At 41.3% G+C, this 72089-nt stretch overlaps 1 protein-coding gene across 2 annotated transcripts; it reads left to right on the top strand.

Annotated features, from left to right (window-relative positions):
- Positions 1-13122: 13122 nt before the first annotated feature.
- Positions 13123-69440, top strand: WSCD1 (WSC domain containing 1). 2 transcript variants are annotated; one of them, XM_032779459.2, is made up of 9 exons: positions 13124-13377; positions 26719-27419; positions 35395-35509; positions 37845-38029; positions 48624-48745; positions 60275-60452; positions 64105-64269; positions 65946-66146; positions 67741-69440. In XM_032779459.2, the coding sequence occupies exons 2-9, from the start codon at positions 26993-26995 to the stop codon at positions 68091-68093; spliced, it is 1746 nt and encodes a 581-aa protein (XP_032635350.1). In that variant the 5' UTR covers positions 13124-13377; positions 26719-26992; the 3' UTR covers positions 68094-69440. The 2 variants fall into 2 exon arrangements, with proteins under 2 accessions (XP_074930070.1, XP_032635350.1); XM_075073969.1 differs by lacking the exons at positions 48624-48745; positions 60275-60452 and having other exon boundaries at positions 13123-13377.
- Positions 69441-72089: the final 2649 nt, after the last annotated feature.

Here is a 72089-nt window from a genome sequence, read left to right as displayed (position 1 = left end):
GCTAAGTGTCCATGTGGACCCTGCTACCGCACACTAACAGTTCCCTTCTGCACTTTGATCTACTCCCATTTCAAAGCAGGGTAGATTAAAACACACTAAGGAACGGTGCATCAGCAGAGTCCACACGGACACTTCGTGCACTCCAGATGAGTGCTGGGTAGATTTACACCCCAGCTAGCTGTGAACTAAGTGTGTGTGTACACAAGCCCGTGCACCAAAGCGAATCTTGTGACTGTGCTTGAGCATGTGTCATATCTAATTATTGAGCTAGAACACAAAGGGTTGAACAAATTGTTTCACATAAATCTAGAGTTCCCCTGACCTTGCCCCTTAAAGGGACAGACCATTCGGTTACAACCATTCATAAAAATTCAGTTCCGTAGACTATTGTGGTACTTGTATTTTACTAACCATACAAATATGTGTAGGGTAAGGGTTTATACCTCCCCTATCTCCGTTTGCTACATGTGCATGAATACTGCCTTGTTCTGAATATTGAACAGAGCTGAGCAAGATTTGGAATTTCCTTCCTGTGGTGAATTCCAATATTTCAACCTTTCGTGGACATCCCAGATTGGGATGAAAGGCTGACACATTCACATTTGCCAGGGAACAAAGTGTGGGCCACTCACAGCTTATGTTAGAATCAGTAAAGTGTTCAAAACTCTGGGAAGTTTCCATTTGTATTTGGGGTGAGAGCGGAAGCCTGGGACTCCACCAGCCCTGTTCATTAATCAGGTGCAGATGAAGTGGAGATGGTGCTCCATCAGGAGTCAGTAAGGAAGGGAAAAGCAGGAGCTGTAGAGTGGCCCTGGGAGAGGCTACCACAGTCCCCTGGGAAGGAAGGCAGTGGGAAGCTGCTGGGAGAAAAGAGCCTCCAAGGAGAAAGCCCGGAGTGGATTGTGCTCAGCTAAACAGAGCAAGAAAAAGTCCTGCTGTAGGCCATAAAGCAGTGGGGACTGAGGGAGACGAAGGGAGCTGTAACCTAGGATGGACTGAGAAACTGTTTTTGTCTATGTTTGGAAAACAAAGAACTGTCTGGAAAGAGAGACAGGTATGGCTCTATGTCTTCCAGGGACTGAGGACAAGCCCTTACAGTGGCTCTCTCAGCAACTCTAATTTTAGAAGGCACTTTAAAATAATCCCTTTCCCTTGCACCCTCTTGAAGAGCCTGATCCAAACACTCCACTTGACTGCAGTGGATGTTGTATAAAGCCCTAACTGCAAACACGGCTAATAGCAAAGAGATCAGTAAAATGTGATTCTTACTGCCAAATTAGCAAAGGATTCCACAGAAGAAACAAAATATGCAATCATCTGTGCTGTCTCGCCAAGTTGATACCACACCAGGAAGTTAGTTCTCTTAGATAATTCCCTTGAGTTTTCCAGTGCCTTCGGAGAAGAGCTAGGTGTCTTTTTCCTAGTCGATTCTGCTCAAGGGCCATGTTGTCATCTAATTTCTGCCCCACCTGTTGTGCTTCTTTTCCCAGAGATGCTAACCAGACCACCAATGCCTGCTTGTGCAGCAGCCTGTGCAATTGCCATCTGTGTCGCTGGCACCTCTTCAAAAAATACTTAAATGTCCGTGGAGCTTATAAGGGTGTAAATGAAACATGACAAAAACTGTAATACAACATAATGCATGAGTGCAGTAAGGGACCAACAACAAGTTCACAAAATTTTTAATGAAAAAATAAAAACCAAAAAAACAACAAGTGCTACACAATCTCCCCTGCTACTTTTTGGTGGGTTGCCAGATTTTCACTAGTTTGAACTTCCTCTGTCCACTTCACAGGACAACCATTCCCATATGGCGAATTCAGAAGGCCATTTTGCATGAGGATCTGAAAGGTCCATGTGGATGTGATTCAGGCTTGTACCGTTTAGCAGGGGCAAAAAGGTGTGAGTTGAATTGTCTCCCTAGTTCAGTAGCAGTGTGTTATGGCCCAGTAGATGGCCCAGGTGAACTGGTGGAGTTCAACTGCAGAGCAGAGGTGGTGTGGTTAAGCTCCATGGAAGGTGAAGGCTGCTCTCTCATCATTCAGTGTCCAATCTGATGCTAGCTGAAATCAATGGAAAGACTCCCAATGACTCCGTGGACATTCAACCTCTTAGGACGCAGTGCCTGGAGCAGTAGTGACATTATGCCCTCTCTTCCAGTGAGGAGGTGAACCCCATGCAGTGAGAGCTTTTCAGAGTGGATGAGGTGCCCAGAGCAGGAGGGAAAAACTGGATCCCAGACCAATGGTTAGGGAGTCATCAGAATCTCATCTGCACTGGCATTTGTTTGATGGGGGTACTGTGGATAGAAAACGGTCAGGCCTCAAGAAGATCACCTGCCAAGTTTTACTAATAAAAATACAAACTTCCAACAGACTTGTGTTGTCATGCCCCTGAATTCCCTGAAGACCTTCTCTATCCTGTCAGCTTATTCTTTTCAAGTTCTGCTTTCCTCACCTCAGGCAACATTCACATTGAAGTCAATGGCTGCCATACTGAATGGAAATTTACCCGAGTAAAGGCTGACTCCAGAATTTGCCTTCTAGAAAGCAAGTGGAAAAAATCAGCCTTTGGGACTAAGGGCTCAGCACAAGCCTCTTTACTTCCCTTAAGTCCCCTCTTGTGGACTTAAGTGGCTAATGGGCCTCTGCACAGAGGTAAATTTAATCCAGTGTGGCAAATTCTATTCTCATTTACACCTATGTAAACATGTAAAACCAGTGGAGTCATTCCGAGTGTACATCAGTGTAAGAGAGGGTAGAATCTGGTACACAGGCTGAAAGCAGATACTAGGGGCTAGGGAGGAGGGGACCTTAAAAGCCCTATCAAGGCTTCATGGTTTGAGAAGTTAGAGGACTCATCAATATGGCTTGTGTAATACAGGAGGTCAGACCAGATGATCACAATGGTCCCTTCTGGCCTTGGAATCTATGACTCAATAGAGACAAGAAACCAAGGGCCAAATCTTTAGGTGGTGTAAACCAGCATAGTTACAGTGAAGTCAGTGGAGCTGGGCGGATTCATAGAACCTGTGGATCCAGCCCAGAGAATCACTGGCAGATCAAAATTAAAGGAAAACACAATTCTCAATACATTCAATTTCATTTATTATTCAGAATTAATGATTGAAATTTATATGTGAATACTGTGGCCAAAATTCCAAAGGGAATTTCCACCTGCACGCCGTCTCCCACAGAGAATCACATCACTCAACATGTTTATTAAAGTGAGACCAGGAAGATGATTTAAATTAAACTTTATACAAATATTTCAGACTGGAGTGCCAGAAAATGTTGTTATAATTTGGAATACAGTCACACGTAAAAGGTCTCACCAAGGCTCTCACCAAGGTGGGGTCCCAACTGAGCTAGGCACTACATTGAAATATAGTGAGAGACAAACTGAAAAACAACTCAGAATAAAGTGAAATGCATTGGACCGGTAAAGAACTCTGGGCCTAATTCACCACTAGAAAGAATCCAGTTCAGTTTGGCCATGAAAGCAGTTATGTACGACTGCTTAACGTTTTAACTTTGTTGCTGCTTTATAAAATACTATCAAACAAAATGACCAAATGATCAAGACTGACTGTTAAAAGATCAAAAACAAAACATTGATGACCTTAATTCCAGCAGCATTTTGCACAAAACTCATCTTATTTAACTACATTCTCTTCTCAATATGCTTCAATCTCCTTTTTAATTAAGATCAAGTCAGGCAACAAAAGAAACCATGATAGCTACAATGATTCTTATGCAAAAAGTTCATCTTTCAACTCTCTTCACTTTCTGGATGATGGCATGGTTCTCCCTTGTTTATGTACACCGTATACTATTTGTATTGTTGTTATTTCTCCACTGAGATATTGGAGAACATTCAAGATGCTCATCTGTTCAATTCCATTTCTTTATCTTCTAGGCACCAATCCTTGCAAGCACTAAGAATCACAGAATACCAGGATTGGACGGGACCTCAGGAGGTCATCTAGTCCAATCCCCTGCTCAAAGCAGGACCAATCCCCAGAGAGATTTTTGCCCCAGATCCCCAATGAGCCCCTCAAGGACTGAACTCACAACCCTGGGTTTAGTAGGCCAATGCTCAAGCCCTTAAGACCACTCACAGGAATGATCTGGTGGTAAGTAAGTGTTTGCAGGACTTTAGTAACACTAATACTCATGCAGGTGAACCTCATGGAGTTTGAGGTTTTGAAAACCTCTCTCTTCTGAATATTTGCATTTGCAAACTCCTATCTTTTATGTCCAGGTGTCCATGGTCAGTTCAACACTCTGGGACCGATATCCATCTGGTGCAAATCATTCAACAATGCTGCTCTGTTTGGTGCCTGCTAATGTGAATTTTGCAGCATGGGTTAGGAATAGAAGAATCTTCCTCAATCCAGACAATAAGTGGATACTCTATCCATGGTAGGTGGAATTCTGGAGTTTTGCCGTGGACTTCAATCAACCTGGCATTTCATCCCAATATAAACATACTTTATTTTTGCTCATTAGAATTTTTCCTTTTCCCCATGTCTGCTCCTTTTCTTGTGGGCTCATATTTCTTTTTCTCATAGTTCTCTCCCTACACATTGCTCAGTTTTTAGCCATTTTCCCTCCCCCTTCTCTACTCTTTTTCTCCTCTCTTTCCCTCAAGTGAAACATGAACCCAATAATTTTTTAGCTGAACTTTCAAACCTTCTCTCATTTAGGGCCTGATCAAACTCCCATTGAAATCACTAAAAACACTCCCTTTTTAATTCAATAGGAGCTGAATCAGGCTTCTATACTTGTCTACATCATATGTAATGCCACTGAAGAGAATGGAATCACACTGGTGCAAAAGCAGTGCAAGTAAAGTCAGATTCATGCTCTTTATTTATGAGTGGGTTTGAAAATAAGCAAACCAAGCCCAGCTGTTCCTCCTAATAACAAACTGTACATATGACCATCCTCATCAAGTGCACCATAGTCTGAACTTCTCTCTGAGTAGCAGATTTTCCTCAACGTCCTGTTTTAATAGCGGTGCAAAGTGGTAATGCAGCTTCACCCTGAAAGCCCTGTTACTCACATTTATCTTAAAGTTCAGCAAACTCCTTTGCCTTTTACAGTGGTGACTTTGCATTGCTGTACTTGAAACTGTACCAGCACTTCAGATGCTGCATAGATACCTCTGTTTCAGGCATTTAAAAAGGAACTGCACAAAAAGGATCAGTGACAGATGAACCAGTAGGAATAAAACAAGAGCTGAACCACTGTGGCTGATTGGAACTAAAATCGGTGACAGATAGCAAGTGTGAAAAATTGGGACGGGGGGGGGGGGTAATTGGCCACTATATAAGAAAAAGGCCCAAATATCAGGACTGTCCCCATAAAATCAGGGCATCTGGTCACCCTAAAGAGACAAGACAGATAAAGGGTGAGAGAAAGGAAGCATCTTCATCCCAACATTACAGATGGAAAATAGAGGCACAGAGAATTTAAATGCCTTGACCAAGGCCAGGAAATCTATGGGAAGCTGGGACTCAAACCCAGATTACCCTGAGTCACAGTCCAATGACTTAAATTCTAGATCATCTTTCATTTCTCATTTAGAAATGAGGGTAAAATCATGTGTGGCCAACAGTGGGATTTGGGCTCCTATCCCACAGCCAGTCAGAAACCTAAATTCTTTCCCAAAAAGTAGTTTTAATGCAAAAAGCCTGCAAAGCCTATTTCACCTTGATCATAGTCTTTATTCCCAGTCCCGAGAAGGCACAATCCTGCTGCTTCTTGAAACTGTGTGAAATAAACTATTGTCCTCAATGTGCAAGCAGAATAAAATGAAGAAAATAATATTTTCTCATGGGCTTTAATTGAAATCCAGATGGCGGTGAATTGGTATCCCACATATCCCTGGATGTGAAACACCAATTGGTCCTCTTGACTTGTGTTGGCAAAAGACCTTGAGATTTCTAAGGCCACCTCTGGTCTTTCCATCACAGCTTCTATGAAGAAGTTGATTTTCTTTTCCAGCTTCCCTTCCACTTACTAGAAAATGATGTATTTTTCTAAAAGCTTTCATTACAACCAGGCTTTTCAGACAACTGATTCCCCACCCCAAAAAATAATGTTTTTCATCATATACCCAACACTTTACTAGATATGCTAGGCAGAATTCTGCTCTCATTTACAGGAGTATAAATCTGGAGTAACTCCATTGCCTTCAGTGGAGTCACTCCAGCTTTACACTAGCATGCAGCAAAAGCAGATTTCAGAATTCAGCCTGCTATTTTCTTGACTGCAACAGTTTATTGATTGTTACTTTTTCAGTGTAATAGCATATTAGTATCAAAAGATAGCTAGCACTATCTCTGTTGAATGAAAGATCACTGGATCTTACAAAAGGATGAACAGCCTGAACAACAAAACAAAACAAACAAAAAAGATTCAATCTATTTTTTTAAAGTACTATCTTGATAATCTAATTGTATTGGGAGTAAAAGGGAGCTGCAGAGATCTGCACCAGTTCAACGACCTCTATTTTCACTGCTGGAGAAAACATTGACAGCTATGTGTACATTTATATATGCTTCTTTTTTGCAAGGATTTGGGGCTTGTCATGCCAGATGCTGAGTGTTTTCTGCAAGGTGCTAATAATAAATAATCTTACTCAGATCTTATACAGCACTTTTCAGCAGTAGATCTTAAAGTGCTTTACAAAGGAAATCAGTCATTAGCTAAGCACCTTTCACTGTCACTGAACTTACCAGAACCATGTAGGATTTGATCCTTATTTAATTACATAAGTGCAAATTAGGAATGACTCCTTTGAAGTTAGCTAAATTACACTGGTGTAAGAGAGTGTAACATTAACATAAAATCACCAGATGGTGCTATTTCTTGCTAGTTCTATTTATCTGATTATATAGCAGTTAGCTCTTATAGAAAATGCCTATTATCAGTTGTGGTGCAGGTCTTTTCAGGTGCTGAGTATGTCACTAGTAAAGTCTCTTATCCCCACCAGAGGCCTTGTCTAGACACAAACCTGATAAACTGGTTTGGTTTAGCCTGTGCAAACCCCTGTATGGACAATCTTATTTTGGCTTAGCTCACATCTCTAATCTCTATATTCATAGATTTTAAGGCCAGTAAAGACCACTTTGATCCTCTAGTCTGACCAGTCTAATAAACTAGTCTAATCAACTGCTGATCTAGTTTAACAAACTAAATGGAAATAAACTGGATTTAAGCTGAAACAAGTGGTTACATAATCCTTTTCACTGGTTCAGCCAAATCAGTGCACACTTACAACTTAGGTTAAACTAATGCATATAGACAAGCACTGAGCCTCTCTCTCTCTGAATCATTCTTAGAGCATGTCTGCACTGCAACAGGCAGTGTGATTGTATCATGGGATGGCCGACCTGCGCTAGCTTTAATCGAGCATAGGTAAAAATAGCAGCAAAACGGTCATAATCCTGCAGAGGCTGGGCTAACAATGTGAGTACATACACAGTGGGATTGTGTAGGCTTGTACAGCCGCACTGAAATGTCTTCACTGCTATTTTTAGCCATGCTAGCTAGATTAAAGCTAGTGTGGATAATATCCACCTAGCTGCAATCATACCTTCTATGCAATTGTAGACATGCCCTTAGTTACTGCCCTCATGCACGCAAACAAGGGAGATCACATTGTGCCAAAAACTCACATGGTGTTAAACGCCATGGACAGTATGTGCTGAAGCAGACTAAGGAAAGAAACTGTCCAGGATTATGGAGTCTTCTGACATTCAGCTGCCCCAATTCAGCACCAAGTCTACTAAATACCACATAGAACTGGTCATGAAAAGAAACATTGTTTGCTGATAGCTCAAAGAGTTTTTCTTCAAAAGCTTCATGACAACATAGAGGGGTCACATGAGGCACAATATCATTTTGTTGTGACCTGTTTATCTGAGTCAGAAGAGAAATGAACAAAACCAAGGCCCAATCTTGCAAAGACTTCTGTTTTAAGACAATTAAGTGTGGCAACTTTGCAGCCTCTCCGGTTATCCACATTGCTGAATTTCCTAAAGAAAAAAAATCTCTGTGTTTGCTACAAGTGACAGAATTCTGGACAGCCTGTGAAGAATGAACAGTTACTGATAATCTTATTCTAAAAGGTTAAAGGCTTGTGATTCCACAATCACTGTGATTGAAAATTACAAAGATCATTCATTTGGGACATGTCGAAGAGTAGCGTGAGGGTCAGACCAGATTTGCTGTTTTGGCCTTATATGAATACACACATTGAAGAACAGATTCACCAGTCCAAATATTACACTAGAAACACTAAATCCTTGCCTCTTCTCCAGGAAGGAGAGAAAGAGAGAGTGCATGCAGAATTCTAATGGTCAGTGGCTGCCAGGCAGTGTCAGTGCCAAGTTACACACACTAAGACCCTATCTGGTTGAAACAGACAATGGAGGAACATTGAGACACGATCAAAGACATTTGATTGATTTGCAGGGAGCTAATTTTAAGCCAGTTGCTTCTGATCATGAGTCGGGAGACTGTGTGCTAGATCCTTTGCTGGTGTATGTCAGCATAGCTGCACTGATTTCTATGGAATACCCCAATTTATGGCACATGTGGATCTAGTCTCTGTTTCCAGACAGACAGCAGTTTTGTTTAACCAAGGAACAATCTGACATCTTTGGATGCACCAAAAGAGTGATTCTTATTTACATTAGGGCCAAATTATGTTACCACTGGAGTGTAAAGGGTCCTTAGTGTAAATGAGTCAGATCTCTCCAGTTTTTTTTTTCCTCTCCGGAGTCAACAGAATCCAGAAATCACAGGCAGGATGCATGTGTTACTCATGCTGGCCATGTGGTATCGCCATCTAAATAATTGAAAATGTTGACATCAAAACAGACTCATTAAAATGGTGCTGAGATTTTGCACTGCAATAACTTACATTGTGTGAAACTTATCTTTGAGTTTGGGGCTTGCTTGACTCCAAAACTCAAAGCACAACAACCAAAAAATCTTTCAAAGAATTGTGTGTAGATTTGACAAAACCATGAAAGAAGCTGTTTTCCATCAAAACAATAGCACCCTCCTGGAATCCACTCATAACTTAGTGCAGATGCAGATTTGTCTAGATGGTCTGAAAACCATGGCATGTCTTTTGACAAAATTGCTGCTATTTGGTTTTGGAATGAAAATTTGGAGTGGGTGATTTTTGCTTGCTTTTGGATATCTTAAAAAAAATTGTGTCAAATCTTTGGAAACAAAGTTGTGTAATGAGATGACTTACCTCTCCTCTCATTGGTTCACCAGTGTGCACTGGTGTAATTTTATTGATTTAGACCAGTAGACACTGAAGCATCAACTTAAAGGTTTGGTGGGTTGGAAAATTATGGACTCATCCATCATTTACACTAGTGCAAGTGAGAGGAGGATACACTTGATATTTCTATATATTAGATTTTGATAGTTACATTGCTAATTAACTTTGCTAACCTGAAAAGTCTGCAATTTTCTTTTTTAACTGGAGTCCCCTCTCCATATTTACAGGCAAGCATTAACAGCAAGATAGCAGTTAGCTCTTGTTCCTAAGCCCTTAGAACATTTGCTAGACTACTATGTAGCGTTATCCAACAAAATTAAAACCAAACTAAAACTTGTCAAATCAAAATAGTACGTGTTTGTGATGCATCATCATTGCTTTTTTTAAATGTGCTTTTTCACTCGCCTTCTTATTCACTAAATTTGCTACACTGCTGGTCTTTACTGTGACCTAATGAGGTTGAGTGAAGGTTCAACACCCCTTAACATAAAGTGCACCTTGCTATTTGTTTGCTAAAATAAACCATAGCCCTGGCTTCTTCCATGGCTTAAGGGTAAAAAATACAGGATACTGTATACTCAGACTATCCTGCATGTACTTTGCTATTCAAAATCTAGAAACTCACTGTGAAATTGTTGCCCTGTCACTATGCTAAACCTCAGCAAATGTTTGACATATTAATATCAGCTAACGGATTCTAGCAGTTCAGTTTCACATCTTATCAAGTCTGAAGGATTATCAAACTTGGTGTGAAGGGTATAAACTGTGAGAAATCCTTAATCTTCACTTTTTGAGTTTCCACATTTGAAAGCAGGTGGTGGTGTTTTTGTTTTTTTACAACAAATTGCAAATTTATTCATTGAGATAAAATTCACCAACAACCTAAAGATTTTTGATAGAAACAAAATGGGCTCAACTTGTTATGGATAATAGGTGGATTTTGTCATTTTTATGGAGATAGTAAGTTATCTTTTGTATTATAATATCCCTAAAGGATCCAACCAGCTTATTATGTACAGTACCTACACACAGTGAGAGACAGTACCTGTCTTGAACATCTTTCAATCAAAATAGATAAGACAGACCAAGGGTGGGAGGGGAATCAGAGAAAGAAATAGGTAAAGTGACTTGTCCAAGTCACATAGACAGTCAGTGGTAGAGCTAGGAATAGAACTCAAATCTCCCGGATCTCAGTCCAGTACCATACCCACTACATCATGCTGCTATCCCAGATATATAGAAATTCTCAGAGAAATGGAAGTTGACTTTACCTAGAAAAATGACCTTTGCTTTATGCTGAAAACAAATACAAACTATACAACCAGGTCATCTGTTGCATGAGCTTATGCTTAGCTCAGATTGAGAGAGAGAAGTGGAGGCCACTTTTCAACTTCCCCAACCCATAGAGTACGTGGGCCTAAAACATTCTTGACATAAATTTGAGCAGCCTCAGGGGTGCTCTAAGTTATGCTGCTTAGAAAGGCCCAGCCTTGCCTTTGCCTGATCTGCACACCAGGGAGACAAGAGCTGATGACATAAATCCAGCACAGCTGTCCTAATGCCCGCTGAAGATTCCCCCAAGCATCTCAATCAGGCCTGGTTTAAAGACCATTTGTGCCACTGCAGCTCTGTAAAGGGATTCTAACAGGAGCTGAGGATCTGGCCCACAAAGTGCAACCAACAGAAATGTGAGTCTTCCTCTGGCTTTGCCATTTCTGTCAATTGTTTTCCTGGGTGCAGTTAACAGTAGTGGAAATGCCTGCATTTGTTTGTTTTAAAAACAAAACAAAACCAAAAAAACCAAACAACGCCCCGTCACCCAAACCTTTAGTCTGAAAATAAATATTAAAAAAGTAAATTGAAGTCAAATAATTACAGCACCAACCTTGTTTGCCTAGAAGTGACCAAACAAGAGAGAGTTCCTGTGCCTAAATATTACAGCACACAGATGGTGAAATTCCCCATTGGTGCAGAAAGCCAACACAAACTCTGTGTACGCCTGGAACATCTCTGCACAAAATCTTGCAATACATTGCACAGAGATGAGCCCAGGTCATAGCTCCAAACTTCAGGTGTGTGTGAAATCCAGATCTGCATGAGAACAGGAATATTTTGCAAATATTTATAATGAATAAAAAAAAACCACTGGTTTGACCAGTTGTGTGGTATCTGAAATACAAGTAGAATTTGGCAGCTTGTGCTTTTCTGTAATTCAGAGACCCAAGGCTGAGTGTCAAGGGTCTGCTGCTGGAGTGCTTTCTGCTTAAATAGCACCACTGAAATGAATGGGCTAGTCACAGAGTGCCTGGGCTACACTAGTGGGGGGCGGTGTTGAACTAAGATTCGCTATTTGCGTAGCTGAAGTCGAAGTATCTTACTTGGCCATCCTCATGGTGGCGAGTCAACTGCCGCAGTGCCCCCATCGACTGAGCTTACTCCTCTTGCTGAGATGGAGTACAGGCATCGATTAGCAGATCGATTTATTGCATCCAGATGAGAAGCGATAAATCGATCCCCGATACATCAAACACTACCCGCCAATCTGGCAGGTAGCATAGACATACCCTAAGGTAATAAGCAACATGAAGAAGATTGACAGAATTCTACCCTAAGCAGCAGCTGAGATCCTAACTATACTCTCTAATTAAAGTTAAAGGTAGAGTGATTTATTTTTTTTCTTGGTTAGAAATAGAGTTGCCAACCTTCCAGGATTGTCCTGGCATCTCCAGGAATTAACAGATTAACCCTTAATTAAACATTATGTCACGTAATGAAACCTCCAGGAATTCATCCAACCAAAGTTCACAACCCTAGTTAGAAAGAAATGTGATCTGGTATTACAAATCTGAACACCTGAGTGTTGAGGATTAGAGGCGATATGGGTCTGTTGAAACCCAGATGCAAAACTGGATCTGAATTTTGCATGTAACGTCCACAGCTATAGTGGTCTGATCCAAACATGCTAGAATTACGGACTGGTCCAAATCTAGGTGCAGAGCTGAATTTGGAGCTCACTCTCACTCTCTCAGTGAACACAGGTGTTGTTTTAATATCATTTGAACCCACAGGACAACGGACACCAAATACACAGTGAAGATGATATTGTCGATCAGTCAGTCTTCTGGACAGCCAGGGAACTGTCTTTCAGCTCTCACATTTATAAATAATTTACTTCCATCCACCTGTGCCTTGAATAACAAGATGCTGTCTGAAATCTCTAAGCCTGTGTTGGAACAATTTCTGCAGAACCATTTACCTGTATTTCTCTCTCACCTGTTGGGAATGTATCTAGGAAAAAGTGGCTCCAAAACAGCTCTGATTCTAGTGGAAAGAGGCATAAGAAAGCCTCCCTTCAGATGATAGTCTTAGATCTTCCGTGTTGCGGATGATTAGATTTATTTGCCTTCCTGGACAGGTCTATAGATAGAAGTCTACAGCTGTGAACAAAGTCTGCAGATTTCTATAAAACAAGTGTGAAGGAGGGGAACTTTTACAGCTCACTTGAAAATGAAAAGCAAAGCCTACGGATCACGGCTGCTGATTTTCACACAGTACGACATACTGTGCGTGTCATTACTTCCCGTCAGTTTTACGTGCACAATAGCACGGGTTATTTCTCCCTGTTCTGCCCTCCCCAACCCCCACACCAAATACAACACTCTAAAAACAAACATCCCCAGTATTTTCAATTCTTAACTGCTGAACACTGGTCTGAGTCACTAGGACCCTGGAGATCTCCCAGCTTGGCAGCAGCAAAGACTGGTGAGCAATGAGCATGTGCAGACAGGATATGATCTCTTGCTGCTTGGTTAGTTACTGATATAAACAGCTGGAGGTATTGAAGTGCAGAGCTTAGATACAGGCAGAGCACTGAGGGGGTACTCAGGAGGATTACAGCTCTGTGTACTGAAATCTGGGAGACAGAAGAAGGATTAGTGGGGAAAGGGCAAAGAGAGCAGGATTTATCAGCTTTTCAAATATGCATTACAGCTTTTTCTAATATTTCACTGGATTGTCTAAGACTCTGCCTCATAATAATAGGAGTTCCTTGACCATAAAAGAAAGGTGAGTTTTTCTTCTTCTATTTCTTATATAGTTGAATTATCTTCTTCGGGAAGCTATTCATCTGCTGGCCATCACATAAATCATAACCAGACAACTTTTTGCAGACACTGGGGCATTAACATACCTTACAGACCCAAATGGCTGTTTGATTTATTAAATTTATCCATGTCATCTCAAGCATGCAGGGCTTAGCTGCATTGTTTGTGAAGATTGCAGTTTGCGGCAGAGCAAACCCTTCCCAGAATGGCTAGGAAATATTATATTTAAAAAGTAGGAATTGATTGTGTGCATTTGTTTTATAGCATGGCAAGGCAAATTAGGTGGCACTGTTTCTTTAAGCCCTGTTATTCTGTATAAATAGAATCTAATAATTTTTGGTATGCGACTCATGACACTTTGGTTGTTTAGGGTATTGTCAGTTCAATGTATTTTATTGCACACAAAAACTGCTCTCATGTTTAGCTTCTGTGGGATGTGCAAATCCATTCATCGTGCATTTTCTACAACGGTCTCTTGGAAAACTTCAGCCTGTAGCAACAGAACCATATTGTTTTTCAGAAATTGCACATCATTTGCTGTGTCTTCATTTGAGTTTCTAACATCAAAGAGATGTACCTTACACTAATGTGATTTACCATGTACTAAAAGACTTTCCAGCCTCCAGATGACTTTTTGCAGATGTCTCTTTCTGCTGTTGTTTTTGAAGGTATGTGACAGGTTACATGCACTCTGTATGTCTTTATGGTACACAATACTCTGTATACACAGCACATATGTATATGCATGTCTGCCTTTATTCCACAGTGCTGTGGGTTCATTTTACTTGATAATCAAGTTATTTGATCACTGACCTATAAAAGGAGTTGAGTGTTGTTTTTCATGAACCCAGCATATCATTCCAGCACATTTAATATTACAAACCTGTCATGTTAACACTTGCCAAGTCACTATTCTAGCTCAAGCTGAATGTTCTTTAACTTGTTGTTACCTTTTGTGATCTCTCGCCATGCCTTCCCACAGGGCAGGGCGATGGTCTGGAAATGATCGTCTTGATGGACATTTACTTATGATGATAAATTAGCCTTGTATAAATGCAATATCCAGTTAGAGAGATGTTATGATCAGATTTGCACAAGTTAAATGCTGACTTCACAACCCAGTTGGGTCGTAGCTCCGTGCTAATTGATAACATCACCATTTACTTTTAAGTAAATGAATTTGGTACCAATTGTAACACTGCTTGTGTTGTATACTATATACCAACACCTCCATTCAGTGTGTAGGGTGTAAACACAAGTATTTTAACATTGGCATGACATTTTGGGGGTTTTCTACATTTTTGCTGCCTGACATCTCTGCATATTTTTTTTCTGCTTTACTTAGATTAGCATGCAGAATTATTTAAAAACTTTAACATGATACCTGTGTTAAGATAAACTTGGTGGGCAGATAAAATTATATAGCATGTTCACTTCAAAAATAATAGGGGGGAAAAGTAAACTCATTTAGGCATTCTTCGCCAGCTGCAGCCTTTGCGCTTGGGTGTGTGGAGAAATTGTCTTGCTCCCATCTCACTTCCAGTTTGCTGACTGACTTTATATTATATTTAAAGTATAATAATTCATCTGAGATCCATTACTCATAAGACTCGTGCGTACAGCTGTCACCCTTTAAAGTATCAACATGGCAGTGCTACTCAGGGATTAAACTTCACTAATGAGTTGGGTAGGAGGACCCTTTTACAAAAGAGGAAAGAAATAATTACAGTTAAGACAAAGAAGATGAGGTTAACCCCCACACTGATGTGTTGCACCTCCATCTTCCATTGATTTCAACTGGAGTTTGGGTGCTTAGCACCTCAATGTCAAGGCATGAGGGCCAGATCCTTATCTGAGATAAACTGGCATAGATCAGTGGAGCTATTCCATCTTACATGAGCTGAGGATCTGGCTCTCTACATTTACATCAATGCATCTCTGAAAAAAAATCAACTTTTTAAAAGAAAAAAATTATTTCCTGCCCAAAAGCTTGCAATGTGAATTCACTGAGAGTTTCTTATTAGCATTAGTTTCTTACTGCCAATACTCCTAGGATACTAATTTCTACGGAAAGGAGATGGCAGAGTTAAAAATATCATATTTTAAAAAATATTTAAAGCAACATTTTGTTTTTATCTAACTCATGCAACCAGGGGTGGGTTTGGAAAAAAAATGCAACCTTAATTTTATTTTAAATATATTTTTTAAAATACATAATTACTAAAGCAAAAATAAATGAAAATATTTAGTAACTGTCAACTGTACCCAGTGTTTGACAGTGTGGTCCTAGGAGGCTGTATGAATAGTGGATTCCTACCAGTTCACAGTTAGCCAAATATTTTTAAATTGAGATCATTGCTTGAGCCACAAGTAAAAATGATTTTGGTTTTCTGCTATGCAAAAGGGAGGACATGGCTGAGACAGCCAATGAACAGTGCAACCGAACTAACGTAGAATGGGCTGAGGTGCATTGGTAGAGCTGTGTGTGATAGCTTTCATGGCACTTGTTTGCAATAAACCAGGCTCAAACCAAGGCTATTATTCTGTCTCAGGAGCACTATATTCACTGTGATGAATTAAAGTGCATTCCTGGGAAGGTTAATGAGTTCAAGACCTACAGTCTTAATACAGGCAAAAATCCCTTTGACTTTAGTTGTGAGCAGGAACTGTAGAATTTAGCTTTATGTAGCTACACTGTTTTTTACCAGCTAAGGATCTTGCCCTATGTTAGCTGATAAAGAGAAGTCCATTAGTCCCTGTATCACATTCCTTCATTTTTGTTTATTAAGGTTTATAGGATATCCAGCTTTCTGAGCTCCTAACGCATGATTGCCCCATGAATTGTAAACCTATAGCTCCCATTAATTTCAGAGGGAGTTGTACCCAAAATTGACTGAATAGTTAAAGCCTTGAACTTTAATTCTGAAGTTGAGGCATTTTATATTCCTCCCTATATCTCTCCTTCCTCCCTCGATCTGAACAAGTAAAAGCCTCTCTGAGACTTGACTTCGTTATTTTCTCAGTGCATAAACTTAGACTGGTGCCTAGAACTGAGCCAACCACACAACTTATCATTAATGATCTAAACCACAATCTTGCCCCATTGAAATGAATTGCAAATTTTTCATTATTTTCAGTGGTGTAGCGCCAGATCCTTACTGGGCATCCTCATGTTGCCTGAGGCCATAGCTCCAGGGTCCTTAACCTTTATCATAAGTGTGCTCTGCCACCAGGTATACTGGATGCTTGGCCAAAATGCTTCAGCAAGAATACTAATTCTGCTTTAAGAATAACCCTCACTCCTAGAGTGCCTCCTCCCATCGATCTAAACCAAAATACACCCTGAAAGCCAATCTACTGGATTCTAGATGAGTCATATCTGAACATAATATTGTAACTGCCAGAAAAGTCAATTATCAGCTTATCTCCCACAGACCTGTCTTTTAGGTTGTTTCAAGTAAATGAGCTATTTCGATAACTCTTCTTAGAAAATCTATGTTGTTAAATTAAAAAAAAGAAGAGAGGAAAGCATGCTGGAGAAGCCACCTGTTTTTCTTGCATTTGCATCAACCCCCAGAGAACACTGTGCAACAGCTGGAATACCAATACTAGTGCCTTCTTAAGAGGCCTGATCCAAAGTCCACCAAAGTCAATGGGAGCCAGTAGACTTTGCTTCAGGCTCTGTAGCAGCAGGATTTTTCTTATAAGCTCTCTTTAGAGTGTGGTTTTTCTACTTTAACATGAAATTCTTCACCAACAGTATATTTCTGATGCTAGGCAATGATGACAAGATTTGTCCAGTGGGAGAATATGGAATATTCCCATTGCCCCAAGGTGGGAGGGTGGAGTGGTTGGAATCGTCCCCTTTGTGCTCTCCTTCATTTGTTTTCTGACAACTCAAACAAAACCCCCCACCCATATTGGAAACTATGGGGCAAGCTTGCTATTCATTTTTGCAGTAGTGGTGATGACAGATGTTCTGCAGAGTAGTTCAGTCATCTGGAGCTTTGCACCTGACGGGAGCCACAAATTAAAGCTTAACTTTAGGCCTGAGGCTGAACCAACTTTGTGACTTTTCCCTTTCTCACTACTTTGTTTTCAGCCTTCTGTGCTCTGATTGAGCCACGTTATTATATTAATCCTGACCCCGCCTCCCATAAAGCCTCAAGAAAATGACCGTCTATATCCAAAAGACAGGCTGCAAGCCAAAATCTATTTTTGTTAGGTCTTGAAATCATTTCCAAGCTGACGACATTTGTCTTCAAAGAGAGCTGACAAAGTAGAGGAGAAATGTGGAAGACAGACAGACCTTTTTTCTAAAAATAATGTTGTTCAGGCATCCCATTTCATTTAGTTTAGGATACAAAATAGAACCTTCATGCCAAGAACTCTGCATTTGTAAAATCCTGCTGTTCTTTAACTACATTGTGGTATTGACCTAAGTCTGAGTTGTGCAACCCTGACAGCCCTGAAAAGGGCACAAAATTCACCTGTCAGTCAATGACTCCTCTTCTTCAGGTATCTTTTCTGAAGCCTGAAAAAAGTGAATGGTATTCTCCAAAGGTTTCTGTGGTTACTACTTGACTGGGAGGATAGAATCTCCAGTGTCTTTTTATTTTTAATGGTACTAATGCATGCCTAATGTGATTTTTGTTTTGTTCTGTGGTCAATAGGAAAAGTGACTCGTGCCTGTCAACTGACGTCATTTTAGAAGCCTATCATCAACCTGCTTTTCTTTGTATCAAATTCTTTATGGCACAGCTATAAATCTGGTATTGTATATGTGCTGAAAGAAAATCAGAACTGTAAATGCCTCAGGTCTGATTTTTCTCACTGTCAATGCACAATGGGATGCTAAGTGCTGAATGTTTTAGAGACGGTGGGGATTAAATGTGCTCTCACATTTCTTGACACTATGTGTAACTTATCAGTGTTGCGGAGACACTAACTACAAGGCAAATTTTCAAAGCTATTCAGGAGAAGCCATACATACAAATCCTTCTAAAAAAAACCACACCTCACTGTGCACATGTTAATGATGTGTGGGTGTTAAAAATATCTGTTACTCATGTCATTGCTATTAAACATTTGTAGAGCACTACAGGGCACTTTACAAGACAGAGGCCCACCTCCACCATCAGGAAGGAATTTGATTAATAGGGCCAGATCCTTATTACAGTGAATGGATCTACATTGATTTACACCCATTAAAATTCTGACCTATAGGTTGTAAATGCTCCAAGGTAGAGACTGTCTCACTCACTCATCTCTGCAAGTAGAACCAACTCTAATATATCATACTTTTTGGCATTACAGCCTCAGAGGCAAATCTTGCCCCCTTGTGCCATGGCTTTGGAGGACTTAGAATTACATGGAGGAGAACTAAATGGAAGGGTACAGAATTTCTGGTGACTGGGTCGGGGACCATGCCTCTAGACTGCTACAGAGCCGAGTAGAATGGGATTTAGGGGTGGGATGAGGTGGTCTGCAGGAGCCGGAGGCTGGGGTGATCTACTTTTCGCAAAGTAAAGGTGTAACACCAGCTGCAAGGGTTAATTTGACCTTTGGGTTGCAACAACCATCCTTGTACTGCTGATGACAGTGCTTTGTGGATTGTAAGGTCTTTGGGGCAGGGTCTTTTTATTACATGCATGCACAGGACCTAGTACTATGGGGCATTTACCATTACTGTAAAATAACGAATGAACGTGTTCAGGGGTGGATCCCTTCCCAGTCATCCCCATAAGCCCTGTTGTGCCACCCCAGGCTGGGGTGGAGTGGGAGGATTTGACCGCTAACAAATTAACATATCTGGTATGATTTTGAGCCATCTTCTTCTTGAGTGGCTATTTTCAGGCCGGGTGGAAAGAAACATGACTTTAGCTAGTTTAGGAACCAAATTTGAACCACGTCTATTTTGAGGTTCTGAATGTTCAGATATTTTCTCACTTCTGTTATCTTGCTAGGAATTGTAGTGTTGTGTAAGGTTCCCGTGGTATTTCCACTGTGGCCAGAAGCAAGAAGAAAAACTAATTGTTCTTGTGAAAATTCTTCACAAAATTCTGCAGATGCAAGCAGTTAGAATAGGCTACAGATCCCATGAGGGTTCAGACATTTCAGCACTTTTCTGATCTGAATCTGGTCTATGAATATTTGGAGGTTCACCCACTGCTAATACAGTAAGTAAGGCTGTGGGTTTTTATATATTAGCAACAGAGGAATTTTCATACTTAATCAGACCCAAGATTCCTTTGTCCAAAATCCTACGTCTGACAATGGCCAAAATAAGACACTTCAGAGAAATACAAGGTACCCTATACTGGAAGATCATGGAATTATGGAAGACTATCCATAGAGGGAATTTCTTCCTAAATCAGGTCCTAAACCAAGGATTAACTAACAGGAGTTATGGGAGTTTATGGGAACATCCATCACGGTGGATGTTCTCATAACCACATAAATGTTTATTGCTTTTTTCAATCCTACTAAGATCCTGCCTTCAATGATATCTTGTGGCAATGAGTTTCACAGGTTAGTTATGGTTTGTGCACACTGGCATTTACTCTTTTAGATTGCATTGTCTTTCATTGTCACGGAATGTTCCTTTGTTTTTGTATTATGAAAAATAAGAGCATCCAATTTACCTTCTTTCTATCATTCATTGTTTTATGCCTCTGTTATGTTTTCTCTCTATCCTTAACCATCCCAGTCCTGTTATTTCTATCTTCATTAGGAAGCATCTCCATCTCTTTAATCATTTTCATTGCCCATCTCAACCTCTCTTCTGTTTCTACTGCAAGTTTTTTGAGATGGTGTGATTAGAACAGATCCTGATATTGTAGGTGTGGGTGTATTCCAAGTACATAATCACATATTTTCAACATTAGCCTCTATCCCATTAATTATACACCCTTACAGTCTGTTCTCCTTTTCTGACTGCCATGGGAATTGTAGCATTCCTAAACAGGAATCCCAAATCTATTCAACCAATCCGTGTTGTCAATTAATCTGGGGCTAATAGGCATCTAAAAGGATAAGTCCCCTGTCATGAGAGAACAGATATATAGAGGTAAAAGGCTCTTCTCCTACTAAGGAATGCCTTTTTCATATTGATTTCAGTAATTTAAAGTGAACATTTATATATACAAGACAAATTTCCGATTATCATATCTCACCATGTCTCTCTTATTTCTTAACGTAATTGTCAAAAGTGATGTTTTTCTAGACTTACTCTGGCAATACTGAAATACACAGTTCATGGAAAAATTAAATGGCATTTTTATATGTCAGTGGCAATCCTTGCTAGTGGCACTCCTCTGTCTTCCCGCTAACAGAAACACTTATTTTTTGTGAGTTGTACATTTGCAGTATTGCTCCAGTGGAGTATTTTTGCAATTTGCCTACAATGTACTTGTCTGACAACTGAATTAAGGGACACTGGATTTGAGGATAATTTACACACATCACACTGCCTGTGCTAAAATTCACTTCTGACATTTGAAACCTTTTAAGCAAATGGAAAGGATTCATTCTTTATTCGGACCTATTAATAGTGGAAAGGAAGCTAAAACAGAAAGTATTCGAGTCTCCCATTTTTCAAAAGATAGGATTTGCTGTTAAATTAATTTGCAGGGAATAATGACTTACTATGGTACCTCTTTTCACCCCTCTGCTCCTCTTCTGTGGAAAAGAGGGGAGCATAGCATTCATACTGTTGTGCATGTCAACTAATGGCTGGACACAGCAGTGAGGTCAACCCCAAACTTTCAAAAATTGTGTCATTGCTCCAAAACATATCACAAGATTAGCTTAAAAATCATGAGACTAATGCATTTGGGGTCCATTTTATTTATCTTCTGTTTTCTAAGCCTTTAGATCATTCTTGCTTCACGTTTCCAAGATTTCTCTACAGCTGTGAGGGCTAGAAATTGGCTTTTTTTTGTTTAAGGAAAGCTGAGATTCTCCTGTAATCACCAGACTTGAGCTGAGGCTTTTTGGAAAATATAATACATTGAGAGGCTCACAATGAAATCGAGAGAGTTGGCAACAGTGCATGAGAGTGGATGTAATCAATATAGTTGAGCTCCCCCTCACTACTCACCCCTCCCATGTATCCCCAGGCCACCCACCAAATCTGGTCTGTAGGTTAAATGTTTGTGAAACTCTTGGGAAGTCCATCTGCAGTAAATAAATAATAACAATAATAAAAAGCTTCCCTCTTAGCCAACTCAGTGGGAGCTCTGCTAAGCGTCTTTTAGACTGAAGTTGTTCTTCTGCATATGTTAGATGTCTTGTGTGTTCTTTGTATGCTCAATAAACAGGTGGCAAACATAAGGCTAACTTGTGGCTTTCCATGCTGGTGGGTGGAAAGAGAGGGTACTGGTAGTCCCTTTCCAACAGTGCCCTGACACAAGAGGCAACCGTAACGGGGCTCTTTGTGCTCCGAGTGGAAGAGCAAGGCCTGCTAGTACTACCGGCGGCACTGCATAGCCCAAAGGGGTTGAGTCTAGGTGGGCGGGAGGTGGGGGTCTGGCCAGACCCTTCTCCCCAGACACCGACAGGCATCACCAAGGAGCAAACATGACGCGTTTTGGAGGCAGGTGTAGCAGGTATCACTGTTGAATGAACCACCCTCAGTGCTCCTAGACACATTGGACTTAGATCCACTCTCACTGGTTTACATGGTTTACCTAAATATGGAGTGATTCCACTGAAGTAAGTGGAAACAGAGCAGTGTAAAATGGTTTTAAGCGAGAGCGGAACAAGGCACATTATACAGTGTTTGGGCACAATGCATCCATCCATCTGCATTCAGCTTCTACAGCTGCTTCTAGCCACTACCGTTTTCCACTGGATCTCAGAGCTGTCATTTAGCTCTGTGTATTGCATTATTGCGATGCCACTGTTACAAACCTGCAGGGAGGGGAAGGCTGGGGGAAAAAAAAAGAGATGTACTCTGCCAGAAGGAGACTTTTCTGTGATCAGTTGACACAAAGAAATCCAGGTGTTTACAGTTCCTCTGCTAAGGACAGAGGTAAGACACTGTCAGAACAATCCCATTAAATATGATTTTCCCTCAACCTATTACTGGTAATACCCTAACCTTTCAGAATCACTGGTATTTAGCGCTAATCTCTGCAAGTTCTGTCCCCCGTGACATCCATATAATGGATGAAGCTTCTGAGGTTGGGAATAGTTGTTTTTTTTCCCTCTGCCCCATAAACAGAAGTGTGAATACCCATGTGTAGATAGATAGGGCATCGAATGGGGAATTGGGAGACCTGGATTCTGTGCCTGGCTTGCCACTGCCCTGTGGCCCTAGCAAATCATGTCAGCCCAGATCCACAAAAGGTACGTAAGCACCTAATTACCACTTGGGATCTGGACCTACCCACTTTGTGCCTCAGTTTTCCCATCTGTAAAATTGGTCCTTTGTAAAGCACTTTGAAATCTTTGAATGAAAAGTGGTAGAGAAGAACTCTCTCTTGTAAACTAAGTATTGTGCTTGTCAGAGATGTGTATTTTACTTCTTTTCCACCTGGCAATGTATTTTATTCAGATTCCTTGTTTTTAACCATTTTTCTAATGATTACTGGATCTCTGAGTATCAAACAAAACCTGAAATAAAAAAATAGGCAAAAGTATTGTGAATATAAAAAAAAAAATCTATAAAGTCATGTCTCAGTGCTAAGAAAAAATATAAAAATATTTGACTGTATATGATTGCAATAATCATTGCCTATATTATAGCATATTAATAACTGCAGCTCTGAGAAGCTACATTATGAACAGGCTTTGAAGGATTAAATTTATCAGTAAATGTTAGTAAACATCAATTTTGATGTACCCCCAAAAAAGATGAAAAATATTTCCATCAATAATAATAAAAATTTACAGATGAATAAAAAAAATGTGGGTTGAGATCTTAGAGTTTAAGGATATTTAAGGTATAATTTGACATATGATGTTGACAATTTGTATTTTAACAGTTATAAAGCTTTAACTTTTTGAATCTCAACATCTGTTGTCATTAAAAAATTATCTGACCATCCCTTGTCTTGCCCCTCACAATTTCCTGCAACTGTGAACATTTAAATCAATAAAAATAGAAAAAATGCTTAATATTAATTCTGCCAAGCCTTATTATGAATAGACTTAGACTTTAACGCCAGAAGGCACCATCATGATTATCTAATCTGACCTCCTACACATCACAGGCCATCACCTACTCCTGTAATGGGCCATGACCTCTGGCTGAGTTACTGAAGTCCTCAAATCTTGATTTAAAGACTTCAGGTTTTCAGAGAATTCATCGTTTACTCTAGTTCAAACAAGCCAATGATCCAGACCCCAGGCTGCAGAGAAAGGTGAAAAAAAACCCAAGTCTCTGCCAATCTGACCTGAAGGAAAATTCCATCCCAGCCCCAAATACTGTGTGTGGGGACAAATCCCACCAGCCAGACACTAGAGAAAGAATTCTCTGTAATAACTGAACGTTCTCTCCATCTAGTGTCCCATTTCCAGCTGTTGGCAATACTTACTAATAGCTGTTGCAGGTGGGCCCCCCACTCCCTTGGGAAAGCTGGTCCAGAATATCACTCCTCTCCTGGTCAGAAACCTTTGTCTAATTTCAAACCTAAAACTTGTTGATGGCCAGTTTATATCTATTTGTTGTTGTGCCAACATTGGTCCTTAACTTAAATAACTCCTCTACTTGCCTGGTCTTTATCCCTTTGATGTATTTAGGATTTCATTAGCTCTATTCACAGCTGCATCACATTGGCAGCTTGTAGTCATCCTGTGATTGACCAGTACACCCAAGTCTCTCTCCTTCTCTGTCACTTCCAACCAATAACTCCCCAGCTTATAGCAAAAACTGTTAGTCCCTAACTGCACTTTGCACTATTAAATTTCATACCATTTCTATTAATTCAGTTTTCTAGGACATCTAAATCTTCCTGCATGATATTCCAGTCCACCTCTATATTGGCAATACCTCCCAACTTTGTGTCAGTCGCTGATTGTTTTGAAAATACACTCCCACTTTTTGTGCCCCCTTCACTACTGAAAATGTTAAATAAGATTGATCCCAAGACTGATCCCTGAGGATCTCCACCAGTAAACTCCCTCCAGCCTGACAGTTCACCTTTCAGCCTGACTTCTTGTAGTCTCCTTTTTAACAAATGGAAGGGTGAGGTGTGCGATCTGTTCAGAAACTGGCCACAAGGGTGTGCCTTGGCTGATTCTTCTATCTGCAAAGCCTTTGTCTTGAATGCAATACACCTCAAAGAGTCGTAATTTCCCCTCGGAATCTTGAATAGTTAACGTGTACCCAACTTCCTTTTAAAGTATAATCTATTTAGAGAACAACAGAGATGTTGGTAATAGCTGAATATTATGCACAAATAGTGAATCAAATGGTTCTTATGTGCCTTTACAGTGTTACTTCAGCATAATGAGAAGAGTAGTAATCTGCAATATGTAATTATTATAAACCTTCTATTAATCTAGCTCTGTATTTATATAACTCCATTATTGTCATTTCTAAGCATCAATGTTGTTGATCAAAGATGTTAATTTAAAAATTAAGGGTGAAATCTTCAGCTGGTCGCAGTCAGCATTACTGAATGGAGCCATGCTGATTTGCACCACTTGAGGATCTGGCCTTCAATAGTTCATAAAATATGATGTGTCTTTTGGAACACACTGAATCTCTCAAAAGTTTGTCAGCTGAATTATGGATGTGAGCTGCAAAGTTCCACAGTTGTTATTGGTGAGAAGATGAGAATTGCTTGTGAAGTTTGAAGAAAATGGAGTCGCAGATATGAACACAGCAAAATCTTACTTCTTACCCCATGTTTCAGATGCTAGTCAGCCCTGTGGGATTAAGAATTGGATACTTTGGTTTTAAATTAGGAGTTCTCTAAATCAGGTCATCAAAAACCTAGTCAGCTGATCTGCAAAGTTAGAATGTATTGACCTTTTCTCCTAAGCTCAGTCTGTTATTGAGGAAAAATAGACAAAAGGAGATTGGACAAAAAGAATGGATGGTCAAATGAACTGTAATACATTTTTGAATGAGAAAGGTTTACCTTTCATTGATTGGTGATTAAGAAGCAAAGAGATTACACAACTAAGCAAAAACAAAATGTTAAAGAGAATTAAGGAGAAATTTTACATGATCATATATATTTTAGCAAGAGGCATATAGAAGTATCCTCAGACATTTAATCAGGAACTGCAAAGAGTGGAGAAATGCTATGAAAAGAATGGCAGATGAGTAGACAGCAAGTTTCCTTGTTCTGATGCTGGTTTCGAGAGTGCTCTGAATGCAAGTTAAATTAGAGTTATAATATTTTCTTTTCTGGAACAAACTGCATCTTTTCTCAGTGCTTTCATGGTTCCACAGAGGAGCAATTAACTGGGAACTCAGAGAACATATGGCAAGATGCCCATTTTTATTTGTTCCAGAAGGTTAAAGGTTACCTAGAGCATAAAAGAGCTTTTTCTTGCTTGGACAATCCTGTCACTGTGTAGATCAGCACAACTAAATGCATGGCAAAGCCCCAAAATAGTCTAGAAATATTTGGAAAACTTTAAAAGAAAATATAAGATTCCATTAATTTAAATCTATACATATATACATACTCCCCATCCACACCCACTCACACAAAATGTACATAGAAACATACACTAGATTCAAATTAGTGGAAACTTTAGCTTCCTTTTAAGTTTGGCAAGGTGCGGGCACGCACACACACACACAAAATATATTTCTATATTGGAACTATCCTTCCAGCATAAAGCCTCATTTTATTGTGATTCATGGAGATTAAGAATTATTCTCTTATCCTTTGAGAGCTGATGCCATTTCGTTTTTCTTCACCATAGACCCACACTGCTGTTTTTTTCTGATCTAGATTTGTAGCTTAGCTACTGTAACACTGAAAAGAAAGTATCCAATAATATCTTCCTCTAAAGATGTCTATATTGTGACCGCCTGGTTCCAGTCAGTAACAAAGACCGGAGATGTCAGCTATTTACAAAAGGAAATAAAAGGATTTACTGTTCCAAACTTCCTGAGAATATTCTAATCATACAGGTGTTTCTTGTACATTTCAAGTTAAAATAAAGAAAAATGTAAAATTAGAAATCTGCAGCTGGATCCTTTTTAAATCAATAATTCTACCAGGATTATTGTCTTTATATGTTTAGCTAAAATAAAAGAAGGGGGAAAAGACCTCAACATGGTAAGTGTTTGCTAATGGGATCAGAGCCAACTTTATTTTTCTTAATATTTCAGGTTTCCTCTCCTTCTGGAATTTGATGTTATGAAGTGGAACTGGCCACAGTCATGGAACTGTTCATAAGTTCAGATCAGCTGCCCAGAAACCCCACAGTTCTATGGATATAAAGCATGATGCCATTGTAGTTGCTGTTGCTACTGAAAAAGACAATTTTTATGGGGGAGGACACATTAAAGTGATGGGATGAACTTATGGGAGGAACTAATACAATTTCAAACGGTGATTCAGGGGCCGTTCTAAAGGCGTAAAGGGCCCAGTTTCAGTAAGGGTATGGCCAAACCTTTTTTCAGACTACAGAAATTTCTTCGGCGGACCCAGTTTCTGCTCTTCTTTCTCACAGCAGCTTACCTAATGGCTGGCAGTCTTCTCCTATTACAGCGATCCCGCTTGGTTATCCAGCAAGGCACACATGGGACCTCGAATATTCAGGTCTCACCGGTTTCAGATATGGTGATAGGAGTTGGAATCCTAGATACCAGAGCAATGCAAAACCCTCGTTTGAATTCTAAGCTTCTGGTGGACATGGATGTGCTCCATGATCCAACATCAGATCAGAGGTATGGGCCACGGTGGCTAAGGTCCCGGAACTCAGAACTGAGACAGTTAAGAAGAAGATGGTTTCACAGGTTCATTAATGAACAAGAACCCATGCAAGCAATGGGATCTAAGGTGATGCAACATACAGGTGAAAACAAAGGTAAGGGCTTTTCCCAACTTCCATTTTCTGTCATGTAGGACTTTGTTTCAGACAAAGATTGATACCTTTCATAAGCATGTGAGAGGTATTCTGACTGCTTACAGGAATGTACTTCTGTATTAGCTCTTGAGCATTTACAAACTATTTTATCCAAGCTAAGTATATGTATGATTTCAGAGGGGTAACCGTGTAAGTCTGTATCAGTATCACCCTAACTCATGCTGAAAAATACATACATGTGCTGCCCCACTGAATTCAATGGGGAAACAGGCATGACCAAAGCATGAGTTAACACAGCAGAATCAGGCCTTATATTTTCTATCTGTTTTTGTAAAAACACTGGCTAGTCTTCTTGGGTGTGATTGTACCTTTAAGGCCCAGCCTGGCATTCGGGTCAGTGTAGAGGTGTACCACCACATCGAGGTACTGGAAACCAGTCTGCCTCTCTAAGCTCCCTGGTGCATTGTAGGAGTGAGTGCAAACTGCTACTCCCTTTTAAGGGGTGCAGGATACTCTCCTCATGTGACTGTCTGGTTCCACTGGCTGGTGTGACATGGGTGGGAAGGGAAATGGAGCCTTGTCTTGCTGTGCTCTCTTCCCCACTTTTGGGCACAGTGTGATCTTTAGGAAAGCCTGGACTCCTTCTAGTGCATGGAGCTGCTATTCTAGCCAGCCTTAAGGAAGGCTTCACAGTGAGATGAAGGCTCTGTATTCCCTCCCCACACACTACACAGAAAGAATTTCATAATTGCGAGCCTCGTATTTTTAGAGCATCCCCAGCTAAACGCTCAGGATGTGGCCTGAAAATTCATAGTAAAAAAGTAACAATGATTTTATATAGAATATCATCAAGAGGTCATAAAATATTCATTGTGAAGCTATGGTGTCTGACAGAAGGAGAGGAGAAGAAAATGAAGTGATTTAAACAAGGGTCATACTTAGAGCTAGGCAAAAAATTTTGGATGGAACTTACTTTCATTGAAAAACACCGATTTGGGTGGACTGTAATATTTTGTGAATTCATGTTGACTTCACCAAATCATTTTGGCTGGTAAAAAATCCACAGACTCCCAAAATGTTTCATTTTGACATTCTCGAAAGAAAATCTTTAGATTTTTCAATTCACAGTGACTTTTCGTTTCAAATTATACCTCGATTATTTTTTAAAAAGAAAGAGATAAAAACAAAAACAAAAAAACCCAAAAAACCAGACTACACCAAAAAACGAAAATGAAATGTTTTCTCTTGGAAGGAAATAAACATTGAGTTTGATTTGAAACAAGTTTTTTGTTTGTTTGTTCTGTGACTTTTTTTTTTGCTTTAGCCACCGAACTGAAAAAAATTCAGTGATTCGCACGCTCAGTGATTTTCACAGTCCTACCGAAGAGTCCTATTGGGGGAATAAGTGAGACTGAGGCTGGAGGCTGAGACAAGGGTGGATTATTAGAGAGAATAAGTTTCACACATTATGGTCCACCACAGCAGAGATGGTCACCTGCCCAAAGTAGAATTGTCACAAGTTTCCTTAGCAAGTTAGGCACCTAACCCCCACTAGTTTCAAAGGGAGTTGGGCTCTAACCTTCTGAGGCACTTTTGACAATCCCATTAGTTGCCCGTCTGCATCTTTTGGTGCCTAAATATCTTTGAAAAGCTGACCTGAAGAACCTATTAGAGTACATGGATAGACTCCCACTGATTTTGGTGAGAGTTGACTGTAATATATCCAAGGCCTCTACAAAAGAACAGGATAAGATGGATTCAGTCAGCCGCATTAAAGACAGTCAGCCTTAAACAGCTGTAGGGCAGGAGTAATATGATCAAACATGCTGCTTCCTTCCAAACAAGCTGAAAGCTCAAAAGCCCTACTATCAAGGAATTACAATAATCAGAAGGATTTGAATGACGGGTGCCAGGGCACTACAGGATGAAAAAAAGAGCAAGCCATTATGTGTACCATTATATGTTGAGCTCACTGTAGTCATCTGTAGCAAATCCACTAGGACATTGTAAAAGTGCATGCGAGTTTTCAGCACCAATGGACAGGGAGCAGAGTCTTGCACAAGTATGTGGAAATAGTGGCGAAGGCTGCCACAACAACATTACACTGGAACAGAAATGCAAGGTAGTAACGATCCCATCTAAACCTCACTATCTCTAGGCTTAGCTGGAAAAGGCTGTGGTCTTCTGGCATGTTCCCTGGCCAATAAAGACCTAGAGGAATGGGACTCCGAATAACTAGATGCCACATTACCAACATCATCAACAATATGAAGAGCATATAATCAAAAGAAATAATATTGTCTGAAATTCCCCACAAAAAGATGCCAACTGGTTGCACCCAGTGTGGACATTTTTGGAAACTGAGACAAGAAGTTAGGATTAATGGTGCACAATAGATGGATCGAAGTATTGCAGATGGAATTCTCAAGTTGACAGAGAACCAGATTCAAACAGTGCTCAGGGCTTTATGGAGTAAAACTTCACAGTTAACTGGTTTGGGTGGCAAAGATCATAAGTGTTTATGCAATTTAAATATGGTGGAGTCTAAGGGCATGTCTACACTTACTAGTAAATTGGCACTGCTGCTACCAATGCACCAAGCGTCGATTTAGCAGGTCTGGTGAAGACATGCTAAATTGATGGAAGAGCACTCTCCCATTGATTTGTGTACTCCACCTCTCCAAGAAGCATAAGGGAAGTTGACCGGAGACGCTCTCCCATCAACACAGCACAGTGTAGCCATCACAGTAAGTGGCTCTAACTACGTCAGCTTCAGTTACGTTATTCATATAACTGAAGTTGCATAAGTTAGATCGATTTACTGCGGTAGTGTAGACCAGCCCTAAGTGAGATTCAGCAGACTGCACTGTGTCTGTAGACTGTGGGCTTCAGACTAACAGAAACTCCTAGACTAGCAAGAAACACAAAGTCAAGCTGTTCCTTACACGTCTTGTGGTTGACTCAAACTTGTGACTGACCTGAGAACGAACACTTAGGAATGAATCAATTTTGTTTCAACTAATAATTCTTCCCTAACATTGGTTCCCACATACTTTAATGTACTTCTGTCGAAAGGACGATTGTTTGTAAGAATCAGCTGAGTCACCTGAGAGATTAGTATTTAACAAGTTCAAAGGGTCTCTTTTTTGATCATGAAGACAGTACACACTCTGCTTTTGCTCACCCAATAGATGACTGGTGATTTAGCAAGGCAAGGGCACATCTAGTACATGGGCTTGACAGGTTTGTTGTATCATGTGTGACGATATTTGAGGGGAGGGGAAGAGACCTTCATGAAACAGGTTCACATTATGTTCACTTCATCCAGATTCCCTAGGATTTGTACTTTCATGCTGCACATTTTTACACCCCATATAGTTCTGAAGGGTTTCAAGGTGCCCGCTGAAATAAACCTGGTTTGCTGGCTTTGATAAATGCCGACATGCCCCATGACTTAAAGTCTGGACAGCAGAAGAAACTATCAAGATGGTAGCTCTGATTCTCCTCTCGCTCATGACAGCTGTATGCTGTTCTAGCTCTTTTCACTTCAATTTAGCTGTTGCTGATTAGATCTGGTGCATGTGAAGAGAGGGTGAGACTGACTGGAGACCTGAGAAAGGGTGGCCTAGAATGTAGAGTGCTAGCTTGGTAGTTGGGATATACCGGTTTATTTCCCTGCTCCATCATAGACTTCCTGTGTGACCTTCAGCAAGCTATGTAGTGCCTCAGATCTCCATTTTACAGATTGGGAAAACAAAGGGGTGCTGTGAGGATAAATACATTAAAGATTGTGAGGTGCTCAAATACTATGGAAACGGAGGCCATGGAAGTACCAAACATACATAAGTATCTACGCTCACCTACGCTCAACAAGGATTTGACTTACTAACTATCCAAATGCTATGCTTGAATAGTTGTGGGGTGGACACACCAGCTAAACATATGAGCGAGCCCACATGCTATCAGTATGAAGCCGAGAACGGAGGTATATACAAATAAAACAGCCGCTTTAAGGCGATGTGACATTTTATTGAAAGGAAATCACCGTGTGAGGTTGAAACTTCAGCAGGCATTATAATCACTAAGTATTTCATTATATCTTGGAAGGGATCTATGATGAAATAAAGAGTGAGTAAGTTTACTAGGAGAGGGGAAAAACAGCACACTCTATACATGGAAAGTTTAATTGATAGTAATTTCCAAAGGCTTGTTAACAATGCTGTTATTAATATTGTCACTTCATGTTCATTTGAATATTCAAATGATGCATATTCAAATGTGCACAATCCAGTGAGATGCAACAATAAATATCTCTTGGCTCCTTTTCAGTTAGCAATTATAACATCAGCAAGGCACTAGATTAATGGCTGCTACTGGCATCGCCATTAACTACGTTTATGGATATTTTCAACATTAATGTATTTTAATGTAATAATTTGAAGAGCTCATAGTTCAACAAGGCCAAGATTTACAAAGGATCATAAGGGTAAAATTTTCAAAAGCACTTAAATCCATTTTCAAAAGTGACTTAGGGCCAGATTTTCAAAGCTATTTTGGTCCTGAAAGAGTGAGATTCTCAGGTCATAGAAGGATTTTCAAAGGAAGACTAGGCTGTGGGAGTTATCAGTTATAAATCAATGAGAGTTAGGCACATGACCTACTTAAGTGCTTTTGAAAGTCATGCTAGGCACTTAGAGGCATCTTTAGGCATCTAAATACCTTTAAAAATCTGGCATTTAGACCCTTTGAAAATTTTACCCTAAGGAAATAAGGCACCCAGGACAAGATCCTCAAAAGGATGGGCCTAACACCCAGATCTGGGTCGGAGTGCCTACTGAGATATGGGCCAAACTCACCTAAGCACCTTTAAAAATCCCAATCTGAGTTTCTTGAGCAACAGTTTAGCCATTTAGATTGTAAAGACACCTTGGTGTGAAATTACTGTCAATACAATACACCTGGATCATTTAAAAAAAATAATTTTCTGAGGGGGAAATTTTACCCTGGTGCAGAGAACCAGCAAAAGGTCTGCTTTCCTACTAAGATCATCACAGCATCTGTGATACTCTTACAGGATACAGTCTCAAAGGATACAGTCTACAACTTTGAGAGGGCTGGAAAAATTTTTGATTTAAAAGGGGAAGGCAGTGTCTTGTTGTGTGTAGGATGCCTGATGTGGTTCTATTCCCAAAAGATGTCAGCAACATTTTTGGCCAAATTTGTTTTGGTTTTGGCAAAAATATATAGATTCATATAGAATATGTATAATTGTTTATGTCAAAACTCCACCCCCAATAATTTCCTCTGCAAAATCAAAACATTTTGTTCTGACATTTTCAAAATAAAATGTGCATTTGTTTTTTATTCATTATTCATTTTTATTTTATTGTTTCCAAGTTTGTTTTATTTTTAAAAAAATTTTTTTTTGAAGAGCTCAAAATCAAAACAAAACATTCTGTTTGACTCAAAACTTTTTTTCCTCCCCAATTTGACAGAAATTTTGAAAAATTTCAGATCTGGGTCAACTCAGCAATGTCCCCCTCACCCTCCATTTTTGTGGAATTGACAGGTAACTGAAAAATCAGTTATTCACACAGCTGTAATTTACAGCTTTGCCAACTGACTTGCTGCGTGACTTTGGGCAATCGTTTCACCTCTGTTTCCCCCCACCATCCTTAACTTTCTCTTCTATTAGGATTCTAAGCTGTTCAGGGCAGAGAATGTCTCTTCCAGGTATTTGTACAGCATCACGCAGAATGTGTCTCCCAAGTATTACTTCTAACACAAATAATAATATATGGTGTGTTGCGGTGCAGTAGAACATATTTCCAGCTAATAATAGTGCATATTTCTAGGATGCTTTATAAGAGCTCATATGGCTTCATCAGAAATTATCATCCCATTACATGTTATTCACTATTTGACAGACATTATCACTGAAACACCATTGCATTCTAAGGTCATGTGGTCTTAGTGATGACAAAGATTAAGGCAGATATTGATAAGTAGATAAGAGAATTATAGGAGTCTACAGTGATGGAAATTACTCATGGGGGCTAGAACCAGGTATAATTTACATTAACTTAGATTCTCTTATGCTATCTATGAATTTGACAAGAACCCATATTACATCTTCAGTGGCAACTGGGTGGAATCAAGTCCCTGAAATCAAAAGGCCCCACTGAAATATAAAAATTCTAATTTCAGGTGCATAACTCACATCTCATTAACAGCTTTTTGTGGGTGTTTGCGAATTTTCTAATTGCATGTTTGCAAATTACCAATGTGCAGTTCTTTGAAACTACTGTGCTGTTTGTGCCATTGAAACGTTGGATTTATTTTATCAGCTCTGAATTCTCCATTAGAATGTGGAGCAGCTTTTTTCCCCCTTGTCGTTTGATTTATTACTCTTCAGTATGGTTTTTATCAATTCTAATCTTATTTTCCCTTCCTGTCTATGGATCACATGATACTTACATCCTCTAATATTCCTATTTTAATAGGAATCAAATTCCAGAATCAAATTTCCTCTCATCCTTTATACCCGAATTACTGCATATACCTGAATCACTCCACTGTACGTTATAAAGCATCTCCATATTTCTTCTGGTGGGGAATTCTTTTAAGTATATCACAGGCTACACAAGTTTTTCCTGTAGTCTGTTATTGAAATAAAAAACACAAAGATGTCTAATATAGGAGGCAGGCTGAAATATTTTGCTTTCAAACTCTAAGTAAAGCCAGGTGTATTTCAAAGGTCTAAGTACTAGCAATGGAAGAGGAGGTGAGGTTCAATAGGATAGACAGAGAGAGCTCCATAGCTAAGGCTAAAGTTACCTTTCCACTGCAGACACAGTTTTCAATACAGCCCTACCTATTTCAAAAAGAACCAGCTTCCTGAAACTTCTTACACCTCATTTCATTCCAGGGTAGAGCTTTTCAGGGAAGTTTTTGAACAATCCCAAAGGTTTTTCCAAGTCATGGTATTTATAAAAATATACTTTCCCTTCACTCTGAACATTTTTCCTAACTCATTTTGTTGGCTTATCATGTGCCATATCTTGACCAATTGCTGCAGCTGCTCTGAGCAGGTCTGCTGGCCAAAGCTGCTACAGAGCTATCTTAGCTGGCTAAGGGGAATCCCAGGGTGGCATAAGGGCCAGTATGGCCAACACTATTGCCCTAATAGGTGAGCTAGCTATAGAAAGAAGAGCATGGCTGAAGCGCTGTTGCACTTGGTGACTGCTACAGTAGTTTCTGGCTGGTGGGGGCTGTTATAGCCAGGGGCAAGTTAAATGCTGCCATAACTCATGCTAGGGGCTTAACTTGGCCCTGGCTTGGCCCCAGGAGGGATGCAGAATAGGCTGCATGGAAGAGGATGTAGGGTACTGGGAACTTAGACGGGGCAGAGGACAGAAGATGTGGAGGTGTGGTGAGGACTCAAGATAGGATGACCTAGAATGGTGGATCAGGGATGGTGACCAGGGTGGGGCCACAGTAGGTGGACGGAGGGCTCTGTTGCCATGGGTGATGGACAGAAGGAACTACAGAAGGGAGTAAATGAGTGTGCAAGGATCTAGGAAAAACATAAGGATCTTATATTTTAAAATAACTTATGTGGATAAGTTTCCTTTTCTCCTACATTTCCCTCACCTGTCCACTCCCCACATACCCTATCAGATATAACCCCCACCAGCATTCACAGCTATCCTCTTGCCTTTCTGTGGTAGGCCTCATCCTTACTTTGCCTCCTTTCACCCTCAACCTTAACTTCACCCCCTAATAACAAAAAGATTTCTTAGAAGAGTTGAATGTCAACACGACTAGTCTATGTATCAGCCCAGGCTACCAAACATATTGCTACAACCTGAGCAAATAGCAAAGTGCCATGTGTAACTAAGGACCTTGAATTTGCAGTTGAATGTTCCAGGATGTAAGATAATCTCTAACTATTGTGCTATTTCATGTACTTTAGGCACTTACGTTGGATGCTTCAGTGATGATTCCAGGGAGAAGACATTGAAGGGAGCCGTGTTTTATGACTTAAGAAAAATGACAGTATCTCATTGTCAAGAAGCTTGTGCTGAGAGGTAAAGAGAGATTTTTCACTGCACTTTTCACTGTTCTCCGATAGCAAAGGGAATTTAGAACTGAGTTCACAATGCGGAAGAACGTGCATATATTAAAGAGAAGAAAAACCATTTTGAAAACAGTGTTTACCTCATGCCTCCAAACATAAGGTTGCTTGGCAACACTGCAAGAAGGGGACTCTTTCACCCCTGCCTAACCACAGAAGCAAAGCCATTTTGGGGTCAGTGTCCTTCCCTGGAATTACTGCTTAGCTACATGGAAATGAACAGAGAGTGCAGGAAATGTTCGCTAGCCCAATTTGTGGTCTGAACTGTAACGTGACCTGAACACGTGCATGTGGGGAATAGGAGGGGGTAAGAACTGGTCAGCATGTTGGCTCTGCCCCCAGGCTCACTGGCCAGATTAGCTGAGCCAGCATGTGAATCGGTGGTAAGAACTGATGGCAGGTATAGGCCTGCATTTCTCCACCAGTCTCTCTGCTCCCAGGGGCAAGAGGAAGCAGAAGAAGAACGAAGACTCAGAGGTGTGGCTCAGGCACACTGCTTTCTCAGCTACATCATCCCATTAGTACCCTTACGTGCTACCCGTTGTTCAGGGCAATGTTTAAAATCACTGTGTAACCATGAGAGACTCGCTCTTGGGATATGCTAATTCCTCTAGCTGTAGTGCTTCAGGTTAGCAGGGCCTAGCAGAGCCTCTTATGAAAACTGACGAGACTTTATGATTCAGGACAGCTTGAAGTATTAGAAGGGTTGATCTTGCTCATGATTTAACTTGGTGCACAGGGGAATTATACTCCAGAGCAGGTGCTCATATTGGACTCAGGACACACGGAAAGGAATGGTTATTATCCCCATTTTACAGATGGAGAATTGAGGCACAGGAAGATTAAATGACTTGCCTGAAGCCCTAGAGACAATGTGTTGGGAACTGAACCCAGATCCCCCAAGTCCCAGTCCAGTGTGTCAACCACAAAAGCATCCTTCTTCAAAGCTTGTTTAGTATTAATTTTTAGTAACAATGATTGTGATTACAAGTATTAAATGACAGTTACATTCAGACTGGAGAGGAGCTGAAGAGGCAGATACAATAAATAATACTGAAAGTAATAATACAGCTCTGCTTGAACAGCAACAGGGAATTAGCCATTAACTCTTCCTCCACCAAAAAGAAACGTAAGTGGGAATCCCTTTACAAGCAGTTTATTGATTGTTTGAAATATATTTAAGAATAATGAGCCAGACCCTCAGCTGATGTTAATCAGCATAGCTCCAAATCTCACCTTGTATTCTCACAGCTGTGTGAGTGTGTTTGTCTTGGTGTGGGCAAGAAACTCAGAGAGCGAGAGAGAGTTCACCTTAAGAGAGAAAGGCTTTCTATTTGTATGCCATCATTTTGTACTGACAGTTAAACTACATCCATGCAAATGTTAACTTCCTTACACCAAGCCATATGTTAAAATTTTTAACAGACACCTCCACAATCAGAGCGGATTGCCCTTTCATACTTATTTTTGGGTTTTCTTATTTTATATAGTAACTGTTCACTGAAGCACACTTTTATACCTTGAAGGAGAAAAGGAAGCATTTAATCTAAAATTGGAGTAATATCCGCTTCTTTATTTTGACCATTTGAAAGTTCCTTAACTGAATCAAAATTGGCTCCTTTTAAAGGCTAGTCAAGATAGCTTCAGAAATGGACTTTTCTTCTGTGCTGCTCTAAATGGTCAAATACTTTACAAAAAAGAGCTGAAATATTTTGCTTGGACCAGGACCCATCTCCGCTTGCGCTGCGATGCCATCACATCTGACATTCTAAACAGGCTCAGGCCTGAGCAGTACTTGGATAAGAAACCTCCAACAAACACTATTGTTTCAAGAAATGGTGCTGTGATTCCACAGGAGACACTACTGAACCAGTACCCAGCATAGTCTTCAGAGCACTGTGCTGTTGGGCTGTCATTTGGATAAGACATGAAAATAAAGTCCTGGGAAAATATCACTATTAATATTTCCTTAGCACATCTTTCAAAAGCAGGAGTATTAAAACTGAGTGCACTGGGCAAATTGCCATGGGGATCTTTATATTCTGCTTAACAAAATTCCCTGTTTGCTTTCAACTGGATATGTTATTCTGCACTTCTTGCCAATCACTGTTGTGCCGTGTTGTTATTCACCTTTTTAACAGTTGCTGCCTTGCTACCCAGAGTTGGCAACATTTCTTGTGGTGGTCAGGGGCATTGTGTATAGAAGTTTCCCAGGTTTGCCAACCACACAGAGAAACTTTGGAATGAAAGGGTCTAGCTGTATTCAAGGTATTGTTTTCTTCCTACAGGGCTTATACCTACGCTGGCTTAGAGTATGGTGCAGAATGTTACTGTGGGAACAAGCTCCCAGTAACTATTGCAAAGCAAGAAGAGTGCAACAATGAATGTAAAGGAGAGAAAGGTTCCATCTGTGGTGGGGTGAATAGGCTGTCTGTCTACAGGGTGGAGGAACTGCAGGCAGGGGCCAAACGACGTAAGTAATGTAAAGCTATTTGATGAGTATTTTCTCCCAATAGGGACAGGGCATTCAGCATGCTGTCCTGAGTAAGGTTCATCCGGCAAACAGGGAGCTTCAGACATCAGTGGAGGAAAAAATATCATTCCACCCTCCCATCCTGCTCCAGAGAATCCTTCAGTGGGGTTTTAAACACGGAAAGTGACAGCTGACATTGCAAAGATGTCTCTAAGGGCATGAGCCCATATCTCCAAAGTTACTTAGGCAACTAATTCCCATCGATTTCAATAAGAGTGAGGTGCCAAAGACTTTGAGAAGCTGGACCATGAGGTCCACTTATGGCTGGGGCAAGTATCCAGCTCAGCTTGGATGGTCATTCAACTTCTTATTTAGTAGGAGTTTGAAGCATCTGACTCAGTTGCATCAGAGTTGCTACATAAAGAGTTTGAGTAACCATGGGAACCATGAAAATATAGAACATTACGACTGTCATCTCAACAAGAGTTTATCTGCAAAAAAAATCTATCTTGCATTCATTATCACAGGGCAAAATGCAAGTGTATTAGAAATTTAGGAAACCTGTTTCTTCTGCCATTCGCTTAAGAGAATGTATGTACCATTCTCGCCCCAAACTTTCTCTTAAACAAAATCAATATGTTTCTGTTTCCAGTGGTAGAGGAATATGCCTCTGTCTCTTCTAGATGCGAGCTGGTAATGATATGACACAAATATTTGCTAGTTCCTACAGGACACCTGTTCTACTAATAGCTGGGGTTTGTGGGGAATTGTGCCTAATTTTGAGTTTTGCCAGTTCTTGTCTGCCATTCAATTAGGACTTATCATGGGAGATAAAATAGATAAACCTTCAGACCAACACAAACCACATAAATATCTAAGCAGCTGAGCAGTCTTTACTTTTACAAACCTTCTGATTTCTTAACGTTACTATTTGCTGAGAACAAAACAACAAAGACCTTAGGTTGCATCAGCGTATGAAAGAAGCCTCAAGATTCGTAAATAACGCCGACTGCTACACATTAATTATAGATCACAGGTACACAGACCTAAATTGCTAATGTCAGGCTGACAGGTACATTGGCAAGTTTCCCAGGATTTGCATCACTGTTTAATTCTGAAAGGATGTGTGTGTGTGTGTGTGTGTGTGTGTGTGTGTGTGTGTGTAAGAGCCAGATTGTGACGCCTTTGCTCACCTTGACTAAGATATTACTCTTTGAATGGTCCCATTGAAATCAGCAAGACTACTGGCCAAGTAAGATACTAATCAAGGTAAATAGGGATAGCAGAATATAGTCCTGGAAGCTATGTAGAATGAAGTGATCTATGGAATATAATCCACAAAGCAGATACAGTGTATGCAATTGCTGCTTCTGCCTGCTTTCCCACTATTTTGCCTCTAACCTGGCCCAAAGAGTCAGTGGTAGAGCAGGTCCAAATTTTTCCAGTGGAACGGTTTTCTCATCAGATAATGCTGGTTTGACAGAATCAAAACACAGGGATGTGTCTACTGTATCCAAACTTTCCATGGAAACCAGGCAGGCAGGCCAGCCTCCTTAGTTTCTCATCAGCCTGCAAAACAGCCCATGAGTGGGCAGCTGCAATGCTGAGGTCTCCAGGCTCCCCAACAGCCAACCCGATGGATTTTCTGGATTCCTAGCATCCGTGGGCCATCTGACTCCCTAGAAGCCCAGCTGATGGGTCCCAAAAGTATGTGTCCACTGCACCCTAAGCCGGGGTCTGAGACCTGAGCTTGTGGACGTGCACTTGAGCATCCACACCATAGTGTAAACTTGGGATTAAAATTGCTGGACCTGGGTCTTACAACCTCACTTATGTGTCCATGACTTGGATGTGCCACTTGAGCTGTGTCCACACTGCAAAATGTCTGGGGCTTGGACCTGAGTCATAGCAGCACTTGGGCTCTTCTCCTCCTCCCTAGCAGGATCCTAGGACCTGGGTCTTCAGTGCTTGCTGACCTAAGTAAGACTGATGTGTATGTGGACGGAAGGGGGATTTGGGGTCAAAGCTGAGTCAGAGCCTGGGCTTAGTGTGCAATGTAGACATATGCCAAGGCTCTCTAGGTTGCCCAGCTCCCAAGCAGCACAGCTGTCTCTGAGGGCGCCAGTTTGCCAGCCTCGAAGTTTTAAAAAAATTCCGTTTTGGTTCATACCACTGAAAATTTCACATTTCCAACATTTTATTCTGATTCAGAATTAAAAAGAATTATCCAGATGTGAATTTGTCCACTGGGTGGAAGTTAATCATTATCAAGAGAAATACTAGATTACTAGAATCCACTTCTTTTCAATGTTGACTTTTCTTTCTGTTGGCCAGCTGGGGATCACTTCAGTGGGATATTATCAGCATTAATAAGTAGCCAGTGCCAGTGAAATTCACTTATTTGCAGAAGTCTATGTATCCCTTAAGGCCTCAGAATAAGGCTAGTGTGATTTAAGGGAGACATAGGCCATCAGCTGGCCCTCTGCATTTAGATGAATATTATATAGTATGATAATATCATATGCCCCTTATGCTGGAGCAATTCCTATCTGTGAAGTTAGAGCCACATCCTGGCCTCTCTGTGCCATTTGGAAAGTAGTCTCTCTGTCCTGCAGTGTAGCTGCAATCCATGAAGTGATCATGGCTCCTGTCTTTGTGAGAATGTTTCGTGAAAATGGAGGTAGTGGCATGATGCTCTGGGTGCTCAGAGAACAGACTGTAGACTTAAGCTGGGATGCTGAAAGGCATGGGCCAGAGCTCTGAAGCAGCCCTGAGAAGTCTCTCCCAGATGGTTCTTGCTCACAAGCTCAGGGTCTAACTGATCGCCATTTCAATAGATCCCTTCATTCTACAGAAGCTTCCAGTGCTATATTCTGCTGTCCTTATTTACCTTGATTAGTATCTTACTTGCCCAATAGTCTTGCTGACTTCAGTGGGACTGTTCAAAGAGTAAGGTATTACTCAAGGTGTGCAAGGGGATCAGGAAGGAATCTGAGGGGTCATGAAAGAATTTTCCCCCAGGTCATATTGGCAGTGATCTTGGGGGAAGTTTGCCTTCCTCTGCCGTAGGGGTATCGGTCACTTGCTAGGAGTTTCCGGATGTATCTCACCTAATCATTTCCCTGTCAAATACTGATGCAGCTCAGTCCCTCCTATTCTCTGCCTGTGGTACCTAAAAGTTTAGTCTTCTGCTGGCTGTAATGTTCTGATCTCATTTTAATTGCTGGGATTAGTGTGAGGGGTGGTGCTGGTGGCCTGCAATACGCCGGAGATCATGATCTAGTGGTCCCTTCTGCCCTTAAACTCTATGACTCTAAGTTACAAGCTGGGTCTCAGAATTCATTAACCAGTCAAAAGAATGAGCACAAACAAGTGAGGCTCTCTGTGGTTTGGGATCACCACTCTTCTTCCCACTCGTGTTTGGGGCAAGGCCTTCAGAACAATAGAGGAATGTGAATGCCTTTTGCATGAGTCGTATATAAAAACAGAGTACATATCAGGCTGGGGGTGGGTAGGCTTGAAGAGGCTTCCACCCATCCCTTGTGCTCCTTTGCAAGGCCTCCTGGAATCAGGTAGTGCAACAACTGCCATCTTGACTGAATCAGGGCCCTCCAGAGCAAAAACCAGCAGTCTCTACAGCTTTAAAGCTCTATTCCTCGAGCTGAGAGCTGTAACAGACTCACATCCTCTGTAGATCGGGCACAGTGGGAGATGCATAAGACACACACAGAACAAGTGGTAAACAATAGCCCCGGCTGGAGCAATGTACCTTGGCCATGTTACCACTCTGCAGCTACAGTTAAACACAACAGAGCCCATCATTTACATAGGGGTATTCTATTTATAGATTTCTCCCTTGCAAAGTGTCAGGAAGACTAAGAACAATGCAATATGCTTAAATTATTATCTGTTGGCTGTGTACAGAGCCTGCTGCTCTCCGGTCCCTTGAGAATGTAGGTGCAGGCTGCTGGACCTCTGGTCCAGATCAGATTTGATAGGATTTGCCATAGGTTCATAAAACTTTTCTTTCATGAATCAAATATTACTGTAGGAAGCAATTAGTCTTTCAAGAGCATCATGGGCTGCTGGGAATCTTCTATGTGGTTTTCTTTTTTGCGGGGTGCTGTGTTGTTTTTAACAGTCTGAGAGTTCTTTCTCCCCCCAGCTTGTTATTTTGTTTGCACGTTTTTTGATAGGACAAGGTCTTTCTGCAATGTAGCTGGTGCTATATCCTCTGTTAAAGTAACAGTTCATCTTTAAGGGTACAACTGGTTAGAGGAACAAAGAACTATGACAGAGGACCGCACAGCTCAGAGTGGGGGTTGCTGAGATGTTTTTTGGGATGTCCAGAAACGTAAGTCATCCTGTTACCCCTCTGCCTGAGCATAAGACGGAGCTGGTGCTAGATTGTGTGGCAGCCCCTACCAGCCCCTACTCGGCCAAGCAAACTCCTTAGGACTCCACCAGTCCTAACTTTGGCTTGTAGGTTAACCCTTGGTGTGCTTCAGCTCCCAAACACTCCAGAAGTATCTCCCTGCAGCATCCAACCCGTCACTGGTTACTCACAGAAATGATCAAATCCACTGCCTCCAAAGAGACAGAATATATACACCAGCTTGCTGGCTCAGCTAAGGAGGCACATCTCACTTGAATGTAACAGCACTGAGATGAATTGATCATAAAATAAGAATATGTTTAGTAACAGATTTAAGTGATAACAGAAACAGAAAATGGCTACAAATAAAACAAAAGTACAGTCACATTTCCTCATGGCTAAAACTTAACTCAACAGGCTACAATCCTTGACTCAGATAAGTTTCAATGTCAACCCCACAGGGTTGGGTACCCACCATTCATGCAGTGCAGTGAGCATTAACCTTTCTGTTCCCTCAGTAATGAATAACAAAAGGGTTCTTTCTCCTTCTTATTATTGTACTGTGTACCTTTGAGATGTATTCTTTTGACGCATATCTCCAGATACTCTCCCTTGCTGTTAGTTCTCGTAAGAACATAAGAACACACGACACCGATTTTTTAAAAAGGCTCCAGAGGTGATCCTGGCAATTACAGGCCGCTAAGCCTAAATTCAGTACCAGGCAAATTGGTTCAAATTATAGTAAAGAACAGAATTATCAGATGCTTTTGTAAAGGGAAATCATGCCTCAACAATCTTTTGGAATATTTTGAGGGTGTCAGACATGTGGGTAAGGGCAGTCTGGGTGAGATAGTGTACTTGGACTTTAATAAAGCCTTTGACAAGACTCTCACCAAAGACTCTTATACAAAGTAAGCTGTCGTGAGAAGAGGGAAGGTACTCTCGTGGATCCGTAACTGGTTAAATGATAAGAAAGAAAGGATAGGGAGGGCAAAGGCAGGGCAGGGTCCACACCACAAATTCTATGCCACCAGAAGATCTCTTGCCCTGAAGTGATCCTCCTATGGTTGGCTTTATTGGTCTTAGACCTATAATCCATCAATGATGTAGTGGAAGGTGGTCGTACCACAATCCAGAATCAAGGCCAAAGTCTTTCCAACAAAAATGATCAAATGTCCTAATTCAGGCCTTCTCTATTAATGCCTGCAGGTTTTATCCTACATATACCGTGGTAAGGTCTGACAGCACTACTATTTATAGGGAAATGTACTGTGCAAGTCAGGTTGTATGCACAAGTAACCTCTATTTTGGGGTCTGAAGCAGAGCTGCAATTTCACAGAACAGCCCAATCTCCCCTTTCAGCATTCGCAAGGCAATTAACAACCGGAGTCACGCCTTCCCAGACGGGGGTACTTGAGTGGAAGGAATTTATACCTCAGCCAGCATGAATCATATAGAACAGCTAAGGATCAGGTCCATAATATATTACACCTCTGATTCAAGGAAACATTTGGAGCCAGATCTCAGCAGATCTTGGTTGCTATTCACCAGCTGAAGATCTGGCCCCGAACAGATTTGAGCAGAGAGGAGAGAGAAGCCAAGTGAGAGAGTTGCAGTTTTGACAGCCTTATTCCCCTTCACTGCCACACCTTCCAGCTATGATGTCACCAAAGGTTGGGGACTTGTTGGGGGATGGAAGTTAGTGCAGGACTGGGGAAGTGTTCTTGGTTAGGGGTTCTGTTTGGGGCCATGCAAAAAGAGATAGAATATCAAAGGGACCTACTGGAGATAGAGGAGAGGATTGGTGGTGGGGCATGGAAGAGAAGGATGGGATGGGGACGGGGCAGCTTCTGGTTGTTTCAGGTGGTGGAAAGGAGTAGGAGGATAGGAAGGAAGAAAAGGGAAGAGTGAGAAGAGACACATCAAAATGTGTGGCACAAATCAGATAAGTTTCAGATCAACGCGAACATTCCGATTGTCCTTATCTAAGCTAGTAAGCCCCTTAATACGTTTGCCCAGTTCTAACCTTATAACATACAGGCACATAGAATGGCAGTTCTTTATAATCAGCTGGTGTGATGCAGGTTGGCATGCTCTCACAGGGGGACAGCTCTGGGGCAACCACCATGTCCTCTCATTTGTACAATTCTTAGCACAATGAGGCCTCTGCATGCTCTTCTAATATACCTAGTAAAGAATTATACTGCTGCAGTAGATGGAGAAATAGTTCATCTTGAGCTAGTACTTTGAATTGGACCTTTTTTGGGGGCCTGGGGGAGGGAAATTATGGAATTCCAGCAGTTCCTGTCTTATACCTCTGTCGTTCTCTTATCTTGGTCTTTTTTTCTCTGATGTTCTCCCTAAATCTTTGCCATCTCCCTCCTACCCCCACCGCCATTCCCTTTCGCCCCACATTTATCTATGTATGATTCTCAGCAGTGCCATGCTATACAGGACTGAAAGCTGGCAATCTGACAGTGATGGTATGTTCAGATCACATGATAAGATCGTCATCCACTGAGCACTGGTACCCTATCTAACCAAGCAGCGCACATCAAAAGCCATGGCACACAGATGCAGCTTCCTTACTGGAATAAAATAAATTACTTCTAGGAAACATTAGTCCCAACCCCTCTCAGATAGCACAACTGTAAATTGTCAAAGCTGTGGGGCAGGGTTACATGGCCCAGTTCATTATGAATTGCTTGGAAAATATTCACTTTTGTCTTGGGACAAATGGGGTGCTTATGAAACTGAAGTGAAGACCTGGCCTGGATGGGGGAAGATGCATGTGTATGTATAGAGAGATCTAGCAAGGGATATGGATTTGATTTGTCTTTAAATATAGCAAAAAGAACACATGTTGCTGTTGGGGAATGAAAGACACTCACACACATAAATGCTGGACCTGAAGCTCTTCTCTTGCTGGTGTAGATCAGCAGTAGCGTCACTGAACTCTAATATTAGACCCTGCACAAATGTGTGTGAGATCAAAATCTACCATAAGGTACACTCATCTGTGCAGGAGTCAGACTGTCTCAGGGGCTGATTCAAGGCCATGGAACGAACTCCCACAGAAATGGAGGACCATCACAAATCTCCACACTTCCCACCCCAAGTGCAGAGTGTATTTCTTCAACCCAACTTCTTGTGTATAAACACAGAAGTGTGGACGGGGCGGCTCCAGGCCCACCACGCCAAGCACGTGCTTGGGGCGGCATGCCGCTGGGGGCGCTCTGCCGATCGCCGGGAGGGCAGCAGGCAGACCACCTTCGGCGGCTTGCCTGTGGAGGGTCCACTGGTCCCGCAGCTTCAGTGGAGCCGCGGGACCAGTGGACCCTCCGCAGGCATGCCTACGGGAGGTCCACCAGAGCTGCGGGACCGGCGACCGGCAGAGCGCCCCCCGCGGTATGCCGCCGTGCTTGGGGCTGCGAAATGTCTAGAGCCGGTCCTGAGTGTGGACATTTAAAAATAAACACTAAAGCTCCACTGCACGTGCAGTTCTCCTGGGGCGAGGACGAGAGAGAGAATGAACCACACGACAGATCTTGCTCACGTCACTTAGTGCTCTACCATTTTCTGAAAGCCTATGAAAGACCCTTTGCCTTCTGTAATCTTATCACGTTAGTGTGTATCCTGCTCCTGACTTTTTTTTTCCCTTGTTTTCTTATTCCTGTTGACTATACCTTGGACTCCACTTTTTTTTTGGCACACTGAGCATATTTTTTTCTGTCCTGAAATAAAAACAAAGAAACAAAAAGATCCTTTCCTGGGAATTTCATAGATGGCCAGTATCATCTGAACATGCCATTTTCCCATTCATTTCTAATAAGGGTACGTCTACACTAACCGCCAGATCAGCAGGTAGCGATTGATCTATCGGAGATCGTTTTATTGCATCAAGACTACACACGATAAATCGATCCCCGATCGCTCTCCCATCGACTGCTGAACTCCAGCTCGATGAGAGGTGGAAGCAAAATTGACGGGGGAGCGGTGGCCATCGATCCCATGCCGTGAGGACGCAAAGTAAGTGATTCTAAGTCGATCTAAGATATGTCGACTTCAGCTACGCTATTCTCATAGCTGAATTTGCGTATCTTAGATCAGACCCCCCCACCCCCAGTATAGACCAGGCCTAACAGTAGTTAGGCATCCAAATCCTGCAGGTCACTTTGAAAGTCTCAGCATTAAAAAAATAATCATTCAGTTCTGCAAATGGAGTGGTTACCATTGCAAGGTCAGCATTTGACACCAGATACTGTAGAGTGGTATCTGGGCTAGCATAATGTTTTCTCATATTTAAAATAGGGAGGTGGCTGAGTGGTACATGATTCTTTTAAATGGTGATCACCATATGCGGATCATTAAGCTGTTGAGATGCCAACACAACAGTTTAACTTATCAAAAATAAGATCAAGAGGTGATTATGGTATAAAGCTACCACGGAGAAATAAGCTCCTGGTGAGATAATACTGGGTACTAAAGGGCTGTTTAATCTAATGGAGAAAGACATATCAAGAACAAAAGGCTGGAAGTTAAAGCCAGACAAATTCACATTGGAAATAAGGAACACACTTTAAACAGTTTGAGTGATTATCCCCTGATGTGATAGATTCAAATCAAGACCGAATGCTTATGGAAGAGATGCTTTAGTCAGACAAGTTATTGGGCTCAATACAGGGTAACTGAGTGAAATTCATTGGCCTGCGCGATACAGGAGGTCAGATTAGATGGTTGAATGATCCCTTCTGGCCTTAAAAATCTATGATTTTATGAACAAAAATTTTGTGAGAGTGAGATGATACCGGCAGTGTGGCCTCTGCAGATCCCTACTGAGAAACAAACAGATCACCTTAAAAATTGCATCTGAGTGATTGCATCTCTGATTTCTTCCTCCCACTGAGAAAGGTAAAATTTTAGGGTCCCAATACTAGTTGCATATACTCCTTTGTCACTGAGGAGCAACTCCATGGAAATCTGTGGATTTACTCTGAATTCACACTGGCGTAACTGAAATTGAAATCTAGGCCATGTTGCCAGACAGTCAGATGCATGTAATTTTGTCAAGGCCCCAAACTACATCTCCTATTAGTTCCATCCAATATTAACTATATTTGCCCATTTACCATGTGTTTTTGGTAGACGCACTATTGTCTAGTTGATAGAGCACTAGACTAGGACTCAGCAGACCCGCATTTTATTCCCAGGTCTGTTACTCGAGCTTGAGCAAGTTGTTTCATTTCCCTGTGCCTCAGTTTTCCCATCAGTAAAATGGGAAGAATGATATTTGCCTCCTGTGTAAAGTGCTTTGAGATCTAGGGTTAAAAGTGATGTAAAAGCAGGTACTGTTGCTTTGTGACTGGGTTCATAAAATATCATGACCTTCTGTAGCATCATCATTCACCTTCTCAAAGAGTAGGAAAGCCAATTGCATGACTAGGCTAGTATATTTCCAGGACAACTTTGCAAAGGGACATTTGTCCTTGTATGGTAAGTGGGACAGAACACTACACTCTAAGTACTAGCAAGACTCAGATCTCAGTTATTCATCTGTAAATCTGGAGTAACTTTACTGACCTCTCTAGTTACTGAGCATTTACACTGGTGCAATGGAGATCAGAATCTGGCCCTCAGGATTTCAGCAAAGAGCATGCAGTCTCCCTGAATGACTTGTAAAAGCTGAGTTTAGATTTTGAAGGCTGCAGTGAGCTCCTCTGATCTGAAAAGAATGCACGTGAATGGGAAGGGGGGGGGACGTCTTCGTAACTGAACAAATGTGCAGAAAGGTGGGTCCCTGAAGGGGCTTCTGAACTCATTTAAATTCCGTTTCTTTTCTGGTGCAGATCATGGGAAGTTCTGTAGATTTTTATCAGGGCTTTTAAGCCTTTCAGGGGAAAAATATCTTCAAAAGAAAACTGGGGCTTGCAAACAATAGCAATGCCCTCCACCAGCGGAATTTAATTTAAATTCTTCTCTGCAGCTCTACTTTCAATAGTTAGTACAGCGCTAAAGGGGTGTGTTCCTTTCAGTATAGCAGGACTTGCAATACATTTTCCTAGTGTCTCTCTCTATTTCACTTATTTCTAAAGTATTCTGAAAATACATGTATATGGAGAATTTTTTTTAAAGATTCAAAATGAATATTGTCCTTTGTTATAGTGACAGGCTACTATGGATACTGTTTTCTCAAGAGAAACCTATTTCATATCCCCACAGGGAGGAATGTTATCTATCGAGGATGTTTTAGAGCTCCAGAAAATTTAACAGTCACCTTTCCAGCCTCTTTGATACAGTCCAATTTGACGGTGGAGATGTGCTCTGAATTTTGCTCCAAGAAAGTAAGAACAGTTCTCATTTCACTTTTTTCTCTGTATGTGTTAATTTATGAAGTAAATAGAGAAGCTTAGTGTCTTTGGAGCTGTGGATTCAAAAATTAGTTTCCAAAGAACAGATTTCTTCAAAGGAAGCTCACAGTGGCATACCCAGTCTAATTAGTTACGTGGGGGAGGAGAAATCAGAATTCTGCCACTACAGATGATGTACAGAGAAACCAATCCTAAGTGATCATCCAGCGGGCCAGCAGAAAGTAATGTGACATACAATATTGACTAACAAGTACAGACCTGAAATGAATGCTAAATAGGACAGATTCTTCCCTTAAGAGATTCAAGTTCAGTACCTTGTGTGTTGATTGTGCATACTGAATGGAAGAATTATGCCCAGTTGTACCTCCCGCTGCACTGCTTTGTACCTTGTGGGCCTGCTTCTGATCTCAGTTATACTACTGTCAATCACCAGTCACATTGCTGAACTCACTGGAATTACAGCAGTATAACAGTCGTGTATGGGCAATCAGTATCAAGCCTGGGGGCCAGATCCTTCACTGCTGTAAATTTATACCAGCTGACGATTTTGGCCTCCGTGTCTACACACCTTTAAAAAACAAACAACAACAACAAGTATTATGAGTGGGGAAGAAATATTATCTGGTAGCATTTTATACCAACTGTGCACAGGTGTAAGGGAGTGGGTCCAAAGTGTCCAAAATAATTTCAACGACAATCTGATCATCATTGCTTTGACTTTATTCCCATTTCACGCCAGCTTTACCCAGAGATACCTCCATTAACTACAATGGTGTTACTTCCAGTTTACCTGAATGGGTGGAGTTTAAGTTCCACTTTGATGCTGGGAATGATTCTCCACTCTTGCATCTTGTGTGATCATTTTGACAGCTGTCCAAGGTGACTACAAAGAGTCTGATTCTCATTTAAACTTGGGGCTTTAAAGTGGGTGTAGATTATGTTTATTCCCAATGGAAGGCCACTTTGTACTGCCACAGTGGTGTAACACTTGGGGGGGAGGGTTTGACTTAAGATATGCAGCTTCACCTATGTGACTAGTGCAGCTGAAGTCGGCGTATCTTAGGTCAATTTACCTGGCCATGAGGACGGCGGTGAGTTGACTGCTGCTGCTCCCCCATCGACTCCACTTCCGCTTCTCGCCGCGGTGGAGTTCCAGAGTCGACGGCAGAGCGATGGGGGATCGATTTTATCGCATCTACACTAGATGCGATAAATCGACTCCCAATAGACTGATCATCAACTGCCAATCCGGCGAGTAGTGTAGACGTACCCTTAGTTTAAATGAGAATTAAGTTCTACTACTGTTTTAATTGAGGCCTCATCTACACCCAGTTTTGTACCAGTATAACTGGTTGGGGTGCCATTTATTTTTACTGAAATAATTATATTGGTACAACCTCAAATGTGGATTCAGTTATACTAGCACAAAGGTTCCTTATACCACTAGTTCATTCTCCTTTTCATATGAGTCTAAGCTATAAGCACTTTTACACTGATATAATTGTGTCCATACTGCAACCAGGAGGTGTGAATGCAGCATGTGTAGACATGCTAGCTTTGATCTAGGTAACTCATTACAATAGCAGTGAAGCCATGCAGGGCAATCAATTTTTTTTTTCAATATCCAAATTTCTTGATCAAGGTATAGTCAAGGTCCAGACTTCATGGAAAATAACACAAAAATAACAACAACAATAACAAGTAAATAAAACAATTTTGTGAATCCTGACTGGGTATGCACTTGAGGGATTAACCTGTGCTGCCACAGCTTCACTCCTAGTGTTACCAAAGGTACCTATATCAAAGCTAGCTCAGGTGTGCGTATACTAACACACATCTGATTGCAATGTAGACATACCCTAAGAGGGTTGTACTGCCCCTATAATGGCATAGTTAAAGTGATTCCACTTATGTGTTTAGATAAACCATGAGTGGAGAATTCTGACTTAGTAACATCTTACACCCACTTTGCATTGGTGCAAATGACCACACAGTGGCTAATAAAGTTATGCTACTTATTTATTGGCCTGTAGACTGACATAGAGGTCATAAGAATGTAAGAGTGGCAGAGGTGGCTCTAAGAATTTTGCCACCCCAAGGACAGGGCAGCAAGCCGCGGGGGGTGCTCTGCCAGCACCTGCGGAAGGTCCGCTGGTCTCGTGGCTTTGGCGGACCTCCCGCAGGCACCCTCCGCAGGCACACCTGCAGGAGGTCCGCTGAAGCTGCGGGACCAGCAGACCCTCTGCAGGCAAGCTGCCGAGGGCAGCCTGCCTGCCGCTCTCAAGGAACCGGCAGAGCGCCCCCCGTGGCTTGCCGCCCCAAGCACATGCTTGGCATGCTGGGGCCTGGAGCCGCCCCTGAAGAGTGGCCCTACTAGGTCAGACCAAAGGTCTATCTAGCCCAGTATCCTGTCTTCCAACAGTGGCCAGTGCCAGGTGCCCCACAGGGAATGAACAGAACAGGGAATCATCAAGTGATCGATCCCCTGTCGCCCATTCCCAGCTCCTGGCAAACAGAGGCTAGGGACACCATCCCTGCCCATCGTGGCTAATAGCCACTGATAGACCTATCCCCCATGAATTTATCTAGTTCTTTTTTGAACCCTGTTAGGGTCTTGGCCTTGGCATACATCCTCAATCGACTGGGTTTACATCTGCATAACACACTCCATTGATTTGAGTAAAGATGAACTGCTGTAATGGAGTGGGGCATTTGCCCAGGCATTTTCTATTGAGAGGCAGTCCTTTTCCTCCCCCCACGTTGGGTTGTATCTTTGCGCAAAGGAAGAATTGTTTTGTGGTCAGATTTAGCCTAAAGCCAGACGACATGGAGCAAACCAAACATTCAATTAATTTGTCTTCTAGTAACACAAAGTGATTAAAACTATTAAGGTACCAAAAACAAAATCTTCATAATCACTAGGTAGAGTAATTTTAGCAGCTTTTGTCCCTTGATGGGGAGTGGGAAGTCTTTTTCCAGTCAACATATCCTTTCTACCACCTCCTCAGTTCAATGTGTTTTGAGAAAATGCCACTGAAGCATTGTTCTGTGTTAATTAGTTACCATAGTACGTGCACATGCATACGTAATACCAGTATAGGGAGTGTGTGGGAATAAGGGGTAGAGCAAAGCACTGAACTGAAGGACTCCTGGGTTCTATTCCCAACTTTGCCCTTTTTTACACAGGGACATGCAGGGAAATCAATCTGAACTACTTAAAAGTGTGAATTTTAAATGAATTAGTTAAACCACATTAAATCTCTGTGTGGACACTCTTATTCAGAATTAAAGTGGCCTAATTTCAATTTAGAAGTGAATTAAACTAAACTGAATGAAGACCACTTTAATTGGGAATAAAAATGTCCACCTGGGTTTAATGGGGTTTAACTAATCCACTTGTGAGGTGTAATTATTGCTTGTCAATTTCTCAGATGATTGTATGGAAAACCCTGGAGAAGAAAGGTTATCATAAACAAGCACCCAAACACTGATGCCTACATTTTCACAAATGACTGGTGATTTTGGATGCTTCGGTTTTTAGGACACCTTAAAAGGGCTTGGTTTTCAGAAAAGCTAATTCATGAGTACTTAGTTAAGATAAGGCTCTTAGGGACCAGATCCAGCTCTCACTGAAGAATATGGGAAGTTTTCTGTTAAGACCAGTTCCAATTCCCAGTGAAGTTAACTCAGTAAGATAATAGGAACTGGGCCAGATTTTCATCTGTGTAAATCATCATAGCTCCATTAGGTTTTATTTATATTCCAGTAGCACCTAGAGAACCTATTCAGGATCACGGCCCCACTGTGCTATATGTTTGTATAGTGTATAAGAATTGTTCCCTGCCCTTGCAATGTAAAATAAGCAGAGATTTTTATTTCGGGACAGCTAATTTCAAGGTATTTTCCTTTTTACTCTTAGAACAGGCCAGTTGATAGAAATTTGCTAAATGACGTTTGACTTGGTTGCAAAACGAACAGGCTTATTTTCAAACAAACCTGAAATCAGCAGCAGCATCGAGGGATTAACTTTTTTCGATGACGGGCGCTGCCTTTCTTTGCACATGTTAGTGCTTCTCTGTGCTTTTTGGGTAGTCACAACTGTGTCCCCCTGTCTCAAGGAAAGCTGCATCAAAGGTTTAGCCGTGATCAGAGTCGAACTAATTATATATGCTTTTGATCTCTTGGTAATTCATTAATTGAATGGGTTTATAATAAAAAAGAGTTTTAGAGGCTACGGTTAGGATGCATTTATGTAAGTGGTGAAGAAAATGCTGTAAGGAAGGCAAACAAAAATCATTAGAGCTGTGTTAATTAGAAAACTAATGTTTAAGGGCATGGGTGTGGATATTAATGGGACTCTGGTGCAAGTAAACTACTCATATGAGCAGTAAGGGCTTGCAGGCCCAGATCCTGCAAATGTTTACACAAGTAGGAACTTAATATAAACTGCTAGATTCTGCCATTTTGGGGCATATTAGGTAGTAACTTACTCTTCACAGGTGAAATCCTGGCTTCACTAAATTCAATGGCAAAACTCCCAGTGATATCAATGGAGCCAGGATTTCACTCCATGAGCCCAAAGAAGTCCCATTTGTTTCAGTAGGATTGTGGGTACAGTAAGGCTGGATCCAGCAACAGTACTTAAGCACGTGCCTAACTTTAAGCCTGTGGGTTAGGCTCACTGGCTTCAATAGATCTACACTTCCAGAGAACTGGAGTCAAGCAGTAGAGAATTGGTCCCTTTGAACTTCAGTGGGATTGTTCACATGCTTAAGTTTAGGCATGTGCTTAAATCCTTTGCTGGATCAGGGGCTGTGTCACTATTGAAGGTTAGATTGACAGAATGGGGATGGATTGTAGTTCTTGATTAAACAGTAAAAGGAAGTCATGGCTGAATACATTATTTTGCAATCATTCCATTTTCTGCATAAAATATGCACAAAATCTGAATAATCAGGGGGCCGAACATAAAGAGTTGCAGGGCTTCACACTCGTGCTTAGACTCCTAGTGCGTTTCCCAGAACGGTTGTAGGGCTCTCAACGAGTGCAGTACATTTACTGAAAATTGTTCACTGATGAAGCCAGCTCCCTGTTTTTTCCCTTCCCCAACGCACGTTGAAGCCAAAAAGGAAGATTTTATATATTAATTTTTATGGAAATAAGCTCTTAGAAATTCCTTCCAGGATTGAAAATTGCTCTGCATTTTCAGAATCACATCATGTTGCTGAAACCTTAATGTTGTAAATAAAGTAACATTATTATTCGAAATTCTCCAATCATTTTGAAAATGTACAGAGATTTGACAGTTTAATATACTTGATGAAACAAAACAGTTCAAGCAGTTGAAGAGGAGATCTTCCTTTGATTCAAAAATTGCCAACATATTAAAGTCAATAGCATTGAAGGAATGGGGAAGGAATGCTTATTAACTTGGGTTCTCTTTGGGGCTGGCAAATGTGCAAGAATTTTTAGTGAAAAATGCACTCGCTGTGCCGAATTGGTGATCAAGCCATGTTTTCTGGCTGACCAAGGCAGCTTACATTTAATGTTGTTGGGGAAGCATTTCCTGAAATGTGATAATTGATTGGCTTGACAGTTTTTCCCACTTGTTTACAGGCCTCATTGGAGCCGACATGCCAGCCCACAGTATGAAGTAGGGGTGAGAGAGTTAAACCCCATTTGTGGTTTACTTGGGAAGAATCTTCACAGGGAGTCAAATTCTACACTCAAAATGAGCATTTGGGTTAACTTCAAAACCAGTGTTAGAATGCATGAGCATCTGTATTCCAGCCAGTGGGAAAGCACTGGTTACCCCATCTTCACACATAGTGAGGCAACCACAGAGAAATGTTGGGGCTACCAGGAGTGCACTGCACTGGGGGATATCCCCATGATAATAAAAAGATGAGGGGCACATGTCCATCCTTTTACCCAAGGTGGCACCCATGCTCACACAGCACAGACTGTTTCTGTTAGGAGCACAAATAATAGGCATGGAGGCTTATACGTTGGTGCTGTATCTGGGTCAAGTTGAGTATGTGCATAAAGAGAGATCATTACTCAGTGAACCTCTGGCACTGTTCCAGATAGCTCATTTGCTTGGAAGCCTTTAGAAAGATTTCTCCCTGAGGATCTAGGGTTTCAGCTCCCCACCCCCACCCCCCTTGCTGGATATGAATTCTCTGATGCATATTTACGCACAGTATACTAGTAGAATTTGGACCATTCACTAGACACATCTAGTGGAGGTACCAGGTACATTTAGCCACAGGATGTAGGATTCATTCCAAGTTCTACCACTTGTTTGCTGAGGCCAAAGCTCCACTGACAGTAGAGAACTCTGGGAAAGGCACTGAGATACAGATATTGAAAGTGCAACAAGAAATAGCTTCTGAAGTCAGTAGAGTCTGACCAGCATGATGCTTATGTAAGCAAGAGGAGAACCGGGCTTTTCGTATCTTGCACTAGTTTGAAACACTGTGTCTAGTTCACCACCACACTGTATCTTACGCACTAGATCAAAGTGTCAGCATTTCACACTCACTTTGTGTTGGTGGAAATGACTGCAAAGAGGACAGCTTTGCTTGGACTTTTATAAGCTTTCCATAGGTACCATCTTGCTAAGAAAACGATGAAATTTTATTCTAAACCAAACTAGGAGAGGAAATTTATGATTTTACCTATGCTGAAAAGCTGCAGCTCTGTTTGCAAACAGAAATGGGACCATTATGCCCTTGGACTGAATCTGCAAATACTTTTTGACAATCTCATATCTCACTCAGTAAGCAAATGTTGGTAGCATGGGCACAAATGGGGCACACATCATATTTGACTCCTTATCAGAGGCTAAGCACTGGGGAAGTGCAAGAGATAAGCCACTCAGCAGTTTTGTCACGCACTTCCATAGATGAGAATCAAGATGATTTTTAAAAGGCATTTGCTAAAAGTGTACAGATAGTGGCATCTCAGGAAGCCATTCAAATAGATTCAGTGGAATTCAACCCTCTGTGTGCTTGAACAACACTTTGAATGTCTATTAAATGCTTGGTCATGGACATTTAGCTTCCCTGCTACATGCACATGCAAATACACTCACACTTCATGCAAACATTTATTGGGACTCTGTCTTTAAAAGTCCCACAACGTCGCTCTTCTATGGTAAAAAGGGGGGAAAAACTCAGATTCAGCCATTTTTATTCTATATGCCCTTGTTCAGCAAAATGCTTCAGCACCTACTTCACTTTAACCACATAAGTGATCACATCCTTATTAAGAAAAGAACTTAAGCACGTGTTTAACAAAGCCCCAGCTTTGACTCCAACATGTGCTTAGATGCATATGATACACATATAGCGAGTCTAATGCACCAGCTTTATACCAGTATAAGTTCATTGAGGTCAGTGTTTTACTCCTGATTTACATCAGTGCTGAAGGAGAATGTGGCCCACCAGATTCTTCCTCTCTTCCAGAATCCTTTGGACAGTATTTACTTTGGGAAAGAGGAGCTGGCTTCTTCTTCAGAGCTGAAAATCTAGCGCTAGTCCCGGTCCTACTGCCCTTGCTCCTTGACCTCCCCATTGCACGATGCAATAAGGAGCCATATTGCTTTCCCTTTCTGCTCTGCCTGCTGGCTAAGCTTTGTAGCGTTTCACCTATTCTCCCCATTCCCGAAGAGAGAGAGAGAGAGCTATGCTGACAATTTAATGCATTGTCATTAGAGTTGGTTTAAAAATTCCAATTTTTAGCTGGAAAGTTCCATAGGGAAAAATTCTCTCATTTTCACTGAAATTTCCTATAAATTCGTTCCAGTTTTTTGGTGAAAAACTGAAGCCAAAAGTTGACGTGTTTGAAAACTGTTTTTGGTTTTGTTTTGTTTTTTTCATTTAAAAACTGGAAAGTGGCATCAAATTTTCCCATGAAAATTTTGGTTCCTTCCTTAAAAGCCATTTTTCTTCAAAATTGTGTTTTCACGGAAAAAGATTGGCCAACTGTAATTGGGTCCCCATCCCCCATTGATGAAAATGCAGTTTTTGACAAAGGGGACAAGTCTTGTCACATGACTCCGCACGCCTGGCCTATTTAAATCCATTTGTTCAAAAGGCTGTGAGCTCCTTTTCAGGAACAAAAGCACTTTGCAGAGGAACTTTATGATAGGAGCTTCTTCTCAACATTGCAGATGTTAAAGAACAATACATCAGTTTAATTCTTAGGCAAGCATTGGCATAACTCCTCATTCCAGGAACTAAAGGATTTCCATCCTTGTAACACTGAGATATTCACGGCTATAATCCAACAGGCTGTATTAGCATCCATATGGCAAGTGTTAACCCTCACACTCAAAAGCAACTGGATTTCCTTGAGACATTTCCAGAAGAGTTCCGCTGCCTTTTAGATATCTAAATAAGGGCCATATTTTCAAAAGTGCTAAGCACACAAAAAAGTGGCACTTAATTATTTAGTTTCCTGAGCTTGTATTTATCAACACTATGCAGTCTCTCTTCCCCCCACCCCCTCCATCTATCATTTTCATGTCTAAAATTAAATAAATATGCAAAACCAGAAAATTGCCAATTCCCATATGCAACCTTGCAGTAATACAAAGTTTTGTCCTTGCATAGTGCCTGTGATAGGAAGATCTCAAAGTGTATTGCACTCGCTAATTAACATAGCCTCATAGTCCCCTATAAAGCAAGTATTAGACCCATTTTACAAACAGGAGCACAGTAGATGTTCATGGATTTATAGATTGTAAGGCTAGAAGAGACCATTGTGAACATCTAGTCTGACCTCCTCTATTAATCAGACCATAGAATTTCATGCATGTTGTGTTACCTACAAACAATGTCACAAGTGATAGAGTCAGGATTAAAACCTCTAGGTCTCCACCCTCAACATTGTGCACCAGTTCCTACACTGCAGTCCCTCTCTATAAAAATTCCTAGCATTTCAGTCCCAAAGGTGCATGCCAATAGAAAAGTTTTTAAGGGAAAAAATATCCAGTCTCAAGACCGGAGGAGTTATTTTATAAACAAGAGTCCAAAAGAATATTTTTAAAAGGAGGAAAAATGGGGATGATGTTTGAATGGGGAGAACTTGCTCATAAACTTGTGGTTTTTCAAGCTCTCCCAATCCTTCTGCTCCATTCACACTTCCAAAACTAAATTATGTTGTTATAATCCTTCCCTACTGCGTACTTAAAATATGTCAAATATATATCACTGTGTTCCACTGGTTCTACACAGTGAAGCAAGCCTGCCTTGTTTTAGTAACCCCACTGAAGTCTAAGGGCCTAATTTAACATTGAATCCAACCCAAGATGTGCTGTCAACATGGAAGGGAAAAGACACCAGGGATTTTCAACAGACCTCAGGGCCAGATTTTTAGGTGCTTAGCTCCCACAACTGGGATTGGGTTTTCAAGCAAGCTCAGCTCCCATGTAAGCATATAAATAAATGGCCAGATTCTCAAAGAGATGAATTCTTGAAAATTTTGCCAATAAATATCACCCCCGGTGCTCCTGGGGGCTGAGAACTTTTGAAAATGTGACTCTTAGTTTGGTTCATAAATAGGAGCTGAGCTTTTTTGAAAATCTACCCTCAATTGCAGGTGCACTTAACAAAAAAATCTAGTCTGAGCTTCTTGAAAATCTGGTTCCTAGTATCTGGATGTGTTGTTTAATTTTATGTATCTCCAGTCACACTTTGATAGCAGCATGGTAGATATTGACCCATGTGATCAATGTAAATTCCCAAGTGCCCTAGGAGAGTCAGCCCCATTTTTCAAAATGATTTAGGGGTGCCTGCAGAGTTTAGGTGCCCACAGGGTTAGGCGGCAGTTGAGCAGGAGTTTTGTGACTGCCTTTAGTGCCTAAATGTTAGACTTAGTCCCTCTTTGTGAATCCCACCGTAGGCGCTTAGGTTGCCAACATTAAAGTCTAGGTGCCTAAATTTCAACAGCAGGCCTTGTGCAGTCACCTGAGTCCCAACACTGCCAAGCAGCTCAATGCCTAACTCACATCTAAGCCCCAGTGGGATTCACAAACAAAGCGTTCCCCTGCCCATCTTGCCTTCGGCACCCCAACCCAGTAGATATACTTTAAGAGAGGCATAAAGTAAAATTGCAGTATGAAGTATTTATTTCAAGGGCTGGTCTACACTGAAAAGTTACATTGGCCTAGCTATGCCTCTCAGGGGTGTGTAAAATCCACACGCCTGAGAGACAAGGCTAAGCTGACTTAAGCCCTAGTGTAGACAATGCTAAATCAATGGAAGAACTCTTCCGTCAGTCTAGCTACTGCCTGTCAGGGAGGTGGATTATGGACAGCAATGGGAGAACCTCTCCTATCACCATAGTGTCTACACTCCAGTGCTACAGCAGCACAGCTTTGCCACTGTAGTGTTTTAAGTGTAGATGTAGCCCAAGACACAAGGGAAGTGAGTGGCAAAGGTGCCCGTCGTGCCTCTTTAACTCACCCATGCAGTGACTGCATATAACTGAATATGGTACCATAGATCTCTCACTGGCTCTGGAAACCCTGATGGAGGCCCACATGTGCTGTTACTTCAGTCTCTTTGTCTGCGATGGTGTAAACATTTCTTCCTACTATATTTTTAACAGAGTTTGGTGTAAAACTGATTGGCTTTGTTTTTAAATGACTGTTTTCTGCTTATGATTCATCAGCTTGGGAGAGTCCCCTCTGAAAGCTATACAAAATAAACACTGTTTGGGCACTCAGACATGTGAATGAGTCAGAATAGGAGATATTTAGTTCTTCATGGTCTTCCATTGTTTTTGCAAATGTATTTAGCATTTAATTCATCCTGCTTTCCCCCTTGATCCTTTTTCTGAAAACAGAATTCTTGAAGTCCAAGGACAGTTTTCTTCCCTGTGGGCTCTATCCTGGCAATTGACCTCAGTGGTTATTCAATTTTGTACTTAGTCTGGGCTAGATCCTCAGCTGCTGAAAACCAGAAAAATGGTGCTGATGTTGATGTGGCTATATTGATTTGCACCAGCTGAGGAGCTGGCCTGTGGAATCTTTAAATTGGGGATGAATCTCTCTCTAAAAAGTTATGCTCTAGTTCAGCAACAAATTATTGGGATTAGTAATGGTGACTTTTATAGTAAAGAAAACAACATCCTCCATTGTAGGAATTACCAGATGGCATTCTATGGGCCGTGTTCCACAGAAAGTTAGAGTGGATGACCATAGAGGTTTCTTCTGTCCTTAGATTCCATAAATTAGTAGTAGACATGGAAAGTGTTTTGAATCTCTAAGTTCTCAGCAAAACAATCAGAAAAAGATTCAACAACGTGTCCTGAGAAATGGACAACAGGTCTAATAATGACATAGGTATGAGATTTTCAATGAAAACAAATATCGCTTTGATCCTGACAGTTTGCCCTTTGAAGATACAGTTTTTGCTTTTATATTGGGACCGTCCTCTTAGAATTGTTGATGCCAGGGCATTTGCATTCTGATCTATTTTCTCTCTTGGATAGGAATTTCCCTTGGCAGTCATCGGAGGGCCAGAATGCTACTGTGGCTATCCCACAATGCATTTCACTCTTCACGACAGCATGGACAGGTTGTTCTGCAGCAGACTGCAGAATGTCAGTAGTATGGCTGAGGTGCCAAGAGAAGAGAATTACTATCATGTCTATCAGACTCCAGTACAAGGTAAATGCTGCAACTCAGCAAGAGCCCTCGGAAGTCAACGAAGCTATACCTGTTTACACCAGATGAACATCTAGCCATAGAGGTGTTAGCTCTAAAGTCCAGGCCAAATTCTGGTTTGAATCACTAAAGTCTTCCTATACCTAAATTCCCCATGCACTTTCAGTTGTATATGGTAGTCTTTCACTTTGTTTACCAAATGGATATGTGATTTTGTCAGGCACTATTGAAAAATGGATCATTTTCCAACCCAGACATGGCAGCATTTCAGGGGTAGATAAAATGGTTCCAAAGTGCTGTAGGATTCTTTGCTGCATATGTGTGTATAAACATATGTGTTAAATAGCATTAGCATGTGTTTTATATACACACTATACATACATGTAATATAGAAATTAACACAAAATTAACACTGTGGTATGTGATGTTTACAAGAGTAAAATAGCCATGCAAGCAAAACAAGATGTTATTGATACAACATAATCAAGTAATGGCTTTTGGAAATCCCTGGCCTTAAAATTCCTGGCCAGTTCCATGGGCTTTAGATTTTTCAAACAACTTTAACTATACAAATTAGAACTTTCCCTTCACTCTAAACTAAAACTACACTGATATCGTATTGAACTTCAATAAACCTCCTTTCAAAAGAGAATTTCAGACATTTTTACAAACAATGAATTAAGCCTTACAAAACCCTGTGGGTGTAAGGAATTATCCTACAGGTGGGGAAATTAAGGCATAGAGCTTGTCTGCACTTAAACACTGTGACTAAGGCCAGAAGGGACCACCAGATCATCCAATGTGACAGCCTGTATCTCACAGACCAGCAACACCACCCATCACCTACTCACTGAACCCAGCCACTCCCACCTCTTGCCCAGAGCCAAACAATAGCTATGCCACAGTCAAAAATAGAACCTAGATTTCTAGTTTTGTTCTTTAACCACAAACCGTGCTCTCTCCGACTCATACATATTGCAGTTATAGTTGCATTAAAACCAGTGCTACCAGCATTTCTAATTTACTTGAGACATCTTCCTCTAAATACTCATCCTCAGAAGCATCTAAAGTAGGTTGGTAACATTGACAATAAGGCTTCAATCCAGCAAATCACTTAAAGTTAACCGGATACTTAAGTGCATGAGTAGTTTTACTGATCTCCGTGGGACTATTCATAGGCATGAAGCTGAGCATCGCTCTAAGAGCCCTGCTGGACAGGGGCCTGAACTTCTGCTCATAGCCCATTTTCACCAACATGTATCAGACTCAAAGTAGAGTAAGTAAGGCCCACTTCTGAGCATTTATTGGTTCATACCCCTATTGGACTACAGCCCTCTGAACTGATCTGAAAATCCGGAGATTTAATAAGGCACATTTCAAGATGTTTGGAAGTTCAAGTTATTTTGGGTAAGAATCCAGCAGTTCAGGCTAGGAATTTTCCCATCAGCTTCAGCCAGAACAGGATCAGGGTTCCAAATCTGAACTCTGACTACTTCAAAGCATGCTTTGATTTTAGAAATCACGCTGAGGAGGGATATTGGGGCACCCTCCGTGCTGGATTATGTGCAGGCATTCGTCCATGGCAACTTTTAAATGGATGGCACTGCATGCAATGGGATAAGGAGCAATGTGCAGCATTTCTTCTTTCTATTCATTAGGGATGACCATACATAGCCCCTTCCTGGGTTATCCTCATTCCCCGTTCTGAGGTTAGGCAGGCATTAATAGGTACACATATATAATACCAAGCTCTCGTGTCGCACTTTTCAACAGAAGATCTCAAAGTTTTTTTCAGAGGAGGTCCGCATCATTATCACTGTTTTACAGATAGGGAAATGGGCAGGGAGAGGCAAAGTGACTTTCCCAAGGTGGAGACCGGAGTAGAACCCAGGCCTCCCGAGACCCCTTGTGGTGGACCATCTACTAAGGCACGATGCCTCATATTCACAGGCAATGCCAGTAAAGTAGTGTAATGATTGTGAACTCCTTCAGTTTCACAATGTAAGATGTCTATACAGATTCTGAAATATAACTAGAGAAAATAGCTCATAGACGACCACTCTCTGTTTTAAAGTTGAATCCATTTCATGTTAATATATACATGGCCAGGGTTTGATACTATCTTCTGAGTGAGAAAAGCTCACTAGACAGCTGACCCTACTTTCTATAGCATCCCTTGCTTTGCGGATTGAATTTTGAGACTGTCATTGGCCCTGTTTGCAGCAGATCTGACATAACGTGCTCGTGAGACAGGTTACGCCCAGCCTTTCTGAAGTACCGGAAAACCTAATTTCTTTTGATTTCCATTTCAGCACAAGCCTTTCAGGAAGGATGTTGAACTGAAATCTGAAGCTTAATCCCTGCCCTTCCTCCCCGCCCCCCATGTTGATTATGGCCCATTGACTAATTTGCAGATACAACGGGAACATTCTTTACATACATGTTTAGAGACAGATTGTGGGGTTTAAGAGACTGCCTTGAGTTAGGAGTGGTGCATCATTCCCCGCCCTATAAAGAGCCATATACAGACAAAGACACAATCTTGCCTAGTGTTGTTCCATAGTGGGTGAGCAATCTGCCCCATCTCACCCTTACCATTTGCATTAATTTATGGCTATTTCCTTTGCAAAGCACTCAGAGGTTCCGCCGGGAGGCAGCAAAAGGTCTGGGCGATACAGTTACATATGTAGGGCCAGATCGTCAGCTGGTATAAATTGGCAGAGTTCCATTTTCATATGAAACTACACCAAGCTACACCAGCTGAGGCTCTGGCCCGTATACTGTAGATAGGCAAGTATGTACTGATGCTGCATGACACATGACTGTTGGAGGATTAAATGCCAAGGATGCATCATTCTGTAATGCTGAACACGCTTCTGTAAATGGAAAGAGCTACATCATCTGCCTGCGGTGCTATTTTTTTTAGTGATGCTTCTTTGCAAGCAGTGGTCCTGATTCCTTTTCCTCCCCCAAAATATACCTACATTTTTTCTCTCTGTATGGAAATCAGTGGATTATTCTGTAAACAGACACCACAGTCAGCAGTTGTCACCAAGATGACATTTATACAGCTACAAAAAGAATGACTGTGGCTGTCCGTAATGGCAATTATATTTTTAAAACAGCACATGCAATCTGTCTTGTTTGCAATATTTTAGCACTGCTTTTGCAACCTTGAAGGGCCTTCAAAGCATGGAATATTGTTTTGCTTTTGAAAATCCTAGGCTAAGAGGTTAAATTGAGCTCTAACTTATAGGAAACCCCTCCTATTGCAATGAGATATTTGATTCACAAGCCTAATGGTACCTTCAGACGGTCAGTGAACAGCCAGCCTGCCAGGCAATAGTAGTTAACAAACATGCATCCAGGGGCTTTTATTAGAACCTGCAGGTAGGTACAATAATTTGCTGCAGTCCTAATAATAAAGCATTGCCTAACATGACGCCAGTCTCTTGAAAGCCTCCTCTAAGGAGAAACTCTTTGGCCTCTTAAGGCTGAATTAATTTTGAGAAGTATCTGAATCACAGCTGGACTCAGACTGATATCCTGTGGTATAAATAGAAAAATGAAAGCAATAAACCTTGTAATCAGTAGCTGTCAGTAAAATTAATAAGTAGTCACCATGCTTACAATGAAATATCTTCTGTACTTACAGACACCCGATGCACAGATAGGAAATTCCTCACTACCAAATCCAAAGTGTTTGTTGCTTTGTCTAGTTTTCCTGGGGCCGGGAATACCTGGGCTCGTCATTTAATAGAGCATGCCACTGGCTACTACACTGGAAGCTATTACTTTGATGGAACCCTGTACAACAAAGGTATTGTGGTCGGAGACACGTGGAAACATGAAATCAGCTTTAAACATGCACGTTTATTCACTTGTTTTGACATTTGTTTCTGTTTAGAATAAATACATCTGTCAATATTATAAACACCTGTGTTAAAAATTAAACATTTGGAATGTGAGAGTACCATCCTCTGTACAGTGTACAGAGACTGGTTGAATAACATACACAAACTGATTCACAAACATTTTCATGAGTAAAAACTTGTTCTGATTTGTGGGTCATATTAGGTAAACTATGCAAATTTGAGCATCTATTATTATCATCATCATCTTTGTCTGTCTGTCTGTCTCTCTCTCTCTCTCACACACACACACACAGACACACCCCTCTTTCTCCCCTTGCCCCATTGTCAGAACTGGCCCATGAAGAATTTTATAGGCAACAAATGAGCTAGATTCTTAGGCTAAGATTTTCAAAGGCACCTAAAGAATTTGGCCATGATTTTCAAAACTGACTAGTGGCTGTGGGCCCAATGAGAGACATTAAATGGCCCTAAATTTTTGAAAGTGCTGAACAGCTGCCCTCTGAAAATCAGGCCCCTTTAAGGTGCCTCAAGTTCGGCACCCAAAAATCACTAATCACTTAAGAAAATCATAGAATGCTAGAAATGTTGGGCTGGAAGGGACCTCCAGAGGTCATCAAGTCCAGGCTCCTGCACTGAGGCAGGACCAAGTATACCTAGATCATCCCTCTCCGGTGTTCATCTAACCTGCTCTTAAAAGCTTCCAGTGATGGGGATTCCACAACCTCCCTTGGAAGCCTATTCCAGAGATTAACTACCCGTATAGTTAGAAAGTTTTTCTAATATCTGACCTAGATCTCCCTTGCTGCAGATTAAGTCCATTAGTTCTTGTCCACCTTTTCCCTGCCCCTACCCTGCCCCAACTCCAGCCCCTCCCTGCCCCTATTGGACCCCTTCCCCAAATCCCCGCCCCTGCCCTACCTCTTCCCCGAGTGCACCGCATACCCCCTCCTCCCCCTCCCTCCCAGCCACGCGAAACACCTGTTTCACAGCGCAAGTGCTGGGAGCTGGGGGGGGAAACGGGCACACTGCGCACTTGGGAAGAGGTAGAGGTGAGCTGTGCGGGGAGATGCTGCTGGGTGCTGAGCGCCCACCAATTTTTCCTCGGAGCACCCACAGAGTCGATGCCTATGCCTGGGTTCTCTTTGTTCCCATTTTTAAAGATCGGTTCTGTGTTTGCCATTCTCCAGTTCTCTGGGACCTAGCTATTCTTCATGAGTTCTTGAAGATAATTGCTAACCATTCTGAGATTGCTTCCAGTAATTCTTTGGCCACCCAAGGCTCATCTATTTACAATTATTAATATTGTGGTAGTACCTGGAAGTCTCAGTCATAGCCCAGGACCCTGTTGTGCTAGGAGCTGTACAAACCTAGGGGAAAAAAGGTGGTCCCTGCACCAAAGAGCTTACTGGCCAAGTAAAATTAAAAATTAATAGTCACATAGCTGGTCTTTGATAGAATCAGTGATAGAATTCCGGACCTCCTGACTCCCAGTCCAGGGCTTGATCCAGTAAGTTACTTTGTCTCTTGTAGTTTTTAGAAGTTTACACCATTAGAGGACCTCATTTATAATGTGAAACCTGAATTTTTTTTAAAACAATGAATCCTTCATATTTTAAAATAGGTTTTAAAGGAGAAAAAGACCACTGGAGAAGCAGGAGGACTATCTGTGTGAAAACACATGAAAGTGGCAAGAGAGAGATTGAAATGTTTGACTCCGCCATCTTGTTGATAAGGAACCCATATAAATCTCTAATGGCAGAATTCAACAGGAAGTGTGCTGGCCACCTGGGATATGCAACAGAGAGGAACTGGAAGAGTAAAGGTAACATGCCAAGCCATTGCTAACCAATGGACATCTAAAATGGCCTTCAAACGATAACCCTTGAAAGTGGGGTGCTATGGGTGTTGTTGGTAGGGCAATGCACTGAGGGCCTGATCAAAAGTTCATTAAAGTCTTTGGGAGTTTTGCCACTGAGGTTAGTGAACTTTCCATCAGGTCCTAGGGCAGAGGGAGGCCCCCAGAAACCTCAGAAAGGGAGCACAGCGCCAGGACTAGCACAGCACTGAAGTTCCAATAGTGGCCAAGGAGAAGCAGCCTGGCCGAGAGAATGTCTCTCTGCAGAGAAACGCCACACACAATCCATTTAACCAGGCTATGTGCTGTGGTGAGAATTTGTCCCAACAGTATCTAATAGGTGAGAGCTATTAAACGGATTAGTTTAAGATCCAGGAGATGATGGAACAGGATTTGTTGGGGTACATTTTTTATGCATTTTACAGGCATTACTGTAGTACAGAGTAGTAATAATAGGACTCGTTGACCGTTACTCAGAGCCCCTGAATACGTTTTTAAAATGCACCCCTCACACTTCATTTTTCTTTTGATACTTTCAGCGGGCAAAGTAAATGAGACTTTAAATCCCCCCATCAGAATGCTTTGCTACATTCATACTTTACAATGCTAAAGAACTCAGCATGGGCTTCTCCTTTTGTATATCCAAAGCATTAGAATAAGGGGATGGGCAAACTGCATAAACTCTTTTGGGAGGTTCTCCAACATGGTATATTTCTATCCTGAACCCATGGTTCCCCCCACACACACACATCCCCCACAACCAAGGACCATTCGTTTACAATCTAACAAACAAGACAAAGGAAAGGAGTGGAGTGGGGGCACTGGGTGGCAGAGTTGCCTAAGATCAGGCACATCAGTGGCAGAGCTGGGATTAGAATCCAGATCTCGTGACTTCCTGTCCAATGCCTTCTCTGTTAGAATCACTCCTCTCTTTGCAGCAATTGATTAAATATATGTGCTGCAGGTTTACTCCAGTGGTTTCAATATACCAGTGTTCTACTTGTGAAGAATTCGGCACAGGCTTTCTAGTTCAAGCAATTCAGGGAAGTCCTATGGCCTGTGTTATACAGGAGGTCAGACTAGATCATCATAATCGTTCCTTCATTTTTGAAAATCTTTTATAGATTTCCTCCCCCCACACACCAACACGCCCCTTTCTCTGCTTCTGTTTTTCAATATATTTTCTAAGCAACAAACTCAGCAACTTTTATATTCAGACCTAACACAGCCAGTTAGTGGGGGTTCAAACTAGAGCTGACTTTAAAAACTGTGAACATTTTCCACTAAAAAGTTTAACTTTTCTGTGAAAAAAAAAATTCATTGGAATTTCAAAATTTGAAGAAAAAGAAATCTCACCAGCTTTAGATCAAACTTGGGCAAAAAGAAGTCAGCGGTCCCTAACAAACAGGACAAGTACTGCTCCAATTTAGACTTTTGCTGCCCCATTCAGCAAGATTATTCTATTGCTGCTCCAGGAGAATGTTTGGGAAATGATTAAAACACAGTGTGGATAAGATCATCTAATATTTCCCCTCTTCCCATCTCTTTCCCCAATGTTTAGAATGGCCAGACTTTGTCAACAGCTATGCCTCATGGTGGGCCTCTCACGTCTTAGACTGGTTAAGATATGGAAAACATCTTTTCGTTATTCACTATGAAGACTTAAAACAGAATCTCATCCCCAACCTGAAAGAAATGGTGGAATTCCTAAACATGACGGTGACAGAGGACCGACTGCTCTGTGTCGAAAACAACAGAGATGGGAATTTCAAGCGGTCAGGTGCTAGGCAGAAGGATTTTGAGCCATTTACCCAGGAAATGAAAGATCTTATCAACAGCTACATTCTGACAGTGGATGAAGCCCTGAAAAGAAGAAACCTGACAGGGCTGCCAAGAGAGTATGTTCCAAGATGATATCCCAGTTGCTGTGTTTTTAAAATAAAATAAAATAAATAAATACAAGACCAGAGCTTTATAGCAGCAAAAGCAAAGATGTTCTTGGAGTCTGCTGAGGAATGCAAATTCTCTCCACTCTTGGATGTTCTTCAGGGGCATTAAGTGCTTCAAAAGGCAAGCAATGAAGGATGGAAATTGGTTTATAAACCAAGGAAAAAGCTATTAGTGTCCGCCTATGTATGTCCTTCCCTATATAAATGGCTACAAATTTAACAGTTGTGCACTGCTAATTCTGGAAAAGGATTCCTTCTTCTCATCCTTACTGTCTACTAGCAATAACTGTCAAGAATAACTTGAGATTTTGCAGTGCTTGATTTGGAAATTCATCATACATGTGTATGAACCCTCAAAGCTGATCAATATTTTCATTCAAGCTTTTAAGAAAGTTAGTTGCTTTCTTTTTAAATTCCCTCCCCCCTCTCTCTCCTAAATTCTCTGGTTGCCCTCCACTCATCCCAACATCCTCACATTAGACTTTTGTTGGTATGCAAGGGAGAAATAGAAATATACCTGCAGTGAACACTTCCACAGAGATATGAACAGTCAGACAAACCTTGTCTAAGGCTCACCTTAAAAACCTAAGCTTGGACTGGTCCACTGACTTGTCAGAAACTTTATTGTTGCATGGTAGATCTGATTCAAGACTGACCTTTGGGCTGGAATCAAGGAGCGTGGTGGGTCTCCCTTGCTGGTAGGATATATAGCCCCATACAGAAGGGGCCTGAGCAGGGGAAAGAAGGAATTCCCAACAGGAGAAAATGGCGATTCACAATAAAGGGATGGGCAAAAGCTCCATGATATCATCCCACTCAAACCAGCCCCAAATTCAGAGGCATACTTCAGGCTTTGTAAAGGTCCCATTGTATATTATATTCTTGCTGGGTTGGGGAAGAGTGAAGAGATCAAGAGAAGAACAAAGCATTTCATTTCTATTACAAGTGACGCTCAATGCCTGAGTGGGAACCCTTTGTCCTTAAGTTTATGGTCTCTACAATGAGTCCTGCCCTTGGGCGTGGTGTGCCATTTGGGTCCAAACAACAGCTTAGCTGTGTATAGTGCTGAAGACTTTTCTATTGCAAGGATAGTGGCTATAGTCAAGTGATTAAAACTAGTGAGTTGGAGGATTGGGGAAGGTGACAGAGGGAGCCATGGGAGAACAGAAGCTCTATGGGTGAGCGGTGCTGGTGGTAGACTGGGTGAGTGAAGAGGACCATGCAGTGTGAGGTCACATAGCATGCTTGCTGGCCTCTTAGCAGACAAAAAAAATTCATATCTGGGTAGATTCGCCCCTTCCAGATGTCTAAGCTCACTCATTGTTTTCCCCAGGAGCCATCTTCAGCTTTCCTCCCAACCACTTAAGGGCTGTTATTTAGAGTTAGCGATGAAGTAACTTTTCTTTTGCGACAACATAGGTCCCATATGTAACTATGGTTGTTGTACACTGAAAGGTGGATGATTGTCCAGGCTGGGGTTGGCAGTGAGAGGGTTAATTCCATTATGCTTCCCTTCAATTTATTACAATTCATTCTTGAACACATGCAGCAACATGACACCGATTAGCTTTGTGCTTTCAGATATGAGACAGCTTCACTCTAAGGGTGTCCAAGAGCCACCTTCGGTGTCAGCAGGAGTCACATATGAAGCTCAGAGACTTTATATCACCCTACATGCTTTGAGGCTAGGCCTGGAAGGTTGTATTACTCTACAGTGCATCTGTTCATGTTAACTTTAAAAAATTCCCCCAAACTCCCGATGGAATTTTAGTTTTAATAAAGAAATAATAAAACAGTTTATATGAAGGGAGCTGGACCTCCTTTAAGTATGTACCATTGATGCTTTGAAAAATATAGTAAATCAAGCACAGTCTCCTCCGTGTCTTTTATAAGTTTTCCTTGTTTGTGCTCTGCATGTAATTGTCTTTTCTTTCTTTCTTCCTCGGAAGAATTGCTCAATATCATGAAACTAACTACACAGTCCCATCTCAGCTGGAACCAGAAATGGATGGAGACTTTATTGCTTGAGTGAGGAGAGAAATTCAGGTATGAATGGAGAAAAATGCCCTCTATGTGCCTGCTTTTCCACTCTGATTCTGCAGTTTACACCAGTTAACTCCCATTAATCGCAGGGCAGCTGTTTGTTATGTACACCAATGTGAGAGAGTTTACAGTGAAGACCAGTAAGTCTAATTCTCTTCTCACTTACATGAGTAGTAAACCATAAATGAAATCAATAGAACTATGCTGCTGCAAATCCAGTTTAAGATATGTGGAGGATGATAATAGAGACAGAAGAATGTCCCTGTGCCAAAGATTTTTGAGGCTCCATTCAATTCTAATTAGTTTTAAGTGGAACCCAGGTAACCTTCAGTATTTTACTTAACAAGCTATGCTAAAAGAGAGTAAGAGTTGTCTTTAAAACATAGACCAATGAAGATATGCTGGATACAGATAGATGTTTGAAAGGCTTTCTTCCTATCTTGTAAGGAAGGAATATAGTAGTGCCCAGAACTCTTGGTCAAAAGCAGGGCTTCATGGCTCTAGGTGCTGCACATACAGTCCGAAGGTAGGGGGGAGAGGAAGCATTTCTCGCTAAAATTTTCATAAGTATCTAAGTGACATGGATCTTACCTTTCAGGATCTTGGCATAAGTTCCCATTTTCAAAAAGGGCCTTGTCCCCTTAGGTGCTTTTGGAAGTTATACCCGCTATCCCATTTTAGGGATGGAGAACTGACAGATACAGAGTGTGACACTTGCCCAAGGAATTTTATTGATTCCAGTGCTCATTGGATCAGACCCTCAATACACCCACAGCCTTACTCCCCACATATTAATTTGTTTCAAGTGGTAGGTAACTAATACTGCTGATGCAAATCCAGATGGGAAGCAGTTATGCATACCGAGTACAAACAAGTCAGTCTGTGTGCCCCAGTCTCAGACAGTAATGAGAATTGGCTTCATAGATCAAGAGGCAGCATATAGTCCCATTTTACTTCGGAAAGCCTACATCTTCTCTGTCCACTGCCTCACTAGCTTTTCAGCTGGAATGGAGTTTACCCAGAACATGGGTACAGCAATGTAACAAAGGTCATATCATTTTATTTTAAATTGAGGGGCCTAGCAGCAGCATTTTAATTAAGACTATGTCCGTGTTTATTATATAAACCTTGTTTGTAATAGCTTATAACACAGCTATTTTCATTTACATCAGGGCAAAAGAACACAACAGATTAACCAAGAAGCAATAATAGAAGACTGATTTAAAATGTGTTGGTTCTGAGAAACATGGATGCCATATAATTCTAGAAGAGGGAAGATATTTATTTTTCTAAAAAATTATTAACGCTATATACAGGGTCTTCATTTCAATGCTTATTGATTTAGTGGACCACTTTCTCCAGTGGTATCATAATGTGTCGTCAAATGGAAAGTGGATGTTAAAACACTAAGAAGTCAGACCGGTGCCATTTTATGCCACTTTGCAATTGAGTGCACATGGTGCAGGGCTGTGAGGAGTCTGGTCTGTAATTGTTTAGGCCCCAATTCCAAAAGCTGAACAGAACCCTGTGCACACACAAGCCCCCCTGACTTCAGTGGAAGGCATGTTGACCAATGAATAAAACACTACATTGAAACACAGGAAACCTGGGCTCTATTCCTATCTCTGCTCCACCTGATGTGTGACCTTGGGCAAGTCACTTCCCCAGCTGTAGAATGGGGATAGAGATACTGATCGCCATTGTAAATCACACGTAAAGTTCTACCGATGGCTATTATTCTTCTAAGGCTCTATCTAGGATGTGAGGCAGCTTGCAGGATCGGGGCTTCATAGTGTAATGATTCCACTCAAGATACAAGGCCCAGAGGAAATAAGAACAGTGGGCTCGATTCTTGTTCATAATCCAGGCCTGATCCTGTTTTCCAACTTTCTAGCACCACAAAGGGTCCAATGTATTA

The sequence above is a fragment of the Chelonoidis abingdonii genome, chromosome 20, assembly GCF_003597395.2.
Source record: "Chelonoidis abingdonii isolate Lonesome George chromosome 20, CheloAbing_2.0, whole genome shotgun sequence".
NCBI classification, from domain to species: Eukaryota; Metazoa; Chordata; order Testudines; family Testudinidae; genus Chelonoidis; species Chelonoidis abingdonii.
The sequence above is the reverse complement of the archived record's forward strand: the minus strand, read 5'-3'. Positions and strand labels throughout refer to the sequence as shown.

Excerpts from the sequence above, each read along its gene's own strand:
- WSCD1 (XM_032779459.2), top strand. The coding sequence starts at position 26,993 with ATGGCCAAACCTTTTTTCAGACTACAGAAATTTCTTCGGCGGACCCAG. Across the intron at positions 48,746-60,274 it reads CTGAATTTTGCTCCAAGAAA|GAATTTCCCTTGGCAGTCAT; the intron begins GTAAGAACAGTT and ends TCTCTTGGATAG. Across the intron at positions 66,147-67,740 it reads GAGGAACTGGAAGAGTAAAG|AATGGCCAGACTTTGTCAAC; the intron begins GTAACATGCCAA and ends CCCAATGTTTAG.